The 66571-nt window shown below is 48.3% G+C and overlaps 10 protein-coding genes across 15 annotated transcripts in view; 2 read left to right on the forward strand and 8 right to left on the reverse strand.

Annotated features, from left to right (window-relative positions):
• ark2ca (arkadia (RNF111) C-terminal like ring finger ubiquitin ligase 2Ca) overlaps nucleotides 1-1265 on the reverse strand; it is an 11519-nt gene extending 10254 nt beyond the window's left edge. For both annotated transcript variants that reach the window (XM_067250929.1, XM_067250928.1), the window contains exon 1: nucleotides 1105-1265. In XM_067250929.1, the coding sequence (XP_067107030.1) occupies nucleotides 1105-1240 (136 nt within the window). In that variant the 5' untranslated portion in view covers nucleotides 1241-1265. The remainder of the gene's footprint in view (nucleotides 1-1104) is intronic.
• Nucleotides 1266-2818: 1553 nt separating this feature from the next.
• On the reverse strand, nucleotides 2819-14956 carry ark2n (arkadia (rnf111) N-terminal like PKA signaling regulator 2n). 3 transcript variants are annotated; one of them, XM_067250645.1, is made up of 4 exons: nucleotides 14824-14956; nucleotides 12972-13890; nucleotides 6199-6310; nucleotides 2819-6045 (listed from the first exon to the last, which is right to left on the reverse strand). In XM_067250645.1, exons 2-4 carry the CDS (start codon nucleotides 13816-13818, stop codon nucleotides 5856-5858), a joined length of 1149 nt encoding a protein of 382 aa, XP_067106746.1. In that variant the 5' UTR covers nucleotides 13819-13890; nucleotides 14824-14956; the 3' UTR covers nucleotides 2819-5855. The 3 variants fall into 3 exon arrangements, with proteins under 3 accessions (XP_067106746.1, XP_067106747.1, XP_067106745.1); XM_067250646.1 differs by lacking the exon at nucleotides 14824-14956 and adding an exon at nucleotides 6700-6876 and having other exon boundaries at nucleotides 12972-13831; XM_067250644.1 differs by lacking the exons at nucleotides 2819-6045; nucleotides 6199-6310 and adding an exon at nucleotides 9374-10925.
• Nucleotides 14957-15790: 834 nt separating this feature from the next.
• Nucleotides 15791-18125, reverse strand: haus1 (HAUS augmin-like complex, subunit 1). Its single transcript, XM_067250862.1, has 9 exons — nucleotides 17996-18125; nucleotides 17666-17840; nucleotides 17336-17471; nucleotides 17054-17188; nucleotides 16774-16897; nucleotides 16460-16525; nucleotides 16293-16364; nucleotides 16150-16197; nucleotides 15791-15998 (listed from the first exon to the last, which is right to left on the reverse strand). The coding sequence occupies exons 1-9, from the start codon at nucleotides 18014-18016 to the stop codon at nucleotides 15924-15926; spliced, it is 852 nt and encodes a 283-aa protein (XP_067106963.1). The 5' UTR covers nucleotides 18017-18125; the 3' UTR covers nucleotides 15791-15923.
• A 530-nt stretch (nucleotides 18126-18655) lies between these two features.
• On the forward strand, nucleotides 18656-23124 carry atp5fa1 (ATP synthase F1 subunit alpha). Its single transcript, XM_067250435.1, has 11 exons — nucleotides 18656-18795; nucleotides 19491-19566; nucleotides 19746-19915; nucleotides 20379-20552; nucleotides 20768-20934; nucleotides 21109-21409; nucleotides 21539-21763; nucleotides 21917-22024; nucleotides 22197-22341; nucleotides 22559-22709; nucleotides 22887-23124. The coding sequence occupies exons 1-11, from the start codon at nucleotides 18736-18738 to the stop codon at nucleotides 22963-22965; spliced, it is 1656 nt and encodes a 551-aa protein (XP_067106536.1). The 5' UTR covers nucleotides 18656-18735; the 3' UTR covers nucleotides 22966-23124.
• A 626-nt stretch (nucleotides 23125-23750) lies between these two features.
• Nucleotides 23751-30680, forward strand: LOC136956530 (transitional endoplasmic reticulum ATPase-like). The gene is made up of 17 exons (XM_067250442.1): nucleotides 23751-23888; nucleotides 24646-24757; nucleotides 24906-25078; nucleotides 25436-25578; nucleotides 25685-25815; nucleotides 25999-26130; nucleotides 26312-26414; nucleotides 26556-26689; nucleotides 26937-27072; nucleotides 27158-27270; nucleotides 27386-27550; nucleotides 27664-27786; nucleotides 28005-28217; nucleotides 28433-28741; nucleotides 29221-29376; nucleotides 29702-29856; nucleotides 30019-30680. Exons 1-17 carry the CDS (start codon nucleotides 23872-23874, stop codon nucleotides 30122-30124), a joined length of 2421 nt encoding a protein of 806 aa, XP_067106543.1. The 5' UTR covers nucleotides 23751-23871; the 3' UTR covers nucleotides 30125-30680.
• Nucleotides 30681-31059: 379 nt separating this feature from the next.
• hwa (huluwa) lies at nucleotides 31060-32312 on the reverse strand. The gene is made up of 3 exons (XM_067251089.1): nucleotides 31719-32312; nucleotides 31402-31600; nucleotides 31060-31234 (listed from the first exon to the last, which is right to left on the reverse strand). Exons 1-3 carry the CDS (start codon nucleotides 32310-32312, stop codon nucleotides 31062-31064), a joined length of 966 nt encoding a protein of 321 aa, XP_067107190.1. The 3' UTR covers nucleotides 31060-31061.
• A 997-nt stretch (nucleotides 32313-33309) lies between these two features.
• On the reverse strand, nucleotides 33310-37625 carry zgc:122979 (uncharacterized protein LOC641576 homolog). Of its 2 annotated transcripts, none has more exons than XM_067250521.1 (4): nucleotides 37518-37625; nucleotides 36075-36330; nucleotides 34982-35532; nucleotides 33310-34064 (listed from the first exon to the last, which is right to left on the reverse strand). In XM_067250521.1, exons 1-4 carry the CDS (start codon nucleotides 37623-37625, stop codon nucleotides 33831-33833), a joined length of 1149 nt encoding a protein of 382 aa, XP_067106622.1. In that variant the 3' UTR covers nucleotides 33310-33830. The 2 variants fall into 2 exon arrangements, with proteins under 2 accessions (XP_067106622.1, XP_067106621.1); XM_067250520.1 differs by having other exon boundaries at nucleotides 34982-35547.
• A 3181-nt stretch (nucleotides 37626-40806) lies between these two features.
• On the reverse strand, nucleotides 40807-44831 carry LOC136955952 (urea transporter 1-like). Of its 2 annotated transcripts, XM_067249727.1 has the most exons (10): nucleotides 44746-44831; nucleotides 44162-44329; nucleotides 43879-44068; nucleotides 43634-43762; nucleotides 43326-43455; nucleotides 43178-43243; nucleotides 42726-42873; nucleotides 41706-41840; nucleotides 41563-41612; nucleotides 40807-41429 (listed from the first exon to the last, which is right to left on the reverse strand). In XM_067249727.1, exons 1-10 carry the CDS (start codon nucleotides 44765-44767, stop codon nucleotides 41160-41162), a joined length of 1308 nt encoding a protein of 435 aa, XP_067105828.1. In that variant the 5' UTR covers nucleotides 44768-44831; the 3' UTR covers nucleotides 40807-41159. The 2 variants fall into 2 exon arrangements, with proteins under 2 accessions (XP_067105828.1, XP_067105829.1); XM_067249728.1 differs by lacking the exon at nucleotides 41563-41612 and having other exon boundaries at nucleotides 41168-41429.
• Nucleotides 44832-45316: 485 nt separating this feature from the next.
• On the reverse strand, nucleotides 45317-57880 carry thbs4b (thrombospondin 4b). The gene is given in 23 exon segments (XM_067249726.1): nucleotides 45317-46154; nucleotides 46260-46399; nucleotides 46485-46657; nucleotides 47017-47213; nucleotides 47359-47407; nucleotides 47688-47866; nucleotides 48017-48210; nucleotides 48474-48526; nucleotides 49065-49183; nucleotides 49943-50102; nucleotides 50475-50582; nucleotides 50778-50882; nucleotides 50968-51120; nucleotides 51618-51695; nucleotides 51936-52073; nucleotides 52299-52450; nucleotides 52601-52652; nucleotides 52781-52863; nucleotides 53085-53184; nucleotides 53315-53353; nucleotides 53355-53566; nucleotides 54140-54337; nucleotides 57542-57880. Coding segments are annotated over 23 exon segments (2820 nt in total). The 5' UTR covers nucleotides 57621-57880; the 3' UTR covers nucleotides 45317-46095.
• Nucleotides 57881-65277: 7397 nt separating this feature from the next.
• zgc:73226 (uncharacterized protein LOC402792 homolog) overlaps nucleotides 65278-66571 on the reverse strand; it is a 6915-nt gene continuing 5621 nt past the window's right edge. The window contains 2 exon segments of the mRNA XM_067250733.1: nucleotides 65278-66254; nucleotides 66457-66571. The exon segment at nucleotides 66457-66571 is cut by the window's right edge and continues 22 nt beyond it. Coding sequence (XP_067106834.1) covers nucleotides 66206-66254; nucleotides 66457-66571 — 164 coding nt within the window. The 3' untranslated portion in view covers nucleotides 65278-66205.

The following is a 66571-nucleotide window of genomic DNA, read 5'->3' on the forward strand; positions in this document are numbered from 1 at the left end:
GCATGGAGAATGTTTGGTCTATTTGGGATACTTATGTGATTGTGATTCCGATCCAGCAAAATGTCAGTAAATGTTCTATTTCCAAGTAGAATTATTGAAAACATCGTATGTTTGTCTTATGGTGGAGAGGCCTTTCAGCACGTTTAGGGTGGGTTTAACCATTAGGCTAAATTGCGATGCTTTACGCCGATCGTAAGCCATTCATCTCACATGACAATATTCCGACTCCCACATTGCTTAAGTGCCCATGTGTACCAATCACTTGTGGACTCAACACTGGCGTTCATAAATTGCCTGATTTCATAATTAATAGCAGTACTTCGTCTATAAGCAAACTACATTTAGTGTCGGGTAATTGTTTCAACAAAGGCTCGTTGATGATAGCATCCCTGCCATACAAAGCGGGTAAACAATCATTGCATCATGTTGGTGTTCGCTCACCAGCTGCTTGGGCAGAAATACACAATAGCACAGCCAGATCAGAGATAAATTCCCCGTAACACTAGTGAGCTACATCACGTAGCTAGACCGTAGCTAGCTATCTACAGTAGCGTAACATAAATGAAATCTATCGTTCATAATTTTGAAGAGCTTGCACTGAAGGCTGGTTGTTGCGACCGTTTGTACTGTAGCCAAACATCGGCCACTGACTGGCTATAGATAGTACAAGCTACCGCTAACTATTTAGCTAGTATAGGCAGTGGCTAACAGCTTATTGCCAGCTAGCCAGCTTGAGTGACAGGATGGCTGGTCAATATGACTGACAACGCAAGGAATTTGAGTACCTCAATAATAAATACTCATTAGCTAGCGACGTGTGTCTACATGATGAGAACAATAACTAGCTAGCTAACAATCTTTACTGAAACCCCGATTGTAACATGGCAATATTCTCCAACTAACAGGATCGTTTGTTTGCTGCCGTCTAACGTTAGCGTAGCAAGCTTGTCTGGCTAGTTAGCTAGCTAAACGGAAACGCACAGCCTCAAATGACAGCTGCTTGGCACAGCCAACGTTAGCTACTGTAGCAAGCAATATTTACGTAACCGTCCGGAGACTCGGACAAGAACATGAAAATGTGTTAGAATAAAAAGATAACCATACCTCTATTTCTAACAGAGCCAAAGACGGGAAGAACCAAATATCCGACATGTACCAACACCATCCTGGGTCCTTTGTTGTAGCAGTAGCCTGCGAGACAGATGGTCCATGGAAATGGTCCCTTCCAATCCTTGCACATTCAACTGCACACGCAGTGCACTCAGCTGCCTCGCAGACAAAGACAGAATGAACCAATCAATGAACACCTCGGCCAAAGACCTTCTTCCTGTGGCACCCAGTAAAGCCAATCAGATCTGGGTATAGGGCTACGAGTCTTTTCTGAATTACAAAGAGGTAGTGGAGATGTCAGTAAAAATGGTCAAATGGTCATCATATTTTCGTTTGGGGTTTGTACTTTTACAAATATGCAGCTTGTTATTGTGTCAACACGTGACATTTGACCTATGTGAATGATGATAATAATAATAGGTAAAATATCCATAATATATCGGTTGTAGACTTGTAGTCTATATACAAGCAGCTTTGTAGAGCTTTCACTACCATTATTAAAGAGTCGGGTCTGGCATTGGAACAGATGGGTAGGGGAGGTGGACGGGGGAGGGGAGGTGGTCACGAAAATCCAACCCCATATGCCACTCTTCTCACCACAACGCAAAGGATTGCACCAGCCTCAAACCCACCAGCATGAGTTTCTGGTCTCTCACACAAAGACCCCCATAGCTCTTCTTCTCCAGCAGCGCTGGTCTATTGTCTACGGAGACAAGGAACACGCTGCTGCATCTGGTATAACCTCACCTCAACCTTACACTGTCAATTCAACTTTATACTCTCTCAATTCATGTTACTGCCTATAGTCCTATTCCCACTATCAAACTGACCCTGCCGTTAAAGTACGAGTACATTAACCCCCGTCATCACAAGACAACTGAGTCGATGGGTTTTAAAATTGGATTAGAAACTGAAGAAAAAAACCACAGGGCACATGCAGACAGAAATGTATAGATTATTGTACAGAAATGAGGAATACCGTGACATGTACGGAATATCTATCAAAACATGGCCCTCTGGTGGTGGAGTCAGCACTTGGTAGTCATGTGTAGTAGGCTGCCGTGTGTATTAGTGCTTTGGTCGCGCGTTACAAAATCAACAGAATCTCAACACTATTCTCCAAAAATCACAACATATAATTTTGTTTAACCATTTCTTTTCATGAATAATGAAAAATGTATAGACGTTCAAGTAGACTGGAACCAGTGGTGCCCATGGGAATTAGCATACAGCTGAAGACCTATGCAGGGGAAAAGAGAAAGACTCCGGGGTTGGGGTTAGAGCAGGCAGATTGTCATGGCCTCAGGGATCTCATTGTGCTCTCAATTGGAGCCAACACATCACCCTAGTGGCAGGTGCCTCACCCACAACCTCTGACCTTTTCTCTTTGTGGTTGAGGGGGTCATATTGTTTATGGGTAGGAGAGTTGTCTAGACTAGCTGGCCACAGGGCAGAGCGAGACAATGAGAGATCTAACCCCCCCAACCCCCCTCAGCAGCGCACAGGCACATACTTATACACCGTCTTGCTCACACACACACACACGATTATGCACTTTTATAATACCAACACCACCTGCGAAGTTAGGGGTCACTATGTGCTAATCTCACTGATCTCATAGCAAACGATAACACTAGTAGTCATATGGCACTTGAGTGAAGTAGATGAAATAAAACACAACACACTCATACTTTAAATAATACTTTATTTCCTTTTTTAAAATAGTTTCCTTTTGTTCTACATACATATATTTTCAAGAAGTCAGGGTCTTGCAGAAGCAACAAAAAATATCAACACATCTTTTTGTTAATTTAAAATACTGACAGTAAATGAAAATAACGGAACAAAAAAAGATTACATTAATGTGGGAGAATATTGATATTTGACTTGTAATGTAACAAATGGTATGTGCAACCATATTCAGGCATTTCTGCCATTATTTCTCACAGAAAGCAAACCACTGAACCCAAGGCATGAGCGAATGTTTCTCCTAACAGACATATAATAATAATCATGATGAGAAGCTACAAAACATGAATGGTTTTAGCAGGTTTGCATGCAAGGAGGTCTGAAATCCTAACCTACATTTCAGTGCTAGCTGAAAACAGCAGAAAGGAACTGGCCAGTGAGGAACCAAAAACAGTGATGGTGATGAAGTTCAAAGTAACTATGATGTCATGGTAACGCACCCCTATGTATACTCAGACAGGGAGCAATGACGTTAAAACATCAAATTTGAAATGAAATTCATACACCCATCACAAAAGAATTCGGTTTAAAAAACATACAAGAGCTGAAAATATATTTTGTACGTGAAAAGGAAAAGATAAATGGTTAGTTGACCAAAGGTTTAATTAAATATCACGTCTCTATGTTGTTCTGGTCTTTCATCGACTAAGTTCCACGAGGCTTTGGTGGAGATCCTGGAGGAAGGGGCTTTTCTCTTCCCATGACAAGCAGGACCTAGATGACACGCTTCATCAAGCCAGCCAACGACAGATGAAGTTTTATGCAGTTAAACAGGACTGATGTGTAAATTCAGATCATGGATAAAACTAGACAGGCTTGTCTCCAGTCTCATTAGGCATGAGAACATGGGTGAGACCACATAGAGGGAGGACAAGAAAGAGAAGATGAGAAATACGGAGGGGCGGAGGGCGTGGGGGGAAAAAGCCCTGAGGTTCAGGGGGAAAACAGCTCATACATTAAAATATATTTTCTTTCTACACAATAAAAGGCCCCCAAACGGCCACAACTCTCATCAGTACTTTCCTTTTTGCCTATTTACTAAATTCACATCTAATATTAAAATATCTCTTGAAGGGACGACCCAAAAATCAGCCGTCTTGAAGTTCTTTTTTTTTTTTTTTTTAAAGATAAAAGAATATACATAATTCTGAAAGAAAATAGTGCACATTCCAAGGTTATTCAGGCCATCTTGCTTTGCAATGTTCAATGGAAGATGAATTTCATCGGTTGTCATCAAGGGGTCCCAAGAGGTTTGGAAGGGGGGTGTTGGGGGTGGTCGTCAACAAAGACACATGACAGACACACGCATACACTAACCAGGAGAGTGCCTGTCTGCACCACAGGGGTCTGACAGTACATTCACTGACCGCCAACACCCGGGACACTCCCAGTCTCTCCATGGTCGCCCTGGACCTGTTCACAATGCCACAATGATCCCTATTCCCTAGACGCTTGTTTGGATTGTGAAAGATTTGAATGTGTAAACATAAGCGAGATTACATACTCCCCTCAGATGGACAGAAATCCTCAAGTAGCCAAGAGAACAGGGAGTAAACACTAGGGAATGGGTGGTTTAGTGTCTAGGGAACAAAAATGTGATTGTTGTGTTTTGAAGACGTCCACAGATGGCTCTGTGAACAGCAACCATGTATTTGAGTGATGGGACATTATCTTAACAGGGCTGGAGAATCTTCCCTCTAACCACTCAGACAGGTTCACTGGACAACAGCTCCTCTCACTGCATTTTGCGTCAGAAGAAGACAAATGCTAATCCAGCTCGACACTGTGAGGAACGCCAAACAATAACAATGATTAAAGCAGTACACACAGTTTGAGTCTGGGTTGTGGAGACTTTAAAATTTACCATCATTTTTTCTCTTTTCTCTCCAAAAGCCAACGTTTCCCTTCAGAAGGTGGATCAGGTCAGGTCAGCTGTCATACCTTTCTTAAGTGCTGAGGGGGTACATTAGTGCTGAGCGTATCCCGTTCGGTCTTGACAGTAGGCGAGTGGTGCACTCGGGGAGGAGGAAGTCAGGCAAGAGGAGCCTTCTGGGTCGGGGGGAAGGCCGCCAGGCTGAGATGAGGCTGCCACGAGGTCTGTAGTGTAGCATGCTGTTAGCAGCAGCACTGACGGGCGACAGGAGTCACTGGTCCTGCCCCACACACGCACAGCAGCGCCTAGCCTGGTATGTCACACAGCAGCCTGGCCAATCACACAGGCAGCCTGGCTAATCACAGAGGCAGCCTGGCCAATCACACAGCAGCCTTGCCTATCACACTGACCGGGGGATCGCATGGCTCTCGTTTGGTTTCAAAAGACTGTAAGCCACTGGCGAGATCAGGTTAGTTCTACCAGGCTAACTGCCATACTGTATAGTACACACAGCTGTCAATAGTCCTCAAGGGTGTGGATGAGGTACTCAAAAGGGGTGGTGTGTGTGTGTGTGGGGGGGGGGGGGTAGTATTGCTATGGTTTTTGTAAAACACCCTTTGTATCTATCCGTTTTCCACTTGTCCTGCTCTAGTTCATTTTCATATAGACGTCCCCCCCCTTTCGCTTAAAGACCCCAACCAGGGAATTGTCGTAATCACATTAGTAAAAATGGCTTTGATACACCAAGATTGTAAATTAGGTTAAAAACAAATAGCACTCAGAAGCAGAGAGTCCACGTTTCACAGGGTTATGGGTGTGGCCAACAACACCTGGAGGGAGGAGGAGGGGAGGAGGGGTTGATACGCAGGCCACATTCTACATCAACTACTTAGCCCTACACCCTTCTGGAGAGCAGGGGGATTAGACAGGTGTAAGTAACCCAATAGGCAGAACCCTCGACCCGGCCCCTTACTGGCCATGTCTTTCTGCCACCATATATCTTTTCCCTGTCTGATAAATATCTCTCCGACCACAGGAGTGTGGGCCTGAGAGGGGTGGTGGTGGGGGAGTGCAGAGGAGGAGGAAGGGGAGCAGAGCGGAGGGTCTTCAGTGTACAAGTTGTTCAGAGTAGGTATTTGTGTCGGGTGTCCTCGTCCAGGGTGAGGTCCACGACCTCCGGGGGGGACACCCAGTTGGGCTGTGGGGACATGGTAGTCCAGAGCTGGCCCTGCCGGCCACTGCTGTAGGGCTCCACGGAGTTTGGTGTCCAGGAGGACAGGCTCTGGATCACCCCTCCTCTGGGATGGGCGCATCTGGGAAAACATCATGAATACCATCCACCGTTAATAACATCTCACTCGGTATTACAAAAACCCAGTAATCAAATCTTACTGGGTGATTACACCCAGCTGTTGAAGATCAACAGTCCAGCTCCGTAGGCCTTTTAGACGGGCGTGCACACCGACCTTGAGTTCTCTTGCACCCCGACTATCTCCACCTCACTGTCGGAAGAGGCCAACTCCATCTGGCCCTTGTGCTGGGCGGGCTCCCTGTGGGCCAGCTCTGCCTCCATGTGGCCTGGAACACACACAGCATGGCCAAACACACACACACACACATCACCCATGAAAGAGAGCATGGACACAGAGAGCTGTATACCCCCAGTGGAACACACAGAAACAGCAGTGGAACGAGGGATGGGGAAACGAGGAGCATCAAACAATGGAGACGTCTGACAGTGAACGACTGTCTGGACGGGATATCTGGGGGCCGGATCCTAGGCGAGGTTATTATACGAGGAGCGACACACAACAACAGAGGACACAGTGTTTCAGATGGATTCAGTGCCGACAAGCTCCCGAGGCCTCTCCAGGCTCGCTCAGCTGCAGTAGCACAGCAAAACACCCGGCGGCTTTCCTGCCAGGCGGAGGACACGATTGGTTCACCGTGGGGTTGGAGGGGATTACCTGGGAGAGAGTGGAGCGCTCTTATACACCCCATAGGGCGCCTGGCTGCCATCTCCTGGTCCCTGAGGGGGTTTACATCCTGCCTTATCACCGTGGTCCGGACAGTCCCCACATTCACACTCTCCAGGTTAGAATCAGTGTCTGAAATATCATAGTGGCCCTCTACTGGAGGCCCGTCTGCAGAGGACACACACACACACACACACACAAACAACTGCATTATTCAAATGAGGTCGCACAGATGGCCTTGACTGGGGCTCAGTGTCCTCTCTGTATTGGACGATGTTTCACTGGAGCTGCCTCTTCTGTGCAGTGTCATTGGGGCTAGTCTCCCCTATTGAAATGAATGCTCTTGCAAATGAGTAGAAACACGCTGCTCTTGGTAGTTTAATGAGGTCTGTGTGTTTATAATGTACTAGTCGCCCATGTCGTTAGGGGCTGAACTTTGCTTTGGCGGCGCCGCCACCACCACCGCCACCACAAACCAACCAGCAAGAACTTACCTAGGGGGTCAAAAATTAAACACTTCATTCTGGCCAGTAAAAAAAAAAAAAGTGGTACCTTTCGCCCTATTCAACTTCGTTCCCATGATTTCAGTTTTATTTGACATGTTTACAAAGTTGGCCTGTGCAGTGTTTAGGATAAGGTACACGCATGGGGGACACCATTGAAGTCTCCTGAGAATTATTTTCCGTGCACACAAATTGCACCACAAGACAGTTATTTAGGTCTCCGTTTTAATGCTTTTCAAATAACAGCCATTCTCAAACAAATCAACTCCCACTGGATGCAATCGTTACAAAAATAGTCAACAGAAGGTCATCTTCTACTGCGAATACAATAAGGCAAGTCAATGCAGATGCAGCAGTAGTTGGACGACCAGGAAATCAAAAATACATGTCAAAATGCAGAACTAGACTTGACCTTGGCCTGTATTTAGCCTGTAAGAGTCCTAGCTGACTGTCATGTCAACTCCCTGGTAGAAGGGGGAGGGGGGGTGTGCTTTGAGTGTGTGGTTCGGTTCCAAACAAACCCCTAAGCCCTAGAAATGTTTCCTCTCTGCACAGGAGTGTAGGGTGTCGACTGAATGGGCCTGGGGGTGTATTGGGAATGAGGCCCCTGTCTGTAGTACCCTACAGGGTAATCTCTAGGGAGGGTGACACACACACACACACACACACTCCAGCCCAAAGACTGAGCACATGTCTGAGGTAACCTGGACAGCGTGTGAAAGAAAAGGGGAGGGGGAGCAGTGCATTGTGGGAAGGAGTCAAGGCAGAGTCAACAGGGTGGATGGCACTGACCCGCGGTCACCTATGTTATCGCAGACGCCAACTACTTCCCAGAGTGAAACCTGGGGAGCTGGTGAAGATACAAAAGACCACGTGTGAACCAAGAGTATCTCTTTGGTAAACATCAAGCCTGTCCTCTATGGGAAATTCGAATGATTCAAAAGGAGAAACATAACTCGACTGTCATACAGCATTCTCTTTTGTGAGCAGCGGGCAGAAAGATGAAGCATTACTACAGTTATGAGAGGGACATGATCATCTCAATCAAACAAAAATGGAAGACCGCTATATCTAGGATACTGTAATGCAACACTTGAAAACAGGCAGAGATCTTTTTTTTACATTTTTAAATAAAAATAAATCAGAGCTATGCTCCACTGAGCTAAACATGGAAGCAGTTTTCATACATTGTTGAAATTCGACAGAAAGGGAACGAGAGACGCAGAAGACCGAGAAGATCCTGAAGGCATCAAACGAACAGAAGAAATGTGATGCAGCTGACCCGCTGGGCCAGGAACACCAGCACAGATAGAACCGCCTGCCTTGCACGCGTGCTCATGGAAAATGTCTCTCAGTTTGCTATTAGGCTATACCAATATTTACACAACTATCAGGTAGACCACATGCAGAGAAGATAACTTGATGTCGTGACGTAGTAGTACAGAATTGAAATCAAAAAAAAAAAAAAAAGAGACAAGAGGAAAAAAAACTTCCAGGACTTCCAGGTCTGCGGGTCTGGTCTGTATACGGAGCAGTACATTTTCATCCAACGTATAGAACTTTCTGGACATTCCACCGCTGGTCTATCCTGCACCTTGTTCCCCCCCTGTTGGCCAGGTCCTGGGTTTATAACCTAGGTAGTATGGTGAAGGTCAGATTCTGCAGCACCCCATGCCTCCTACCTATCTAAAGCTAGCTGGAGGGAGGGGTGGGCTCTCGACCCCTCGTGAACAGAACCAAAGAAAGGACACTTTTTCCACCCGCTTGGTTTCAGTGAACTGGTAAACATTAGCTAGACAACATGCGCTGTATAGGCCAGTCTGTTCTATTGGCGCACCAACTCAGTCATATTGGTGTAAGACCTGGTTTCAGTTCAATAGGGAAGGTACTAAACAATTCAAATAGGCAGCATTTGCTTCAAGCACTGATGAGGCCACGGATACAGACTGTCGACCACGGCCCGTGAACTTGACCTTGAAGGTATTGAAGGACATTTGAGGCTCTTTATATTGCAGCTAATAGCCAGTACCAGTACAGCATGACAAGGCGGAAGCCATCTTGAGCCACACATGAACAACCAGGTTTCCTTGATGATTTGTGCATCTCAGAACTGCATTAATACACACATGAAAAATCTAAACTGCCAATCATGGAAATAAAAAAAGGCAAGAAAAAGAATCACATTCTAAACATAGGCTAAAAGATGTTTTAAATTTGACATCCAATCTGATTAAAGAAATTGTGTGGGTTAGGAATAGGAATATTGCATTCAGAATACAATTAGCTATTTTCTATTAGTAGGCTACATGTTTGGTGTTAGTAAAGCTATGCCACCAAAATAAAGGTTATGAAAGATTTAACCAGTCTTTGATTCAGATTCAGATCCACTGGTTCCATCTGGTTTCTCAGGAGACACACAGCGGGTCAATGGCACAATGATTCCCCACCTACACAAGGCACATGCTATGAAGCAGCAGTCCCCTGCCTAGTGGCTGACTGGGTGCTGTAATGCACATCTCTGGAACATGAGCTGTGTGTGCGTGTGTGTGTGTGTGTGTGTGTGCGCGCGCGCGTGTGTGGGGGGGGTGGAGGCTGGTAAACATGTAAACTTTTGGAATCGGTCATACTGCAAGCAATACATTAAGAGCCCTGACTTAGAGAGGAAGTGTCAATGTACCGTGTCATCTAGCCTGATGCTTATTGTCAGATTGGAGGAATTAGCTTCATAGGTTGCCATAGAAACAAGTCTTTTGGCCTTGTTGACTGAATCAGTGAACTGTTTTCCCCAAAAAATCAACACAAAAATCCCAACATATTTGTATCTCACAGTGATTCACAGTGCCAGCAGATGTCCTGCACAGACCGGAGAGGAGTTCCATTTAACCAACTCCACCTCAATGAAGTTGACTGATTGTATGTCGGTTTGGCATCAAATACTATGTCTTTAAATAAACTCATACAAAATAAAAATCCTCATTAAAGCCGGGAACACCACGCCGTCGAGAACAGAGCCACCACAAAAGGCGGGCTGAGGACAGTGTAACCATGGTGAGAGATCTGCCCCCCCCCCCCCCCCTGGTAGAGTGGGAGGTCAGAACAGATCCACCACTGGGTGTTATGGTCGTGTAGGCAACGCTGTTCGAAAACCGGGATCCATTCGGAAAAACAGGAACACCCTACTAGAAGTCGTCCCTGTGAGACACCAACATCAAAAGACGACGTCAACAACAACAATAACGACGGCGACTGAGGAGACCTAAACGTTCAGCAGGGCGGGGTCGGACACGTCCAGGTTGCCGTTCGGAGTGGCCACTTCCGGCAAGAGGTTGTTGTTGTTGTTGAGGGGCACGGGCGTCAGGCTGGCGTTCTCCCGCGCCAACAGGTACGCCGTCATGGTCTCCTGCGACTCCGAGGACGGCAGGAAGGAGCTGGGCGGGGACGGGCGCGGCGCCCGGTGGCGGTGGTGGCGGCGGCGGCCGCCCTCCCGGGGGTCGCTCGAGTGCTTGGACGAGTCGTCGTCGTCCTCCGAGTCGAGGCGCGTGAGCTTCTCCATCCACACGCGGAAGCGCTCCTCGGTCTGCCGCTGCATCACGGCGAAGCGCGTCATGGCCTCCTCCAGGACGCCGCCAATGCTGTTCCTGTCCCACGGGCCGCCGTCCAGCAGGCCGTGGACCTGAGCGCCCACTCCGGATCCCTCCGCACGGCTGAAGCCAGCTTTAAAGACATTGAGGCCAAGCCGTGAGAATAACACACAGAGGTAGCAGCAGGAGAAGAAACTTCATACTTGCATTGCTTGGAGGTGGACTTTTATTTTGTTTTGTGTTGTTTTGTTTTTTTTTGGGGGGGGGGGGGGGGGGGGGGGGGGGGGGGGGAGAGTAAAGAAAGAAATGACTTTTTTGGGGGGAGGGGGGGGGGGTTACGTGCGTGCAGATCGATTCTTGACATGCGGATGGACTAGGTCATGCAGTTGTAGCGGTCTGGTCTGTGTGCGGAGAATGCGGTAATGGTTGATATGGAGGTCTAGAGATCCAGTATGAAGGAGAACACTCTGCTGCAGGAGAGGCACACGCGGCTGGGACTCGCACGGCGCCTCTACTCAGTCTTAAGGCTTAAGAATGCACAGACTGATATTGCTTCATAAAACAGAGGAAGCTAATTAACTACAGCGCACACACGTCCACAACGTGAAACACACACTCCCCAAACGTACTTCCACAGGTTCCACTTGTTTAACAAATGAATGAACTACATTAGGCAAGTTTATCAAACTATTCATAGATCCGTACATAGGCTATAAGCGGCAGCTTCTCAAACAGATGTTGCTCTAACCAACCCATAGAGTTCCTACACCAGAACCTTCACATGACATCACAGCTGTGTCCACGAGACCCAGAATGAGAGCTGTGCCAACAACCAGAGAACCCAAGTAAGAGAAGAATCTAGAATGCCATCTTAAACTGTGAACAAATAGCCTAGGCTTCTGGGGCTATTTCAAAATGACAGTCCAGGGCTGATTCTGTTTGCCTTTCTATGCTGAGGTTAATTGGCCAAAAAAAAACACACACACACAGTCCCCACCCCTGTAAATGAAGAGCTCACACCTGAGACCAGGCCCGCATTACTAGGAAAGACCAGTCACCCGGGAGACTGTTCGGAACAAAGCTTTAAGGCTGAGGTGCAACAACAACAGCACGGCGCACAGGGACTCGAGTGACAATTACAGGCCGCAGAGACAAGATCAAAAGGATTTCCAGCCAATCTGGAAGGCAGGTGAAGGCAGGTGACATCCGCCCGGTCTGGGGACTGACTTTTAGCGAACAACTGGAAACCCCTGACAAACACAGAACTCGACGCGAGTCGGCGTCTAATTGGTACAAAGTAGAGATTAGCCTCTAGGGGTTGATCTCCATCCTGATCCCTGCGACCTTCCAGTACATGCCACATATCTTATAGAGGTTATATCACCCTGTGACGGCTATACCATCGAGCAACTCCACACGAGTGAGCCCTGAGGCTGCGGCCGCCCTCAATGTTAACACAACATTGGGAGCTCGCACAGCCTGAGCAGATCATATAACATGGACCCATTGTCTATTTACAGTTAATGCTGGAGGTGAAGAATGGCTGCACAGACCCGAACAACAAGACAGGTGGAGAGCAGCCCATTGACGACGTTCACGACATGGTGTCTAGATACCCCACACATGCAAACGATGATTAAAAACACATTTACTCACATACAGAACACTCAGTACAGGTGATTCAGGTGACCATGTGGTTATGATACACAATGGGTGTAACCTGCAGAGTCATGGTGAATGGAGACAAATGCGGTGTGACAGAAAATGATGGGACATTCAGTGTTTCAGCTATTAGGCTATCCATGTGAGGGGATGAACAAACATAAACCCAGAAGCACCTCTGTGTTGGTCTGGCATGTCAGCAGATTGACAACTGGTTATAACTCATGAAGTGTTCTTAATTAGTTCATCTCGAACCTTGTTGAGAGATGTCGGAAAGGTTCATAGTGACATGTGGGATGTGATTACAGGTACCAGTCAGTCAGAGTCCAGTGTGTGTATTTTGGATTTACTTGGCTACACGTAGCCAAGCATGATTGTCTGTTATAGTGGCTATAGTGGTGTTAGCTCAGTGCGTGTTCAATCATAGACTGCTAGTGTTTGTGTGTGTGTGTGTGTGTGCATGGGCGTATGTGTTTGCATGGGTGTGTGTGTGTGTGTGTGTGTTTCAGGCTATTACCTGGGATGTCTGTGTTGATTGTCTTGCCAGCGGCAGCCTCGTCGTCCTCGTCGTCAGAGGTGCTGGTGCTGGAGTCACAGGTGAGGTCACTGTCGCTCGTACTGCTGTCCTGCAGCAGGTTGTACTTCTTCCTCGCCGCAGCCTCCCTCTTCTGCCTCAGCAGACGCATGCGCTCCTTGTGCTTCTGGCTCCGGTGACCTTTGACCTTTGCCAGACGCCCGTTGGTCTGCTTCTCCGGCCCGGCACCGGGGGCCACTGCCGCAGACGGATGACAGCGGTTCTTCTTTGCGGCCATTGTGTTGGGGGTGGACATCTCGCTTTCGGAGCGCGAGCGCCGAGACTTGCGCCCCCCCGACACGGCCACTGCCGTCTGGCCGCCTATTGCCATCCCCGGGTCGGCCCCACCGTCCCTAGTTCCCCCCTCCCTTCCTCCGTGCCCGGTGTCCGCTGCGTCCTCCCCCGAGGACAGCGTGTCTGAGTCGGCCAGGTGGCCGCTGGAGGAGGGGGACAGCATGCAGGGGTTGGAGGAGTCGCTCTCGTAGACCCGTCCAGTGGCAGGCTTTGTATCGCTGCCTGTGGACGCGTGCTGGGACTCTGGGGAGTCTCTGCGGAGCTCCTTCATCAGGCAGGGCATGGAGAGCAGGCCCGGCTCTCCCTCCGTCTGCAGGGGGCTGTCCACCTCCTTCTCCCCAGGCGGAGAGCTAGTGGTGGTCGTCGTCTCTGTTTTCAGTGTCTCGTCCTGCTCCCCTCTGACTGCGGCACCTGTGGACCCCTCTTCCGAAGGACACTCGGGGAGGATCTCAGAATCCAAATACTCCTCTGACTTCTCTGAGTCGGCCATCTTCATGCTAGTTGAGTGCAGAGCCCCACAGTCAGACTCTCATAGACGACTGTGCATGGACAGGAACTCAACTACAGCCTTAAAATAAAGAAAAAGTACCACTCAACCTTATTGTTATCTGGTAAACTGATCAAGAACTTAAATTAAATAATGTTTTCAATTGAGGCCATATGCAACCAGCCATATGCTTCATGTGAAACCTAGCTCTCTATTGCCACACTGCTATAGCTACTGTATACTGATAGCTTAGCTGGCTATTATAGTGTCACGTTTAACTCCTAGACCATATGTTGGCCATTCCAAAATTCAATATGGGACGCTTTTCGTAACATCTCGATACCACAGACGGGGCCTCATCTATCATGTATGAACAACACGGGGGTGACCAAGGCCATCAACGTTCAGTCTCACCTCTACGGTCTACCATTGCATTACACTATGGGATTTGCGTTAGCTGGCTGCATTGCGAGCCTAGTAGTAGCTCATAGGTTCGTTACATCAAAAACGGTGGTTATTACGCGCAGCAACCCGATGATCATTAGACGAAAAGTGGATCATGTAATTTCTACTGTATTGTAATTTACTTGCAGTAACCTTATTTTACACAACCTACACGCCACTCTTAGTCACTCAATGGTATAGCACGGTACACCCCGGGCCGCCCAATAATACCTTAACGAATGCCCCTACTAGCCTTTCGGGCTAAAGTCGACCTACTACATTTCAGTTTAAGTGCGGTTGGTTTCCCTGCATACTAAATTTGAATATGTTTGCACATATAATATGCTGCTTCTGATACTTTAACTTGTCAGTCGATGGAACGGTAGAGCACCTGCGCCACTCGACACGAAGCGCTACCCACACAGCCTACTTGCCAGCTAATATTCCAGCTAGCGTTAACTACAGTACCTAGCTAGCTGCCAGACTGCTATCTAACCTAGTATTTAGCTATACACTTTGGTGTTAGCTGTGTACTGTCTGTAGCGTAAGCTACGCTCAGCAACAACTTACCGGGAATGTTATACTCTTGTTGTTCCAGTGTCCGACTTTTTTGACATCGTCATAAATTGTAACCCTAATTTAACATGCATAGGTAATACACACGTAATAAAGAACGTATAACTTGTGAAGTGGACCTTAGTCCACTTAAACCGTAGGATACGTTATTCTAGCTAGCTAGCTATTTCGCTAGCTATTTCAAAATGTCCCCATCAGCCGTTGTTCACATTAAAGTCTATGCGCCATATCCGTAGTGTGTGGGCGGCTGACTTTGAAGCTAGCGCCGCCGGTCGCAGTGGAGGAGTATGCAGGCTACGTGCTGAAGCAGTTGCCAGACTTCTACTGTGACTGTGTACTGCCATATATTCTCAATCGCATCAGTTAACTCAAACTCACATGCCTTACATAAAATCACATTAGGTTTCATACAAATCCTACGATTAGAGCTACACAAGTCTGCACAAGTAATCCACCAGAGACGTTTTCCTCCAACATCGTGGGTTTATTGTAAATAGGAAGGTGGAAAAAATAAAAATGTACGACAATGTAACAAACACAGAAGCACGTTGCATTGTACAGTTCGATACAATGTCTCTAGTCCAGTTTTATTGGCTAAATATTATTCCTAAGTAGCCTACACATTTATGTTATTTATAACATTTGAAATGTATTCTTTGGTATGTATTGTCTAAACCTACTGCACCAAAGAATCCATGGTGAAGTGAGGGCCTGGATTGTACAGAAAAGGTAATCACTGAACCTACTTGTCCCATACAACCCATATTGCTGCAAGATTGTCACACATTTCGGCCCTGCCTTGTTTCCTCTGTCATCAAAGTGTTTGACAAAACATGTGAAGAAGAATACCAACAATCACAATAGGTTTCCTTCTGACGGATGAATCTTGATAATGTTAACTATGTCACTTGTAAACAGGGACCATTGATACATTCAAGAAGGTCAATAACGAAATTATGGGAAACATAAAATAAGAATACTTTATTAGTCATGGGAAACATACATGGGGACATCAACATACACAAGCTCGAGTGTCCATTAGGTTTAATTTGCTTCAATAAGCATTTCAAAATTTAAAATCAACAGGCTTGTCATTACAAGGGTCTTCCTTTAGGTATGGACGCATTCATGAAGTCCACCTTCGCCTCGAGTTCAGCATCAATGGCAGCCTTGGATAAAAGGAAAAATAACTGTTAAAATGAGAACGTGAAGCACAAATCTAAAAGGGTGCCAGTCCCATAAAAATAAAAACACTTTAGAACACCTGGGGAAAAGTCATGAGAGCAGGAAAAAACAACTATACTTGTGGCAAAAACTCACCAATTCCCTCTTTGCCTCTTCAATCTTCACTTGTGCAAGAGAAAGGTTCTGCAGACAGAAACATGGCACAATTGATCTGAGTACACACTATATAAAATGTGTGTTTTGAATGTTCAAACATTCAAAGTTAAAAAACAACATACAGGGCTCAAGTCTCTATAAGGTTCCAGCTTCTTTGTCAAAGGCACAATTTCCTGTTTCAACGTGGCAACCTCCTGTAGGTAGGAAAGAGAGAATCATTACTTTTTGTAATAACAGTTTTACTTCAAGTGTTGTTTAGTATCTGCTATGTGTGAATACTGAGGCTTACCTCCGAAAGCTCCATCAGTGACTGGTGGGAGAGACGATTCTCCATGTGCCTCTTTGCAAGCTGATCCTGCAAGTGAAGATTCAAGAACATGGCAACATAATTGTAATGTAGCAACATTGCCATTTGTGTCATACTATGGCAATGACAGTTTTATAACATCAAAACAATGTGCTTAATACTACCTATGATATTGTATATTACTCCAATGTGAAATGCAGTTTGGGATTTTTAGGCTAAATGTGATACGGTATGTTGGGCTATTCACTGCACCAGTCCTAGGTGACCAAGGTATATTCATTCTTTAATTAACTAACCGCGGACATATTGTTCCGGAATGACAGATCTTTGGATTTTGCTTTCACAAAATCCATGTTCAGCAGCCTCTCCTCTGCCTTGGCGGACTCTATCGCCTGAGCATCCTTTGTTTTGTCAAGGTCCCTGGAGTTAGATAGAAATAGAATTGAACAACAGCGCTGACAATGTACCTTCTACAACTTGCTGATTAAGCGACGGTGACTATGAACCTTCAAAACAATGTTATTTTTCAAACAAGCACGTAAATGACAATATGAATCCTAACAGAAGTGAACTTACTCCTGTAAAGTCTTCCGTAGAACCAAAGTGTCTGCTAGTTTTTTCCTGACTGTTTTGAGCTCTCGGTCAAGTCTCCTGTCGTATTTCTCAGCTTCCAGGAGCTCGTTGGTCAAATTATTCATTGCAGGAATAAAGCTTCAGAGACAATTTTTTATGAGACAATGCCATGTTTTTACAGACACTGCAAAAACGAACCAAGTAAACTCTCTATGAAAAAAAGTTAGTTGTGTATGTTGACTTGCAGACAGGCAGCACTGCAGAAATATTTTAACATCTGTTTACCTTCCGAGGGAAGTGTCTTTGATTCCAAGCACCATGGCACTGGACACCAAGACAGACAGGTAGTCAGATGAAGGTTTTGACAAACTTCCCGCAGACAGGCCTACTCCTTGTAAAACAACATCCTGGAGATGGGTGGCTGTATAAAGATAAACACGTAGAACAAAATATTAAGGCAACATTTGAATGACGTGCTTGATGAGAATATTTACCTTACTACTTGGTACCAAGTACCAACTACCAAAACAATACTTCTAGTCCTAATCTCACTTTGAATAAAATAACTCCTTGAAGTAGCCTTATTATGAGTAGGCTACATGTACCTCCACCTACCATCAGCCTGATATTCAGAGGCTTTCTGTTTGTGGTCCTCAATGAGCAAAACTGTCTCGTTGCATCTTTTCTCACTTGCTACAGCGAGCTCGTATAGTATGTCCACAGTTCGTGTGTTGACCTCATATTGTGGAACCGGCTGATCTCCAAAGACTGAGCTGAGCCACTGGCTAACCTGAAAGGAGAAAGCAGAATTTACGCAACTAGATTGCTTACTGTAGACTGTTCAAGACACCACAAACACTGCATCGTCTTTAGAGTGATTCAGGAGACGTTGAGTAACTGATAAATTAGTCTGTAATAAACGATAAAGCATATAAAAAATCAAACCTTTTTGCTTTTTTCACACATTTCAACAAACTAACGAAGCAAAGAGTTTCAGGAGAACAAATGAGGTTTCAGGGTGTAATTTGAGTTCTGCGGATCAGATTGTTATGGTTTCGCGCCCTGTTCAATCTAGTTCTTCCATACACTTCCGGCTGGAGAGACATTGTGATTGGATGTTTGAAATACAGTCGTTTAGGTAGTACGGTTTTATGCAAAAGATTTCTTTCAAAAGCAATAAACGCATTTTCAGACATATTCACAAGCTATCCAGAGCATTGCGGTGCCGAGATAGCCTATGCTGAGAGAGTAAATTTTTTGGATAAAGCAACATTTTCTTGGCTATTTTGAATTTGACTTAAAATGTATTACGAAAGATCCAGAGGGGGGCAGTTGTTATTGTTAGGATTCCAGTAAATTGACATGAAAGTAGCTTTCATTATGGATCATTAAACATTCGTTATTTCTCATAATAGCAAAATTGGTGCTTTCAATTTGTGCATTTAACCATACCGGGAGAAAACTTTCAAAACATGACTCGGTGAGACATTATTGCACCATTATGGTATGAAAAACATTCTTAAACGTACATAAACATAAAACAAAAACTATTGGTAAATTGGATATAGTGTTTCCGGGGCACTGTGACCTTTCTATAATCATTGCTGTGTCCTCCATCTTCTTCACTCCGCTCTACGCAATTCAGCCGGTTCTGGAGTAGGGCAGATCCGCGTAGAAACATCAAGATGCTGTCAGTTCGTGTCGCTGCGGCCCTTGCCCGCACTCTGCCAAGACGGGCCGGATTTGTAAGCATTTGAATTGCATTATTTTATTAAAGGAATGTGTTTTACCATGTATGTTTGCAGTCAGTTGTTCAATGTTGGCAAATGGCGAGGCCGTGCATGCACACCGCCATCTTGCACTTGAGGTCTTGTTTCATAGAAGTGCGTACCATTGACATTTGATGTTGGTCATGCCTGCCCTAGATTGAGACAAAAGTACATCATGTTTCTTAACAGTTTCATGACAAACTGTAGACTTGTCCTTATGTTCATTGACAGTGCAGTTCCGCATGAAAGCAACGTCAATGAATGTCATTAGCTAGTTATTGAAGGTCAGATTTTGTACTAATCCACATTGCTACAAGTTTTCAAACGCGCTGTCCTGAGCGTGAACGACTGTTGGGCACACAATGTGACACCGAGTGTATGCATTAGTGCTATAATGACTACAACTAGTGTTTATTAATTCAGGTGACGTCTCAGGACACGCATGTCTAGGAGGAAGTTAACTTGATGGTTTACGAACCAGCGATATGTTACATGACGAATTGTAGCGTTAATTATTTGCAATTTAATTTGTGACATTACTCTGCAAGGTCATGCAGTACCTAGACACTTGCCAGAGTGCTTACTAGTATGCCTGTTACTCAGAGCAGACTGAGGATCACTTATGTTCATTCTTGACATTCAAATTTGTCTTTCTGAACCTATCCTTGCAGGTTTCCAAAAGTCTCCCCGTTGCATGTGTAGGAGTCAAGCACCTCCACACCAGCAGACCATGGCTGGTGAAGACAGGTCAGTGCTGGAATCATGCAGACTGTATTGAATGGGTTAATCCCAGTAGTATTCAGGTTTCGGGCAGCCTCCCTCTATGTTGGATAGGGAGTAGTGACAATATTCTTTGTTGCTACACTTTGCTAAAATATGAAATAAGTTTGACAAATGTAGTCACATGGTTATTTTGTGCTCTGCAGGCACTGCGGAGGTGTCATCAATCCTGGAGGAGAAGATAATGGGGGCTGAAACCAGCAGCGACCTGGAGGAGACTGGCCGCGTGCTGTCCATTGGTGACGGTATTGCCAGGGTGTACGGTCTGAGGAACGTCCAGGCTGAGGAGATGGTGGAGTTCTCCTCTGGACTCAAAGTGAGACGATGTGGGGTTTCATAAGGCCTTTGCAGACCGAGGGAGATATTCAGGCATAAGATTAATTAATGCATTCCAAGATTGATATCTGTGGTGCGCAAACAATATATGAATAAAAGAAATCCGAGCCGTGATTGTAAAAAAAAAAAAAAAAACCTGATACAATGCCTACAGTACAGTAGGCTTCAGTATGGAAATGTAGCTTCCCAAATATTTCACTTCACAATTTGTGTGAAGGTCTGCAAAGGTCTTTGTGTACGTTATGCCGGAGAAGCACTGTAGTGCACTGTAGTGCACTGCCTTACAGGAAGTGGGGGGAGGTGCATGCTTGTCTTTGTTCATACAGAACGATTTTGGTCAAATAGAAAGATCTGGTAAAGAAGTTGTCCGATCAAAATACTTGGCTGATTTTAGCACTCCTGAAACACCTGCTTGTCAACCACGTATCCTCTCACCTCCCCAGGGCATGTCTCTGAACTTGGAGCCCGACAACGTTGGTGTGGTGGTGTTTGGTAACGACAAGCTGATCAAGGAGGGGGACATCGTGAAGAGGACAGGCGCCATCGTGGACGTGCCCGTGGGGGAGGAGCTGCTGGGCCGCGTGGTGGATGCTCTGGGAAACGCCATCGATGGCAAGGTCAGCAAAATAAGTTGATCTGCTGTGAGATGCATCTTGATGATGAGGAAGCAAAGGTTGCGAAACATGTTAAACATCTTTTGGATTGTAATTATTTTGACTGAGGGAAAAAAACAACAACAATCTAAAGTCAAGGTTAAGTGAACATTTAGGAAGTCTGGTTGTCCATATTGCTATGTCCTGGTCAAATGGAATGGTTGTGTTCTGTTCACCAGGGTCCCCTGGGCTCCAGTATCCGCAGGCGTGTGGGCCTGAAGGCCCCTGGCATCATCCCTCGTATCTCTGTGAGGGAGCCCATGCAGACTGGCATCAAGGCCGTCGACAGCTTGGTGCCCATTGGCCGTGGCCAGCGTGAGCTTATCATTGGTGACAGGCAGACTGGGTAAGGAGAAGTGAGCTAAATTGTGTGAAGAAGTCTTTGATTATGTATGTTGAGAGGGACCTGGGCTACAGTTGTAAGGTGTATCGTTATTCCCTCAAACCACTGATTCATTTGACCCATTTGTTTCGAGCTGTCAAATGTCAATTCTCCAAATGTATCATCATCCTTCCACAGCAAAACCGCCATTGCCATCGACACCATCATCAACCAGAAGCGCTTCAACGAGGGCACGGAGGAGAAGAAGAAGCTGTACTGCATCTACGTGGCCATCGGCCAGAAGAGGTCCACCGTGGCCCAGCTGGTCAAGAGGCTGACTGACGCCGACGCCATGAAGTACACCATTGTGGTGTCGGCCACAGCCTCCGACGCCGCCCCCCTGCAGTACCTGGCCCCCTACTCCGGCTGCTCCATGGGCGAGTTCTTCAGGGACAACGGCAAGCACGCCCTCATCATCTACGACGATCTGTCCAAGCAGGTTAGTCGGGACGTATTTCAGTGTGCTTGTAGGAATACTTTTGTTTTTGGTATGTTGTGATCGCTTTTGTGGTCCTGTTTTGTTCCATTTATGAGACCCGTCACTCTCCCCACCCCCCTCTCTCCCCAGGCTGTGGCCTACCGCCAGATGTCCCTGCTGCTGCGTCGCCCCCCCGGCCGCGAGGCCTACCCCGGAGACGTCTTCTACCTGCACTCCCGTCTGCTGGAGAGAGCGGCCAAGATGAACGACAACTTTGGAGGCGGATCCCTGACTGCTCTGCCCGTCATCGAGACCCAGGCTGGTGATGTGTCGGCCTACATTCCAACCAACGTCATCTCCATCACAGACGGACAGGTGTGTGTGTGTGTGTGTGTGTGTGTGTGTGTGTGTGTGTGTGTGTGTGTGTGTGGGCAGCTGTGGCTGTACCAGTGGGTTCATGATTTATTTATTTTTTTATTTTATTTTTTTTACGTTCTGCAACCTGATCACCGCTCTTCTCCCTCTCAGATCTTCCTGGAGACTGAGCTGTTCTACAAGGGTATCCGTCCCGCCATCAATGTGGGTCTGTCTGTATCCCGTGTCGGCTCCGCTGCCCAGACCAAAGCTATGAAGCAGGTAAGCTCTCAGACCTCACATGTAAACGTGGTGTCAGCAGTGCCTCTGTGCTTAACTGTGACACGGTGTAAAATGCCACAGTTCAATTGCTTAAGTGGAATTGTAGAACAAAATTGTTCATGATCAATCCAACACATGTTTTATCTCAGCGTTGACCCTCCTTGTCTGCTAGGTGGCTGGTACCATGAAGCTGGAGTTGGCCCAGTACCGTGAGGTGGCTGCCTTCGCCCAGTTCGGCTCTGACCTTGACGCCGCCACCCAGCAGCTGCTGAACCGTGGAGTCCGTCTGACGGAGCTCCTGAAGCAGGGACAGTACTGTGAGTACCTGCCTACCATGGAGCTAGACTGAATGATTGTTTTGTGGTCATGGAACTAACTGCAAGTCACCCTTTTTTGATTTCTGGAATTTAAAAAGGTGCTTAGAGACACTTGTAATTTTGTCAAAGACCTCAGCTTTTGCCATGTATTTTCTGTTTTCTTACTCTTGAGTAAGAAAACATGTAATTTAAATATGCCCTCATTTGAACTGTGCAGGCCCCATGGCCATTGAGGAGCAGGTGACAGTCATCTACGCCGGTGTGAGGGGACACTTGGACAAAATGGAGCCCAGCAAGATCACAAAGTTCGAGAAGGCTTTCCTGCAGCATGTTCTTAGCCAACACCAGGACCTCCTGGCAACAATTAGGTCAGTAAAGATCATCTACTGCACATTCTGCCTGTTGCCTAGACACTCAATATGCATGTTCAAGGGACTTAAATACAGATTTTGAGTAAATCTAGGAATACGCTTGGTCTGTGCCATGGATGGATTATAAACCCAATGAGTTCTCATAATTGTCAATGTTATCCAATCTCCTTACAGGGCCGATGGCTCAATCTCACCGGACTCAGATACCAAGCTGAAGCAGATCGTCTTGACCTTCCTTTCAAGCTTCGAGTAATTTGTCCCCAAAAATGTTTTGTCAATGTTGCATAGTGCGCCTCGGTTAAACTTTCTATGAACTTCGGAAATTCACGTGGCACTTGATCTTTAATGTACAGATATCTCCTAACAGAAAATAAAGTATTCCTATGCCAGGAGCCCTGGACTTGTGTTTCAATGACCTTCTTTGTCCTTTCTTTTAAATACTTAGTAGTGATCTTCAATGGAACATTTTATGATGAATGATGTGAATAAATGGGAGGGTTTAGCTCAGTATTTAAAGCCCCTAAAGTGGTTGCAGCTTGAAATCCCACTATTTTAGGTCACTTTGGATGACTGTCTGCTTAATGAATAGATAATCATACTGGAATGAACTTTTTGCTTACATTTAGTACTTTAGATATTCATATAATAAGTTGTGCCATTCCGTGTTTTTAATATTTAGGAAGCATTGCAATCCCATATTTTACACTAGATACCTAGGATCTTGTATACAATTTAGTTCGTATATTTTTATTAACCTGTGAATAAACAACTGACCTATATTGTCAACAATGAATCCAGGCAATGCAGTTTGTCAAATTGAACGTTGATGCAAGAACAAGTCATTATAAATGTAGAGATTAAAAATTTATGGATTAACATACTCCGTGTCATGTGATCGACCATTTTGAACCAATAAAAAAAAGTAAACTTAACAACCAATAAGAAATGGTTGCTTGGAGAAGAAAGCAAGGAGGACTTCCTTCTGATTGGCCCTTTGGTGTTCACGTTCTGATTTCTCTTTCCACTGCAGCACCGATCAAGAACAAGCTGCCGGTGTAGCACTGAAGCGTTCATAGTTGGTGAATTTGCATTTGAGAGGAGGTCAATTAACTGACAAATAAGCCATACTTTTTTCATCGTTTCTACGAGGCCTAGCACCATGGCTTCAGGAGGAGAGTAAGTTATTGTCGCTTGCTAAAGCTACTTTTTGGGTCCGTTTGCTGCCCATTAAACTACTGTGTGACAGATGGTTCGCTTTGTGTCAAAGTTAGCAACCAGCTACCTTGCTAGCAAGCTAACGGTCGCTAACTAGCTAGCTAGCAAACGTTCTCTTCGCTGATCAGCAAAAAGAAAGTGCTAACTGTATACCGTTAGCTTTGAGATGCAGACTTTACCTAACAACACATATCAGACCTATTTACTAAATCTATGCCATCTTTTCTATTGCAAACCGAACTTTCCCCAGTTGTTGCCTATCCACCAAGAAGATGCTACAGTTTAAAAAGCTAATGCTAGCCCCTGTCTGATCCACGGCTTTCTTGCTGTGTCATGTGGGCCTTCACAGCACCAGCAGAGCAGCTAGCTAACTTGGCAGGCTAGCAAGCTAATCTAAAGCTACCGTGAGCTAACTAGCTGCTGTGTGTTTCTTTGAAGCTGAAACTCGGAGTCAGCTATAATCTATTGTTTGTTTTGTACAAGTTTTGAGACCAGATATGCCGTATTTGGCAAGCAATCGAATGACAACACCGTGCTTCGTTGTTTATAGTTTAATCAATCATTCATGCTGTAAGAGTTTAAATCCCTAAACACTGAGCTTCTGTGCCCCACTCCTTCAAAGCATGTGGTCCATTTAAGTGTGATCCACCGTTAAATGAGTTACTCTACCCAACTTGCTCACTAATTAGGCTATGTTTTTTTCTGTCATCTCCTCCAGATCGAAGAGTGATGACCTTTCCACTGCAATTTTAAAGCAGAAAACCAGGCCCAACCGCTTGATAGTGGATGAATCAATCAATGAGGACAATAGTGTGGTCTCTCTGTCCCAGGTGAGAACATGTCGTGTATTAAATTGGTCCTCTATATGTTCAAAATCATGTCCTGTATATTGCATCCATGGACACACCATTGATGGCCTTCGCACTAATATCTGTGTTTTAATACTGGTGTGTGGCTGGTTCGTTTGTCTTGCCTTAGGCCAAGATGGATGAGCTGCAGCTTTTCAGGGGGGACACGGTTCTGATGAAGGGCAAGAAGCGGCGGGAGAGCGTCTGCATCGTGCTCTCCGACGACACCTGCTCCGACGAGAAGGTCCGCATGAACCGCGTTGTCCGTAACAACCTGAGAGTCCGGCTGGGAGACGTCATCAGGTGAGAGGATGAAAGGAAGGAAGGGAGAGGATGGAGAGAATGTTGACATAAGTGCTGATGGATGGGAAACGGATGAGAGGAGACTGCTGGGTGCTCCTTGGTGAATCTGCTGTACACCCATAGCGTTATGTATTTAAGTGCTCCTAGGCCGTTTTAAGGTTGTGGCAGGTGTGTGTCTTCTTAAGATGGTTATGCTCCAGTGCTGCTAATGCAACTAACTTGACCTGTAAAAAGAAACGGGTACCAGTTACATGATGTCACCCTTTCTAAAGTAGGCCTCTGCGGAGTTGACTCATTAGAGCTCTGAGAACCCTTTCAGTCCTGTGACCCAGTTTCCTCTCCTGTTTGCTCTGCCAGTATCCAGCCCTGCCCAGACGTGAAGTACGGGAAACGAATCCACGTCTTGCCCATTGATGACACAGTGGAGGGCATCACAGGGAACCTGTTTGAGGTCTACCTCAAGCCCTACTTCCTGGAGGCCTACAGGCCCATTAGAAGAGGTAATGCTTATGCTGCGTGTGTGTGTGTGCGTGTGAGTACACAACTCTTTGAATACCTTTTTTGAGGATGAGTGTTTTGTAGTTAAATTTCTACCTTGTGTTGTAGGGGACATCTTCCTGGTAAGGGGGGGCATGCGTGCCGTGGAGTTCAAGGTGGTGGAGACAGACCCCAACCCCTACTGCATTGTTGCCCCTGACACAGTCATCCACTGTGAGGGCGAGCCAATCAAGAGAGAGGTATGTCCCTAAGAATCAACACCACAGTTCTAGAACCACTCAGGTCTGTCGATGGATCGGTCCTGTGAGATGATGAAATGGTCAGATATTGTTGTGGCTTTGATGGCAAATGGCATTGTAACAGTAACCTCCGTTTTGTATAGAGGTGTGGCATTGTATGAATGTTGTTTTGTTTGTGCCTAGGACGAGGAGGAGTCTCTGAATGAAGTGGGTTATGATGACATCGGGGGCGTGAGGAAGCAGCTGGCTCAGATCAAGGAGATGGTGGAGCTGCCCCTCAGACACCCTGCTCTGTTCAAGGCCATCGGAGTCAAGGTCAGAGAGGGAGCCTATCCTCTCCGCCCGCTAGCTCCTTTGCTCGCTCTCTCCCTCTCCATCCCTCTTTCGCATTCCGTTCCTCCCTCGTTCTTTGTCATCTCCCTGCTGCATATGTAAATATGTTTTGTGTTTGGTTCGCATGATACTGTGAGATCTCATCGTTTGATGTTCCCTCCAGCCTCCAAGGGGAATCCTGCTGTACGGGCCCCCTGGAACAGGAAAGACTCTGATTGCTCGAGCCGTAGCCAATGAGACTGGAGCCTTCTTCTTCCTCATCAATGGTGAGAGACACAGGAACAAACACAGAGAGCCTGTCCACGGGTGTTGATGTAGAGGGTGAACGGGACTCCGGGAGTGTCTTCGCTGGGTGGAAAAAGTGACGTCACTCCAGGCTGCTAACGGCAGGTTTAATGTTTCATCAGGCCCTGAGATCATGAGCAAGCTGGCCGGGGAGTCGGAGAGTAACCTGAGGAAGGCATTCGAGGAGGCGGAGAAGAACGCTCCCGCCATCATCTTCATCGACGAGCTGGACGCCATCGCACCCAAGAGAGAGAAGGTTAGCAGTTATTGCAGTTAGAAAAAAAAAGCCTGTCTGTAAAATAACCCCACACTGAAGCATGCCGGAACGTCTAAGAAATGCTTAGTTCAGAACTGTGCTGGACTGGCCATAATCCTATGTAATGATAAACAACATGCTCCACTAACTGGTACACGGCGCACTACACCAGGTGAGCTCAGCCTAGCTTAGCTAGGCCGTGATGACCAGGCTGCTCCTGGTTGCTCACTGTCGTGCCCTCCCCCAGACACACGGAGAGGTGGAGAGGCGCATTGTGTCCCAGCTCCTCACACTCATGGACGGTCTCAAGCAGAGGGCTCACGTCATCGTCATGGCAGCCACCAACAGACCAAACAGCATTGACCCGGCCCTCAGGCGATTTGGTACGGCCCCCTGTAACGAATCAGCATCATGTTATTTTACTTGCGTGTAAGAGATTGGCTCAACTGGGACTCTTTTTCTACCCAGGGCGTTTTGACCGAGAGGTGGACATTGGGATCCCTGACGCGACAGGCAGACTAGAGATCCTCCAGATCCACACCAAGAACATGAAGCTGGCTGATGACGTGGACCTTGAGCAGGTGTTTATCAAACTCACCGTTGGTGATGGGCGAGGGATATCTCTCTGTGTGTGTGTGTCGTGAAAGTGTGTGGGCTGTGCTAACTCGCTGCGATCTCGCCCCGCTCCCCCCCGAGGTGGCCAACGAGACCCACGGCCACGTGGGCGCCGACCTGGCGGCGCTGTGCTCCGAGGCCGCCCTGCAGGCCATCAGGAAGAAGATGGACCTGATCGACCTGGAGGACGACACCATCGACGCCGAGGTCATGAGCTCCCTGTGCGTCACCATGGACGACTTCAGGGTGAGTGCCATCGCCTCCTCCCCGTGGGACTGGGGGAACCCGTACGCGTCGCGTCGGTCCACGTTGCGTTCGCTGGCCTGGCGTAACTACCGTGCGTGTCTGTCGCTCCCCAGTGGGCGCTGAGCCAGAGCAACCCCTCTGCCCTGAGGGAGACGGTGGTGGAGGTGCCCAACATCTCCTGGGAGGACATCGGAGGCCTGGAGGACGTCAAGAGGGAGCTGCAGGAGCTTGTACAGGTAGGATCCACCCCTGCCCAAAAACACATGGGTCTGAGGCTTCTGCTTTCTCCCTACTGGAGATGTGCTGTGCCTCGATACTTCAGCCCTCGGCGATCCTAAACGGTTATCACCGTTCTTGGGGATAAAATGATTTGGGTATATTAATGGATAGGTTGAGTGATTATAGATGCACTCGCATCCTGCTTGACTGCTTTCCTGCCCCCCCCCCACCCCAGTACCCAGTGGAGCATCCCGACAAGTTCCTGAAGTTCGGCATGACCCCGTCCAAGGGCGTGCTGTTCTACGGCCCCCCCGGCTGCGGCAAGACCCTGCTGGCCAAGGCCATCGCCAACGAGTGCCAGGCCAACTTCATCTCCATCAAGGGGCCCGAGCTGCTCACCATGTGGTTCGGGGAGTCCGAGGCCAACGTCAGGGAGATCTTTGACAAGGTAACCTAACCTTAGGCCTTAGCAGAACCTGGTCGTCGGTTCACACATTGTAACCTCTACCTGTATTGCAGTCGTTTTAGTTCATTCCAGATACAGTTTTCTTTACTGTTTCTATGTCAGTTGGAAGGATATGTGATCCACACATGTCTGTGCTACACACATGACGAGCCGGCCTGTCCTAGCTGTGACCCTCTGGGTGTGTGTGTGTGTTCTAGGCCCGCCAGGCTGCGCCCTGCGTCCTCTTCTTCGACGAGCTCGACTCCATCGCCAAGGCCCGCGGCGGCAACGTGGGCGACGGCGGCGGCGCGGCCGACCGCGTCATCAACCAGATCCTGACGGAGATGGACGGCATGTCCAGCAAGAAGAACGTGTTCATCATCGGCGCCACCAACAGGCCCGACATCATCGACCCGGCCATCCTGCGTCCCGGCCGCCTGGACCAGCTCATCTACATCCCCCTGCCCGACGAGAAGAGCCGGATCAACATCCTCCAGGCCAACCTCCGCAAGTCTCCCATCGCCAAGGCAAGCTGCATCTCGCCGAGTCCTCAACGTGAAGGCTTTCTCTGCGGTTAGACAGGCCCACGCAGCCATAGCCATGGTTACCAACACCCCGTGACTGTCGCTCAGTCGACCGTTATTGCACTGCATCAATCAGCCGGCCAGTAAATGCTAAATCGAAGTCATGTTGCCACGTTCAGATTTATCCTCTTGGCTGTAGCATCAGGACTGTTCTAATTTAGGCCTTGTCCTGAATCACCCTCTCGTATCCCCTGACCAGCTACCAATCGAGGCCTGAGGAGGAGGTGCACTCTGCAGAATCCCTAGGCTAGGCATTGTGTTGTCAAAGGAGGTCATGATTTGATGCGTGTTATCCCTGTGTAAATGTCACCCTATTTCATACATATATTGGTCATATTGCTTTAGGATTTATATAGTTATAGTATAGAGTGCCTGGAGCATTATTAACCTGGTGCGGTGAAACCTTTTTGTCTTGTGTCCAGGAAGTGGACCTGGACTTCCTGGCCAAGATGACCAATGGCTTCTCAGGCGCTGACCTGACTGAGATCTGCCAGAGAGCCTGCAAGCTGGCCATCAGAGAGAGCATCGAGAACGAGATCAGGAGGGAGAGGGAGAGACAGACCAACCCCTCCGCCATGGTGAGTCCACTCTCTGTCAACCACGAGCAGGTCACGCACTCTTCACAGGCTGAAGTGAGGATAGGAAGTCAGGCTATATTGAAGTGACTCCGTGGCATGAAGCAAGTCTACTCTTGACCCATTTCAGAGTACAAAATCTCCGTTTTATAGTTTGATTTTAACAAATGCGTTTTTGTATAGTGACATTCCGATTTGTGAATATCCATTCGATGTACTCGGCTGGGTCTATGAGCAGACGTTGGGAGAGGGCTCGGACGATCGGCCTCGCTGTAAACAGGAAGTCTCTAACGTGGCGTTTTCCTGTTTGTGTCTGCTGAACCCACAGGAGGTGGAGGAGGACGACCCAGTGCCAGAGATCCGTAAGGACCACTTCGAGGAGGCCATGCGCTTCGCCCGCCGCTCCGTCAGCGACAACGACATCCGCAAGTACGAGATGTTCGCCCAGACGCTGCAGCAGAGCAGGGGCTTCGGCAGCTTCAGGTGAGCGGAAACTTCCGGCACACACCCACACACACACACGGCAGTAAACGACTATGATCTGCATGCTACCTCACACCTTTCTGGTGATGCAGCCCAATGGGTTCCGAGGATTATGATTGATTTCCTTCTGCTTCCTGTGTTGTCCTCCTCTCTCCTCCACAGGTTCCCCACCAGCACCCAGCCTGGAACAGGGCCCAGCCAGGGCACGGCTGGCGGCAGCGGAGGCACCGTCTTCAACGAGGACAACGACGACGACCTCTACGGCTAAGCCCCTGACCCAAGGGGACCAACACCCTGCCACACGGTGGACCAAAGCTCCTTAAACATCCTGGCGAAGCTGTACAATAACACACACACACACACACACACACGTACACACACATTCCACATGTAAGACAACAAAAAAAGAAAAAAAAAATCCTATTAATATTCTTTAGAGAGCCGTGAAACCTGTCCTCATCTTCTGTGTTAGAGGCAGCATGTTCCAGCTTGTCTGGACCCTGTTTGGGGAGGACTATATCCCACTTTGGAAGGATTTGGGGCGGGGGAGGGCTCGGGTCTGAGTGTTTGGATCCGTATGGGTCACCCCCCCCCCACCCCAGTGGAAAGAACAGCGCTGGCCACTTAGAAAGGGGAGGGGTTATTGCTTTGACTTGTCATTTTTTATGAATATAGCGTATAATGTAATGGGGATTGGGGGGGAAACGTTGGAAAATTGAGTTGTATGAAAGGAAAAAAACAATAAATTAACTGGAGAAAAAATGTGTGAAATTTTTGCCATATAGTGTCTCTAATTGTCATTATTCTGAAGCTGAACTGAAATAATAAACTATGTAAGATTGGGTGTGTATTATATACATTCTTTATTTGATATCAGTGAAGTTTAGAAAACATTTGAGGCAACAACAGTGGATATTAAAAGTATATGTGACAAAGTGCTTCATTAAGAAAACATGGGACAATCTTAACCTGATGTGAAAAGTACCGTAATGTGAATATAAGTGATTGAGTGTCAAGTGTCAAAAACAACTGTAAAAACAACATTCAAAGAAAGTGAGTGCTTTTCAAAGATGACAAACTAAAGGTAGTGCTAAAATGATTGTGGTTCATGTCTTAACATGTGGTGTTCTTTTAGAAAATAAATAAGTACATTGAGACAAAATAAATAGTTAATACAATAAAACATTACTTAAAAAGCCACGTTCTTACACCCAGTACTGCCTGCTATGCATTGCAGGTCGGTGGTGTTTGTGCTTGGGTATGTTGTTCTGTCTGACGTAGCAAGGGTCGTAGTAGTAGTAATCCCACTCCAAGGCCGAGGCAGAGGCCCCGTTACAAAGACCGTCGCTGTCAGCGGACAAGATCCGGAGAGAGACACCTGAGGACATGGGAGAAAACCGAGTTCATTAAGATGGTATAAATGAGTCAGACATTATATGCCATAAGTTTCGAGCATGATGTAATAGCTGTATACAGCCTCGTATAGAAGAACTGCTGATTGATTTGCTTTTAGAGACCCATACCTAAATGACTAAATGTAAATACCTGCACTTGCACCAAAGTCGCTGTCAAGTCCCGGCCCCACGGTGGAGCAGTTGACAGATGCGGCAATACAGGAAGCCTCGGGGGGAATGCTAGCGTACTCGCACTCAAACATGACCTTGTCAAAAAAGTGCTCAGGAGAGTCGATCGCTACATTCTGCAGCTCCATTGTACTGCTGCGGCGCATATGGCCCAATTCAACCTGCCGATGGCAAACATGTTTCCAAGGAGACAATATCAGGGATCACTTAAGGTCCAGCATCTCAATAACACATAGCTAGGCTACTTACACCAGAAAGAGCGTCGTTTAATTCTGTGACACATGGTGTATTGGGGGGCGCACGGTGTGTCCGTTCCGTCTCAGAGTCACTGGAAAGGGGTAAGACTGGGGCGCTCCAGCACCATTTACTTTTGCTGTACATGCAGGACTTGCGGTGCAAGTCGGGCCTCGAGTTGGGCGTTGTTGACGAGGTCGCTAGGATTGTGCTGGGGGACCTCAGAGACCCCGATCCTCCTCCTGTCGTTCCATTTGGCCGCAACAAGTGAATCCCTCTCGGATCCAAAGCAACCTTTCCCCGTGAAGATGTTCTTGAAGATGTCACGGGTGGTACCAACATTGGTTCCGACATGGACAAATATGTTCTTTTCCCATCCTGATTGGGTAACAAGGGTTTTTCAGATATTCTGGTGATTCTCTGGTGGGTCGAGTGAGTCGACTGTAGAAGTGTGCTGTCAGAATCCTCTCGTTTTCTTTTTCTCCTGGATAATATTAGGAATTTGTAACCGAGAAACAGGCAGTTCAACAGTAGCAAAAGAACTACGCACGGTATAAGAAGGAGAACAAGTAGGGTCAAACTTGTGATTGGTAAACCTTCAGCGAGATTTGAGTTTGGTGATGGGTTTATTTGAGACATCTCATCAGAAATAGTAGGCCTATCTATAAATCAAGATCACATTCGATTTTTCGATTGTAACCATTTGCAATCAATCTAAATTTGGGTTCCTTGTCCCAGTGAACGCAGGTGTAGCCTAATGATCCGCCAATCAACATCGGTCTAGGCAAGTCTGCTCTGCGATTTACGGTTGCTTGGATTTTGAACCTCGAAGTAAAAGTAACCTCGAATGTCATGTTATAGTTTGGTCCCATGTGTAGTCTACGTCTATCTGCAACGTTTGAAATGACCATGTCCATATAAATGCACATGGCCTAGACTACAATGTTGGTAAGGGCAAATCCCTGTTATAAGAAACTTGTTTTGCTTTGCAGACGAATGCCTGGTCCTACCAATGTCGGAGAGCTAACCAGGTGTAACCTGTTAATTTATTCTGATTAATTGAGCTCTGTTCCTGTCTGAGATGCAGAGTCCAGTTGGTGAGAATGCAGAAACATTCTGGCATACAAGAGAATATACTTCTCTCTATATATAAACCACACTAGATGGAAGCAGAGAGCTGTGGTAGTCTTGTCTCCTTCCAGATTAAGCCCTCTGTAGCATTCCAGGCTGTCATTTTATGTAGCCCAGTCGTAAGGGATTCTATCTTGTATCCTATATTTTCTCTATCTCCTGTTGTTATTTTCTGTTATACTCATTTGTATTTTGCTGTTCTATTCATTCCATCCATTCTAACCTATTCTCTCATGTTATATTTAATTAATTTCAGATGATTGTTCTGTACCGTCATCTGTGGTTTACAGTAACTTGCAGTGAACTGTCCATATGACCAGATCATGACCAGTGCAAAGAATATTATTCAACAAGTTTTTATTGATACACCATGCATCTCATGTCAATTTAATTAACATTAGCCTATACATAAACATCTGAGTCTAATAGATATATACAAACTTTTCAAATAATTCAATTGAACATTTGACAAAGGAATCTCTCTTAGAGACAAAGTTTACTGTTTTTGTACACAAGTACATTTTTGATATTGTAATAAATCAATGTAAAACTGCAGTCATATGAACGACATACAACTTAATTCACGTGATTCTACTGGTCAGGTTTCAGAAAGTCTACACACATTTGAGTAGCACACTGAGTCCCTGATATAGGCCTGTAGTATACAGTAACAGCTCCTATCCCTTTTCATGTAAGAGACAGATTGGACACTGTGCATGCTTCCAGACAGACACTCAGCAATCCTTTTATCAGAACACACAGCTCCTTTACACGGAGCTGTAAATGTCAAACAATCATGCCGATAGTGTCTGCAGTTTAAAAAAAAGCTAATCATTCCCTAGCTTTCCATTTCACTCTCAAATCTTCAGTCCATTTTCACTTGCCAATAGCCCAAGTACTATACGAGGTTGTGATTGGTTGCAATAGCACCAATAGCAAAGGCTCAGACTGGATGTCAGTGTTGCACCAGTTGAAACTGTGGCCTTGATGGCAGGCAGGCAAACAGGCAGGTATGTAAAAGGCAGGCTAACACTTGGCCAGGCTGTGCTTGATGATCTCGCGGGACTGGGGAGGTATTCTGTCAGGGAAGAGCACCTGGAACTCCACCACCAGGTCCCCACGCTGGGCGGGCATCTTGGGGTGGGGCAGCCCCTCGCCTCTCAACCTGCGGATGGCGCCCGGTTTGATGACGTCGCTGCACGGCAACGGCATCATCCGGTTGTCGAGGGTGGGGACATTCACCGTGCATCCGCACAGAGCCTGGAGATAGGACAGAAGGAAAGAACAAGGAAGATTAGGCAACTTTCCAGACATGTTATGTACTGGACCTGTTATGTATCTGAGAACACCTGGTTTCATAACCCATCCATTGGCAGACCCCATACTTATCATAAATGGCCCTGCACCTTGAAAAGGTCTTATCTAACAGGCCCATTATATCTGAAGAGCTTTTCTTGTTACATCACCGAGAGAATATATGGAGCAGCCAACCCCATAAGAGTCTGTTTTCCTCTGTTATGCAAGGAACCTATGGTGTTACAAATGCCCTAATCTCGGCTCCACATCCTGGTGTTGTGTGGGAGCGTGAGTGCCTCATAGAAAGAGACGGGGGCGAGATGACTGCAATAACGGAGGTGGAGGGGTCTCTCTGAGAGGACAGTGTCTATGACTACCAGCCTTCCAAACTCATCTGAGTGTGGGCTGGATGAGAGAGAGCAAGCGCCAGAGAGCGAGAGAAAGAGAGAGAGAGATAGAGGGTGCCAAAAGCACAGAGGAGTCTGTAGGAGAGTGTAAGAGAGAGAGAGAGAGAGAGAGAGAGAGAGAGAGAGAGAGAGAGAGAGAGAGAGAGAGCACTGTGAGGGGGCGTTCGACACAGAGGCTATATTTAGCCACTTGCTCTCTCACTCTGCAGGGGCTGATGAGGTAAGGGAGGCGCTGGTGGACGCTGTGGAAGTGAGGATCCGCCAGTGTGGGGGAGGACAGGAAGGCAGACTGACTGAGAGACGAGGGAACACACTGTTCTCTCTGCTGTGGTGTTCTGGCTCTGTCCAGACAGTGAACTGCACTTCCGCCGAAGCATTACATCCTGCATAATCGGCCTTTTGTGAGACATCGGAAGCCGATAGATAAGACATAATCCACTGGATGGTGATACGCACACAAGCACACATTCTCACCTCTTTGAGGGTGATCTTGGCGGTGTAGACGATGTTGGAGCCGTCTCTTTTGTACTGGGAGTGTTTCTTGTCCTTGAGGACGAAGGTGATGTCGGCTGGGGTGTTGTTCGGGGTCTCGTCCCCCTCCCTGGGGAAGGTGATCTTGGTGCCGGCCTTCCAACCCTTCTTCACCACCACGTCCAGCACCTTGTCCTCCATTCTCAGGCTGCGTCCGTCGGGGTTGAGTCGCCGCCTGGTGATCTTCATCCTCTTGGTGCAGCCGTGGAACACCTCCTCCAGGGTGACCAGGAGCTCCTGGATCACGGCCAAGCCCTGGAGACGCCGGCGGCCGCGCCGCAGGCCGTCGTTGCCGTGCGGTCCGCCGCCGCCGCCCACGTGGCTGAAGGTGAAGCGGCTGAAGGGGTTGAAGAGGTCGTCCTCGCCGTCGGCGTCCGTCCCGAAGAAGATGTCAAAGTGGTCGGAGCCGCGGAAGAAGGAGGAGAAGGTGGCGTGGGCATCGCCGTGGTAACTGTAGTGAGGGGAGTTGGTCTGACCCGACATGGACATTCCACCTCCGTTCTTAAGACCTGGCGCAGAGGAGGAGAGGAGAGACAAAGACATTTCAGTTCAGAGCTCCCCGAGTTTGGGTTTTCTGCCATGGCAGCACTTCTCTCGAAACTCCCCTCATTAAAGTTGACTTTAATCTTGCCACTCTCAACCCGGTCCTCACTCATTCATATTAACACCCTGCTTCTGGGGTGCTTACTAAATTTAAATCGGGCACTTTGAAGTTTTGAGCTGAATCCTTTTATTTATTTATTTTAGTGGCTGAATAATTGATCTGTTGGTGGTGTGTCTACAGCGCATGTGTACACGCATCCCAGGAGCCCATGCACAGTTTATAGCGGAGACACCACATCATCTATATTTACCCATGTATGACTGCTATCACTTACTACTTCCTCACACACATCATTCAACAGATACATGGTCCGAGGAGTCACGGGTTGGAATCTTTGCAAGGTTACTACACCGATCCCTTTGACACGACAGCTGGGCAACCTCTAGAGGTCAAGTCTTTAGACGACAGAAGACCTGCGGAAGCACCTCTCACCTTCTTCTCCGAACTGGTCGTAGATGCTCCTCTTCTTGGGGTCGGTGAGGATCTCGTAGGCTTCAGCGATCTCCTTGAACTTGTCCTCGGCGTCGGCCTCGCTGTTCTTGTCGGGGTGGAACTTCAGGGCCATCTTCCTGTACGCCCGCTTGATCTCGTCCTCGTTGGAGTCGGACGAGACGCCGAGGACCTTGTAGAAATCCTTCCCCATGGGCTTGATGGACAGGCAGGGCACCTCCTGGTCGGACTTGCTCTCCTGCAGGAACAGAGGAGGGGGGTGATGCGTTAGAACAGCACAGCTCACAGGAGAACGGCTATCAGACATAAGGGAATATCAACCATCCACACCGTTCAACAGGAAACACCTGAACCATATCACCACGACACCCACCAATGGATCCTTTTTCTATAAGTCCTGGAGATGACCACTTCAATACACTGGCTAGAGGCTGGAGCTGAATGAAAGGATTCTGAATGTGACTGAGACCAGAGCAGAACCCTCTGGGTGCTAGGCGTCTTAACCACTCCTTAAGTCTTACATTAATGGTTCGATGGTAGAGTGCATGACAAGCATCCTGCAGAGGCATGCTAACCACCAGCGCTTTGTGACATTCAACACCTCTCTGATAATGGCCTGGGTACAGCTATAGCTGAGTCACTATTTGCAGGAATTTGACCCAGTAGGTACATTCCATTTGAAACTTCATTTCATTTAGCTTTCATCCAATGCTGCATTGGAGATCAAATTGGCTGTCAATCAGATCTGATCACAGAGAGCTTTGAACGTGAATTAGTTCACCACAATGCACCCAATCCCAGTCCTTGTCATCTAATCAGGGGCACTGCATTGGAGGCTGCTTATCTCACGTGAAAATCCAGCCAATAGCTGAGGCTCTTTATTTCAGCTTAATGCTCCATATCTCCGGGGGTCTTTCCCCCTAATGCAGATGTCTGTACTGTGCATATACAATGCTCAAAACGTGAGGAGGGGGGCACTCATGTGCTTGCAAGCATCGTGATGCTGACGGGACCTCCTATCAGAAACGCTCAGTGCCCCCATTGGCTAGAACGGCTCAGAAACACCGACTGTTTTTTAAACGATGAAGCTAAGCTATGAATAATACACAAGTCCCGATGTACATTGTCGAATATACCGCTCACTTTACATCTAGTTACATTATCGCTCTGTTGTGTTTATCAAATGCATCTTATCTACAGCATATAAGATTAATCGCAGATTGTCAATTAATATTCAACATTTTCTGATAATTACAGTCCAATATTCAACTTTCTGTTATCATTGACATCCAGGCAACATACGTATCAGAAAACACAACTTTCAGAGTGTATTGTTTCAGTTAACTTAAAATAAGATCAGATATGCTACAATCATATACAAATTAAATAAGTATAAAACGTTATTAAAAAAATCATGTAACTCACCCCAGAAGATGTGGAATTCGAGCTGTCATCCCTGTGCATAGGGCGGACCTTGCACTTGACGTTAACATTCTTGTTTTTGACACCGAACTGAGTCCAGATCAGAACCATAATGTCGGCTTGTTATGCGGTCGCTGTCCAATTGCTGTGGTGCTGAAATGCTCTGACTGTAGCTAGCTTTGCTCTTGCCTCAGTGCTGGTCTGCAGACTGTTAAATACCTCCTCGCCAACTTGCCTTTACTACAAACTCACCGCCCACGCAGCGTGACAGAGCCTTCCCCAAGCCCGCCCATTTCCTACGCACTGGAGGGAATACCGTGCCTACAGTTTTTCCGGCAAAACCATTGGTCTTCTTTGTGAGCACGCGGATGTAACGGCCCCCATCTCCTTCTTGAGACTTGTTTCCGGAATTCTAATGGCAGGGCTGAGGAAATGTCACGACTAGGAGAATCCTCGAGATGTCTGGGGCTGATTTAAAAAATAGCCAGACAACATTTTCCAGAATACTAAAAAGACCCTGGGGTGGCAAATGTCGGTAAACTTATCCTTACTAAGTGCTTTGGTTAAAAATCCACCAGAACTGATCGATTTTATTTTGATCTGTGAATAAGAATGACTTATTAATTAATTATTGGGAGTCAGGTGGCTGAGCGGTTAGGGAGTCGGGCTAGTAATCTGAAGGTTACCGGTTTGATTCCCCACTGTGCAAAATGACGTTGTGTCCTTGGGTAAGGCACTTCACCCTACTTGCCTCGGGGGGAATGTCCCTGTACTTGCTATAAGAGCGTCTGATAAATGACTAAATGACTAAATGTAAATGTAAATTACATTATAGATCTGATAACACACACCTGACAGAACATTCAGATAACTTCCTGCTAAATTGCATTACAAAATATGTGACTGAACTTGTGAGTGGGAATCACTGAATGTAAGGTGATGTTAAGATTGTTCTTTAGACCTGGTGTAGAGATGGCCCCTTAGGATCACGCTTATTGTGTAGCCTGGTTACCAAACAGCACCCCGAGCATAGCCCACTGAACGACTGCGCTATGCTATTATGGAACGTTGGCGTACATAGATGGACTTCATCCTCCTCCATCATTCTCCCATCAACCAATGGGAGGCCGGAGTTACCAGAGGAATCTCCTAGTCATTCCAACAGGAAATGGGAGACAAATTTGGTCTGGATGTGCACAGCCCGGAGCGTCACGCAGACACCCAGCCACAGAGCCAATCTCCGCTGTACAGCGAGCAGACAGACTGTTCCAGAATGTAGTGGCTTGAAATAGAATCTCTTGGAATGTTCTGTCTCAGCCCACGGTGGAGGAGAGTGGGACTGAAGGAACACGCTCGCCTTTCACCAAGAGAGATAATCACACTTATTATCGCGGCATGTCCTGACGGCTACGCGACAGTTAGGGAGGGACAAACATCTCACGTGCCAAACAGAACCGAACAACACACACACACACACACACACACTCCCACACGATAACATTTGGATGCGGTTTCGGATTAGAGATTGGAGTGCGTTGTTAGTTAAAGATGAATTCGGTCTATTGCACATGCGTTGGCACACGCACTTAAACACACACACGCCCCTTTTATGCGGTTTCCGATTCTCGACCCCTCTACTGTGACTAGACAAGTCGTAAGTAACGTCCAACAACACCAATGACTACAGGATCAATCGTCTCATGTCAATCTCTTTCCTCCAATCAAAGGGTATGACCTATGACAGGCTGACAGTTACGTAGGTGCCATCCTTCACAAGTTGAACCCATTGCCACCTTCCCCCTTCCTGCTGTGGGACAACTGTGAAGTTCCGGGCACAGGCTGAATCACCTTGCTTCGAGTTCTGACACACACCCAGAGAGGAATTAAAGGCAGCAAGTCACACCTGCCTTTAACCTCATCCCACTTCCTCCCACTTCAACCAACTCTCCTCTTCTATACAGGTCACACAGTGTGTGTTTGTGGGTGTGTTTGTGGGTGCTGTATGCAGGTGGGCGTGCGCGTGTGTGTCTGTGCGGGCATCCACAGGCGCGCGCGTGTTTTGGCGAGTGCGTGTGTGCTGCCACGCGCGGGTATGCACGTGTGTGTTGGCGTGTATGCGTGAGCGTGGGTTTCCACTTGTGTGTGTTGGCGTGTATGCGTGAGCGTGGGTTTCCACTTGTGTGTGTTGGCGTGTATGTGTGTGTGTGAGTTGATAGAGTGTCCCCAGACAGCCACATCTCTGATTCATCATCGCTCGTGTACTTGTGAAACTGTTGAGAGCAGGAGTCTGGAGGGAGAGGGACCCTGGAAGTATATTCACACCGTCTCAGAGATGGAGACCCGAGGGAGCAGCCGTATTTGAAAGTTCACGGAGAGGGGAGAGGATAAGGAAGAGACTTTGAAGAAACGTCGCCTCAGTATCTTTTTTAAGTAATCCTTTTTTACGCCTTGTCGCACCCGTCTCTTTATCCCTCCCTTCCTCTCTTTCTCTCTCGCTCTCTTTCTCTTTCTCTCTCTCTTTCTCTCTCTCTCTCTCTCTCTCTCTCTCTCTCTCTCTCTCTCTCTCTCTCTCTCTCTCTCTCTCTCTCTCTCTCTCTCTCTCTCTTCCTGTCTCTCACCCCCTCCTCTTGTCTCCCCCGGCGCCCACACATGTCCGGGAGTGTGACTGTGTCCGGGCATGTGTCCCATGGTGTACACGCACGCACACACTAAGACACACACACACACTAAGACACACACATACACACACACACCCACAAACACATACAGTGCACACAAATAGGCCCTGACAGACACTCCTGTATAGTCATTAGACGGAGTCATCAGACATGACTGAGGATGCATCTAGCTCATATACATCCTCTCTATACATCCTCTCTATACATCCTCTCTATACATCCTCTCTATACATCCTCTTTATACATCCTCTCTATACATCCTCTCTATACATCCTCTCTATACATCCTCTCTATACATCCTCTCTATACATCCTCTCCACGTTCCTGTGTGGAACAGTGATGTGAATCTGTGTACATGAGCCAGGTGATGTTGCTGTTGCTGCCTGAGGAGGAAGGGTTTTTTTTCTCTGCAGGATAAATCCCCCCAACCCCCACCCCAACACACACACACACACACACACACACACACACAGCAAACTGCCTGACTTCTATAAGCCACTGCATTATGAAAAGAATCACACCCGCAAAGGCTCTGTGACTTTCTGGAAACAGCTTCCGTGTCTGTTTCCCAACCTTGACAGCCTTGAGAAATAATCCGAAACAATGGTTTCTGCAAAAAGAATTGTACATTTAATTTAACCAGTGCTTATACAGGCATTATGAATGGGAACGGCCATTGTTTTAACTGTCATAGACTCTCAGACCCACACAGCAGCCTTGTGCCTGCCTTAGCAAATGCTGCCCCCTGCTGTATAACACAGGAGTTACAGAAAATATGATAAACAGGAAACACTACCATTCAACTAATAAAAACAGTGTATGGCAAACATTATAAATCCGCAATTAGAGGAAGCGGTATTTTCCAATTACAACCTGAATGTCAAACACGAGTTTCTTGTCTCTGCAATCTACCCCCCAGCACAAACACACAAACACACACATACACACACTTCTCTCTATCCCACATCTATGTGACAATAACATTGGGCCTGCAGTCTCCATCTTCCTCCATCAGTGTGGCCTCGTTACTGACGCTCTGCTGGTTCTGCGGCCGGTCATCTTGACGGTTCTCCACGCACCCCTCCGAGTCTCTCAGGTTCCTGTAGAAGCGGCGGTTCTCCTCAGGATAGGACACGGCAGACAAGGGCAGCCTGAGGAGAGCTCTGATGCCGGAGGAGAGGAGCAGGAAGGTGAGGGTGGACAGGCAGAAGGGCCAGGTGCAGGCTGGTAACCCCCACTGGAGGAAGGGGACATGGTAGAGGAGCAGGAAGCCAAGACACTCATCATTTAGACATTGTATGTGCAGTACTATGTGCAGTACTATGTGCAGTACCAATGATGCAATGAGATTGTAAGTATCAATCTCTTACCACGGATACCACGTTTGCGAAAGCTGAACCCAAGTAGGCACAAAAAAATGCTGAAAAAAAGACAAATGAATTCAAATGACGTCATGATATGTAAGAATGTGACGGGTCAACAGTAGTGGATGTGTGGAGGGGAGGGTGGTTACCACAAGTGATGGCCAATAGATGAGCTTGCCAGGTGAGCGCGTAGAACATTCCTCCAATGGCGATGCAGGACAGGGCACTGTTGTACCCCCATAGGCCAGAGTAGATTTCCTGACGAGGGGCAGCCAGGGCCAGACCTGAGGAGAGGATGATTGGATGGGAGCAACGTGTCAGTGATGATATCAACTGACACAGCGCCCCGCGGTGTCTCTCACTGGAACAACAGCTCTGCTTGTTTCCTTTCAGATCTCAGTCGGAGAACATCCTCAGAGAGTTCTCCCACAGGGGAAACCAAAGAAAGAACCCTTTGTGGTTCTCCTTAGAACATTTCATTTGAGAAGGCTTTCAGGTACATTTAAAAAGATGCGGGGGGTAAGTTATGGCAGCTTGACTGAACAAATTGTTTCAGCTATAAAGAAGCCACAGTACAACCCACAGCTTCCATGCTCCACATCCTACCTAGAGGAGGGGGCGGGGCAGCCAACATCTGGGAACGATAATAACAGGAAATCAAGCAAATAATCCGGGGGCTGAATAAACCTTGGAAGAACAATAAGTGGATTTCCTTCATGTTGTGTAGTGTATCACTTTCCAAAGAGAGTAGCTATTGTGTTGAGTTTGGCATGGGGGGCGTGTCCCAGAGGAAAAGGCTCACTGGGATTGATCATCAGAAATTGGCAAGCGCTGACTGACCTATCAAAACCTCACTTCTCTTCCATAGTCATATAAAAAAATCTTATGACAGGCTGTCACTGTAATTGCAGAAATGTTTATGACATATTTAGCTGTTTCTTTGTGTAAAATCAACCTTTTCTTTAAAGCCATCCACAAATCCTTACGTTATTCTCCTCTCGTCCTCATTCAAACCAAACAGTGTTGGTTCCATCCAGACTGTCTGCTCTCCCTGCTGCAATTTCATTCAGACATGCTTGGACTTACATTCATTCTTATGGTCTGATTTCAATCACTGCAGTCAGACCAGTATGCCCCCCCCCCCCCCACACACACACACACACTCCTACCAGCCAGTGAGCCAGCAGCTGAGCCCAGTATGGCGTGCAGACAGATGGTTGGAGAGGAGACCAGCAGGGCCAGGATGAACAGACCTCCGGTCCAGGGCCCGTCACAGCCGTACACCTGACCCACGCCAACCGGCACAGACAGAACCAGCTGGAACCCGAGGGGAAAGAAATGATCAACGAGGTGACCCTGTCGCCGCTAGCAACCATAATAACAGGATGTGGTCACGGGCCAGGCAGAGCTGTCGCCGCAGGTAACAGTGATAATCCAATATCCGCTGGGATTCTTTGAAGAATGTCATTCATGGGTAAGAACTGGAAATGAGCCTAGCTTTCAGTGGAAGAAAAGCCTCTTTCTGGACTACATCCATAGGGATTATACTGTGTGTATGTGTGTGTGTGTGTGTGTGTGTGTGTGTGTGAATGAAGAGTGTGGTGCCTTCAAGCAAACGTACCTCAGAGATACTTAGCTCTGTTCCAGTGGTGTTATCATGGGAGAGGGACTTTGGCGGAATAACCACCTAGGAAAGCAGGAACATGGTTTGATCCGGAACACGATTTGCATGGATGCATTTGTCGGTGTGTGTGTGTGTTCCACTCCACCTGAGGGAAGAAGGGGTGGTTTGGCCCTGTAGCTGCCATGTGTACATACAGCACCATGTTGAACGGCAGAGTGAAGACGGGCAGGTCCCATTTACTGAAGACTGAGGCCAAGGCACTGGAGACCACTGGGCTACACCGCCAACCAAACCGATTAGAAACAGGAAGTCAATCGCCAGATCAGAGGCAGACGACAGGAAGAAGGATATAAATAAGCCTGATGAGCGTGCCATTGTGTGCGCGGATGTGTACGTGCGTGCACACAACACTCCGAAGTGAATGTCGGTTTGTTGCGTGTACTGTCCACCTACCACATCATGGACATGAAGGTGTTGGGTAAAAGTAGCCACCAGCACCAGTCTCCGCTAGCAGAGAAGACCGCCATCAGCATGCCAACCAGAGTCCCGTTGTAGCCATGCAGCCCTGCAGACACGCCCCCCCTGCAACCACACATATCACTCCAACAGCTTAGGTCAACACTATGGCGAGAAACCTTAAAGCGTGTATTGTGTCGAATGTGAAACACGACCTGCTCACACAGCAGACCAGCCCTCACCGGCTCTGTCCAATCAGGAGGGCAGATGTGGTGGAGAGGAGGGTCCCTAGCAGTCCGTTCAGAGCATGCCAGCGGTTCTGTAGAATCAGGCCCACGGCGATCAGGAGCCCGCTGAGGGGGTTGTTGACAAACATGACCTGGGCAATGCCCCGGAACACCCAGTCCACCATCTGGACCCCCAGAACCTGCTCTGAGCCGGGCAGAGAGACACATGCTTCAGAGCTCTTTGGTTTCATGGATGGATGGATGGATGGATGGATGGATGGAAGAGTTGTCTTCTTACTTTTCATCCAGTCCCCACAGACCCTCATGTCCCCGGTGAACAGGCTGAGGAGCCTGGGGAGGGCTCTGGAGTCTGTGGCCGTGTTCTTCCTCCCAGACAGGGCCTTCTCTCCCGGCTCCATCTGGGCCGCTGCTGAGCTCATCCGAGGCTTCAGGTCCTGCAAGGCAGCTGGAGCACCGTGGCCAGGCTTAGCTGGACGTCACCAAGTCGATGTCAAGAAGGGGGTTTCAACATTTGAAAACTTGATTTGGGTTTGATGGAATGTGGGTGGCCCCACTCTCCCAACTCTGCTGGGTTGTTTATGAAAACTTGACACATGGATTATGGAGGCCCTTCATCACATAAGCTTGACTGATCCGTTTAAAACTTTAAGTACAGTAAAACAGTAGAGTAAAGTGCTGTGAAATATAGATTATATTTTTGAGCTGCATACACACCATTTTCTACACTTGCTCCCAAAGAGATCCCAAGGACAAAGAACAAACACAACCACATTGAAACTAAACTGCAACATTGTTATCAACTCTTAAACAATGGATCTTTTCTCTGAAGTCTAGTATTTTCTACAGTAGAGTGCCCCTTACCTGTGATACAAGAGCCTGGCATAGATATTTCCAGATGTCCACAAACGATCCAAACATAACAGTCTTATTATAGATCTTCTCTTCACAATCCCTCCTCTCAAATGTCTCCCCTCCCCTTCTCTGCACACTTTGGTTCCAAATAGCCAATGGCCCCTCGGTCCTCCTGCCCTCCTCCTGCACCCCCCCCTCCTCTCCTCCCCCCCTGTCCTCCTGCCCTCCTCCTGCACCCCCCCTCCTCTCCTCCCCCCCCCCCTCCTGCCCTCCTCCTGCACCCCCCCCCCCCCTCCTCTCCCCCTGTCCACCCTGCTGTTTGGTCAGGAGACTTCCTCACAGGCAGCTAATCAGGGATCAGAATATGGAATTGTTCTAAATCACTTCTGGTTCCTGCCTATAACTAGGGTGGAGTTGGGGAATGAAATCCACCTCCCGGTCCTATTTTCCACTGAATGCTTGCTTGTGATCTACCCACAGAGAATGAGAAGGGATTGAAATACAATGCTGACAGTTGAAGTCTTTGAGAGAGTTGTGAACCTTGCTTTGACTGACGACTAAGTAAAAAAAAAATCACACGCATCTTTGAAAACGTTTAATTTCTCTCTTTGATGACATCACACGCACAAAAAGAGAATCGACGTGACAGCAATTCTTAACGTGTGAGAACACTCATGTCTACACTGACACCAGGCACTGGGATGTTGTTCTGGAATCTTTTTTTTTTGTTGCACTCCATTGTTTCTTTCCTCCAAGATTTCCCTATATGGGGGAAGTTTCAAAGAGTGTACAACTATAGTACAGTAGCTGGTGGTAGAGAGGGGCTGATTAGGTTGAAACAAAACTAGTCATGGATAGAACTACGCCCAGAGTCATCTGTCTCCACACCTCCCACCCTGTTAGGCTGGAGACTGTGACCTGTCCCTAGAGAGCTAACTTTCTGAGTACAAAAGCTTTTGAAAGGGAAAGGAAGCGTAAAAAATGGCTGACACTGTATGTAGTAGGTGGCGACTATGGTATTGCAGAAATATAGTAACATGAAATGGAAAATGTATGAAATGCGGAAAGACATGGAAGGTAATGAGTGAAAATGAGCTTCCAACCAGTTGTTGTGTCATTGTATGATACACTAAATCAGCTTGAGACATTTTATAAAAGGGGTTCAGAGTGGGGTGGGAGGGGGGTACAGGCGAGGGTGAAACGTACCAAACAAAGTACAAAAGCTGTGCACACACATCTACACACACGCACAAATGACCACACGCAACCACACGCCATATACACTACGTACAGACGTAGAGAGACTGTCTCTCTCAGTCTAGTCTCTCTCGGGGTCTCCCTCTCTCTTCTTTCAGCGGGTTAGAGTCCGTCGACGCCGTGCTGGGTGCTGAACTCCTGAAAGTCCTCAGGAATGGTGTCTGCAGGAGACAAAGGTGAAAGGTCAGGAGTTAGGCGTGCTGGAGCAAAAAGGGATGCACTCGTAGATTCTCCCGGGGACGAACGGATGGTGAGTCAGAACTGACCGTTGCAGCGGTACTTGAGGTTAGACCAGATGATGTTCTCCTGGGAGAAGCAGAACACTCCTAGGCGTCCTCCTCTCATGGTGGTGTCAATCGTCACCCCAGAGTCAGCCACCAGCTCTGTGCCCTCATAGAACCGAGCCCTGGGAGGGTGTTGACACACAGATTACACACACACACGCTCACACCGTGCACATACTCAGGCGCACACACATCTAGCGGCCTTACCGGATGTATCCGACCTGCGGGCGGTGCTGGAGGTACCAGCGGTAGGACACTTTGTCCTTCCAGCCCACGTTTCTGGGGTCCTTCCACAGAAGACGCACCTGGTCGTTGGTGTCACCTGTGTGCCACAGGGAGTTCCTCAGGTGCTCACCTGGACCTGACTTAGACTTCACTGCCTGGGAGAGGGAGGGGGGAGAGGGAGGGGGGAGGGCAGGTGAGGGGAGGGGGGAGAGGGAGGGGGAGAGGGACGGGGGAGAGGGAGGGGGGAGGGCAGGTGAGGGGAGGGGGGGAGAGGGAGGGGGAGGGGGGGAGAGGGAGGGGGTAGGGGAGGGGGATTAAACAAGGCCCATGGAACATTTTATCTAGAGTCGTGAGATAAAGAAACTAAAACAGTTTGCCAGCCTAGAACAGGCCAGTCACTGAGGACCAGCCTCCTGGTTAGGGTTAGGACCTAACCTGCAATGAGGCTAGGTTCTCAGGACTTTTCTTATGTTAGGATTGAGGACTGACCCTTGGGTTAGGGTTGGAATCTAACCTTGAGCTGGATCCCGGGCTCTGCCACGGCCCTGAAGGGCGTGGCCTGCCAATAGGTCTGCTCTGTCTGCTTCCACATGACCACGTAGAAGGAGGACGAGTCCTGGTAGCCGAAGATGAAGCCGGCGTAGTCATCATCCGTCACCGTGTTCACGTGGAATGTCCCCTCAAAGTCCACACCGCTGAACGCTGTGTAGCCTAGGCAACAGAAGATACAATACTGCTTACTGATTGCCATTTCCCTGTCACCATGGCAGTCTTTTTTGATGCAAGCTGCACAGATGCATTAGTGGAAAAGGTCAGTTTGGGGGATTCAGGATTTCATTTGGGATATTTTTCTTACCAACAGCAAGTCCTGGATCACTGTTCATAGTTTGCACAATCTCCATTCCCTTTGGGAGAAATGAAGGCAGTCATAAAACTAATGTGGAGTACATAGTGTTATTGTGAAAACTGTAAATCTGTCCCTTCAGAAAATGTTATCTAACAGCCAAATATTCAGTAAAAGAAAAGCTATTCCACCCAAATTTGAAAAACAAACTTATGACCCTGTTGTGTTTGTTATGGTTTGGAGAAAAGTGTCCGCTAAATGAATAAAATGTCAAATGTATATTGTAAGGAATACTTTAATCATTATCAATGTCTGGTAGACTCAGCCAGAGAATGTCTGACCTGGTTGAGGACCACCCAATTGGGGTCGATCTGGGCGTCACCCTCCGGGTCCAGCACCACCGTCTGATAGGCTCTGAAGTCTGTCAGCGTGACCTCGGCGTTCTCCGGGCAGTTGTCGATTCTGTCAATCACCTTGTCCTGGTCGAAGTCTGACTCACAAATGTCTCCGACACCATCGTCTGAGTCACAAGGAAGAAATGACTCAGTCAAAGAAACAAATTGCAAACTGTCAAAATAGTGATCGTTTGATGTTTTCTTTTCAATACTACGTCTTCTGCATGTCACATTTGTATTGTAATGATCATCATCGTCATTGAATGGTGACTAACTGTTGTCATCCTGCTGGTCAGGATTGGGGACAAGACGACAGTTGTCTGGGCCAGGCGGCAAGGTGTCAGGGACTCCATCATTGTCGTCATCGTCGTCACACTCATCCCCCAGGCCATCCTTGTCCGTGTCCAGCTGGGAGCTGTTGATCACCTGGGGACAGTTGTCCTTGGTATCCTGGTGGCCGTCACCATCACTACGCAGGATATAGCACGCAGGAAGTGACGACAAAGTATCGGAATTGACATCAATAAAATGGCAAGGCATCTGTTCCATGCACTATGGCTTGACCCAGAAAAACAGGCCTGGGAAATCATTCCGTTTCAATGACTCAAGCATAAGTATGTTCATAAAAAAAGAACCTGGAGCAATTCCATCAGGACAACGCATCATGTTTCTGAGAACTAAATATGTTCCTCATCTCAGCTCGACTGAGCTGTGGGCTTTCGAGTCCCTCACCTGTCTTGGTTGGTGTCACAGGAATCCCCAACCAGGTCGTTATCGATGTCCGACTGGATACAGAGAAGAGAGTCATGCTTCTTAATAAGATCAACACCCATCATCTCTCCCTCACAACCCAGCCTGGGCACCAGTCTCCTCAAGGCCCTGCCCTGAACACACTCTCTAACAGGTCACTCCAGGCTTTGCAACAAGCGGGTAGCTGTCAGTGTCTGCCCAAAGTCCCAGCCTGGCCTATCTTAGGTCTATCTATATCCCTGTAATGAGTGGAACAGGGTCTGGTCCAAGGGCCAAGGGGGTTGGCTCTGCAGACTGGGCTGGACGTCTGGTTCTGACGTGACCTAACCTCTTTAGGCTGACCTTATTAGGTTTAGAAAATCAGGAAAGTCCATATACAGTAGTTGAACGGCAAACAATAAGTTCAAATGGATTAAAGGGATTCTAAAGCAGTTAAATGTTTACGAAAATATGGACTTGATTCATTTGAGATGTATGTAACTGGGCAGGTTGTGACCTGGTTCAAATGTGAGACATCTTACCAGGTTAGAGTTAGGGGATTTGTAACCTGGTGTGATTTGGGATGAGTCTGACCTGGTTAGGATTGGGGATATCAGGACAGCTGTCGCAGGCATCTCCCACTCCATCTCCATCTCTGTCCAACTGGTCCCTGTTCTGGACCCGCTGGCAGTTATCCAGGAAGTTCTTTAGACCTGGTGTCCAATCACAGGACAGTGCATTGCAAGGTCAGTTCCTTGCACTCTTTTTTTAACCAATAGTATTTAAAGATGAGTGTCCACAGCGTAGATATACTACTTTTAATAGGCTTGTGCTTTGAAATGGACAAATTCAGTTTATCGATGTTTGAACGGCAGGGGAAGCTGTTCAATCTATTACACTCGTGTGCGTCTTCAACATGTAAACCTTCTTTAACACCACTATGAAGCCTAATGTGGTAAATATCTACACAAGATGCCTAAATATGTGACTCAAATTATTATTGAAACTTCCCAGCCACTTCCCATATGTGGCAATTCTACCATTTAGATTCTTTATATTCATTCATAGTTTGGTCACTGGGAGGCACTGTTGCTTCAGCCGTGCAGGTGATGGACCAGGCGGTTGTGTGTGTAAATAAAGCCAGAGATGCCATCCCTCATCTGTCACAGGGAGGGTGGCGTGCTGGTACAGCAGCAAGGTCAAACGGCAGCCTGGGAAAATCCAGTTTGTATTACATTCTAATCAGTGGGATGAAAGAGGAAATCTGGCAGAGAGAGGCCGAGAGGAAGGGAGGCTGGCAGAGAGAGGTCGAGAAGATGCACGTGGTGTTTTTCTTCCTCTGTGGGTATGATGTTCAACTAGATTGTTTCCCAAACACAGAAGAAATGGAGACCTGCTTAGTCCCAGACTGTACGCAATCTGCACCGATACAAGAACCCTGCACCAGTCCTCTAACTTCAGAGTGTGTGTACCGTCTCCATCCATGTCGTCATCGCAAGCGTCTCCCTTCCCGTCGCTGTCGGTGTCCCTCTGGTCTGGGTTCTCTATCGTGCGGCAGTTGTCGCACGCGTCACCGTGGCTGTCCTTGTCACTGTTCCTCTGGTCCACGTTAGGCTTCAGCCAACAGTTGTCCTAGGAAGGGCAGGGAGACAGGTGAGGGGCGGTGTTGGCGTCTGTGCGTGTTTGTCTACGGTGTGTACATTCATTATGAGTGCTGTGTCTGTGTGTAGAAGTGTGGGGCATGTGTGTGTGTGTGTCTGCGATCACGTCTGGGGGTTGTGTGCGGACCCCCAGTTGTGCGTGTTCATCTGGGCTCCTCTGCGTGTGTGTGTGTGTGTGTGTGCGCGTTTCGTCCCTGCGTTGGCGGCACACCTTTTCCACGTGACATGTCACTCGTTCAGCAGGCGCTTCCATCTAAAGCGACACACGAGCGACACGGTCGCGCCGCGCGTCACGTGTGCGTCGCGTGTGCCTCTCTAACCAGGCACCGCGAGCTGTGCCCACCTGCTCGTTGAGGATGCCGTCGCCGTCGGCGTCCTCGTCACACGCGTCTCCCAGGCTGTCCTTATCAGCGTCCTCCTGGCCAGAGTTGGGGACGAACATGCAGTTGTCCTGGAAGAAACCGAAACAGTCTTGTGTCGTTTACCAAAGCACACACTGGACTGATGAAGGGACATTATTGGAACAGCAAGATGAATACACTTCTCGGCATGACTAAAACACATAGTTGTCCGTCTTTGAGATAGCGGTCAGTGTTTTGTATCGTGCATGGAGAACATTCCGCACGGGTTACGTAGCCAAGGTTACCTTTTTGCAGTTTAAGTCTTTGCACTTGAGTTTTTCATCGGGGTATCCATCGATATCCGTGTCCTTCCCACACAGGTAACCATTACCGGCCCAGCCAATCCCACACTGAGAAAACAAAACCGAAGGCCTCACAGACTGTTGTGTGTGTGTCTTGAAGTGTGTGTGTGTGTGACCCAGACCCAACTCTGACCTGACAGGAGATGGACCCGTCTCGCTCTACGTTACAGATGGCATTCGTGTCGCACGGGTTGGTAAGACTGTTTCCACAGCTCCTCTCTGGTTTACATCCTTTCACCTGGTCCCCTGTGAAGCCTGTCTGACACCCCCCGCATTTGTAGGAGCCCTGGGCCGTCACACAGCGGGGAGGGGAGGGGGGGGGAGCACAGGGGGAACAGAGAGCACAGGAGGAACAGAGAGCACAGGAGGAACAGAGAACACAGGAGGAACAGAGAACACAGGAGGAACAGAGAGCACAGGAGGAACAGAGAGCACAGGAGGAACAGAGAACACAGGAGGAACAGAGAGCACAGGAGGAACAGAGAACACAGGAGGAACAGAGAGCACAGGAGGAACAGAGAACACAGGAGGAACAGAGAACACAGGAGGAACAGAGAACACAGGAGGAACAGAGAGCACAGGAGGAACAGAGAACACAGGAGGAACAGAGAACACAGGAGGAACAGAGAGCACAGGAGGAACAGAGAACACAGGAGGAACAGAGAGCACAGGAGGAACAGAGAACACAGGAGGAACAGAGAACACAGGAGGAACAAATGATGAACCGAGAAACATACTGTGAAGGAAACAGTGATAGCTGTATGGTGCTGTGGAAGGTCTTACCACAGAGTTGTGGCACAGAGAGTTGGCCGTGCAGCCCCCATTGTTGGGCCCTCTGCACTCATCGATGTCATCACAAATCTAAGGAAATATGGGATCAAACATCAGCTTTTTTGACACAAAATGTGGCAGGAAACCAAATCTCCATGAGTGGAAGTATATGTAATATTTAATGTATCATATAATATAACTATAATCATATAATCTTTATTTGTATGATATCATATTTCAATATATAAGATATGTTTCCATGTCAAAGAGGATGTGACTGCAAACTGCTAGATCCTCTGTTGGAGACACAGAGGCCTGTGATTGGCCGACCTGCTTGTTTGTCTGAGCGTAGACCACTCCTACTCCCTCCACTGCCGGGCCGCTGTAGCCGTGCGGACATGCGTCACAACGGAACCCTGGCGCCGTGTTCACACACTTCACCCCAGGGAAGCAAGGGTTAAACTGGCACTGTATGTGTGTGTGTGGGGGGGGAGGGGGTGACGAGAGGGAGGGGAAGAAAAGGAGTGGAACCGGAGAGAGGGGGAGAGGGAGAGAAGGTGAGAGAGTGCGAGAGAGGGGAAGAGAGAGAAGGCAAAATATGTTGACCACGCCATAAACCACGAAAACCAAAATGACTCTTTCCTCCTCCACCCACACACACACACACACACACACACATGCCCAGCCACCTACCTCATCGACATCATCGCAGCTGAAGCCGTCTCCTGTGTAACCGTCAGGACAGGGCCCACACTCGATCCCTTCTGCCGTCTCCGAGCACACCGTGTCACGGAAACACACGCCCGGGCCGCAGCGCGCTCTCACCACCTCCGTTCCGCCGAGCCCTTCGAACGCACCGGAGAAAATCTGCTCCTTAATAACAGCCAATCGATTCGCCTCGCTCCATGGTTCAGACACTGGCTGATCACCCGTCCAGTTCCATAACACATTGGGCATGGTACAACATCATGGTGTGGATTTCCTGTGGACCTTACCACAGGCCTGGCACTCTGAGATGGTGTTCCTGAGAAACGACGTCTCTTTGACCTGAGGGAAGTTATAAAAACACAGTTTTAACGCCCGGCCAGGAGTTCACAGGGGTTGTAGGGGGGTCCGGGACCAGGGGTCAGGGGTCAGGGGTTAATGGCCCCCCAGTGAGTCTTTGCTGCGGTTACCTGCTGAATGAGGACGTCTTTCAGCTCGTTTATCACCTTGGTCAGTTCCAACATCTGATTGGACAGCTGCTTTGTGTTGACCCCTGTTGAAGCAACTAAAGTTAGGGGCCAGTCTGAGCTCAGAAAAAAAAGGGTTAAGAACATGCTGGAAAACCTTGTGTACAATTAATTGGTGAAGTGGTTCTAGAACTGGTGTTAAATGGAATAGTTCTTTCTGGGAGGAAAAATGGTTTCTCATAGGGTTCCCCATAGGGTTCTTAACAGGTATTGAAGGAACCTCATAATGGTGGTAGGAAAAACTTACCTAGGGTTTGGACGGAGTCTCTCTGCTGGTGACAGTCTTGAAGAGAGGCAACGTTCTCAAACGTGTCACCGACCACCAGCTTCAGCTCCTCCAGCTCCTCCTGGCAGAAACAGAGAGGCCAGCTTTCATCACCATCAGCGAGGAGACAGAACAGGATTACAACCAACCACATAGCCCAGTCCTAGTGACCAGTCCTAGTCAGGAATCATGCCCCGCCCCCCAGTCATCACCTGCTCCTTCCCCTGCATGGCCTTGAGCTCCACCACCCCCGTACCCCTGAGGCAGGCCCTGGAAGACGGCAGGGAGGTCCCTCACGGTCTCCACCAGCCGGCAGTCCAGGTGGAGCTCCACCCCGCCCGGGCCCTGCTGCTGCATGCCCTTCAGGTGGAACATCAGACGGTGGCGCTGCCCGTCCGCCAGGTCCAGGTTGTTAAAGGTGACAGAGGACATCCTCCTGTCTTTCCTCAGGAAACGCAGTACGGCTGGAGGGGCCATGGGAGGGAGGGGGGGGGGGGGGGGAAGAGCAGGGAGGGAGAACGGAGAGAGAGAGAGAAATAATGAAAAAAGGGGGAAATGCAATGTCAGGAATTAAGAGACTATGTAAATGGGATGATTGATTAAATGAATAATGTAGAAAAAGCAAGGAAGGACATATTGATCAAAACGTACAAAGGGGGCTACAGAGGACACGAAAGGGAATGAGAGAGTCGAAGAGTTTTGGTTGTGCCAAAATGTAATGAGAAAATGTACAGTGTAAGGGAGAGTGAAAGAGGGATGGATGAAAAGAGAGAGAGAAGGAAAAACAGAGCCAAAAACAATACAAAAAGACCATAATAGACTTCTAGGGAAGTCAAAGAGAAGTGAAGTCATTTCAATTCATTGAAACTTTTAAAACGTTTTTATTACACAATAGCCCCTCCTAGACTAGTTTAAGAAGTAGACTCGAAAACTCGAATGCAGTGTCACATTGTGTAATATCTCACAAAGAAATTACAACAAGACACAGTTCCAGTCTATTTCCACAAACACCACAAAACGCACGCCTTGTGACTCACCTCGGTTGAGTTTGCCAAGAATGGTGAACTCAAAGTACTTGCTGTTGTCCCGGGGGTTGTAGAAGCCGAACACAGTGGCTCCCATCTTGGGCTGCAGCTTGAAGGTGGTGAGGATGAAGGCCTCGTTGACCCCCTGCTCAGCCAGCCCACCCTGGAGCAGGTCCGGGAGGCACTCCGGAGACGTCAGGAGATCGTACACTTGGCGGCGGGCGGGGGTAGAAACATACCAGTCAAACAAGGATCTGACAAGGTTCAATCAAGACTACGATTGGTCAGTCTTGAGGCATTCGTTTGATAACGCTTTTTACTGAGAAGTTTCTTTTGATTTAAAAAGTTTTTTTGTTTGTTTTTCTTCCAAAGGGACATCAATCATTCCTTCAAGCATCTCAGAACACCTGGTGTGCTTTGGATCACCTATCCATGAGAAGCCTGGTTGGCTGATATGGAGATGTGCTGTCAGTGCTTTAGGAATAGAATGTACGGAAGAGGAATTGTGGAGTGCTGCTCAAGGTTACAGAGGGACATTCTTTAATAGAGTCCCCGAGGAAGAGAAAGGCGGCAAAGCCCTAGGAAGATGTGCCCTGAATCTCTATCGCCCGGTCTGGACCGGATGCATGCACAAGGGCCTTAACAGACGTCTGCAACGCTCGCTGTCGCGAAGGGGCACCAAATTGCTCCCAAATGCTTCCCGAAAATCGCTCTCATCCTCGGCCAGATTGCACAGAGTGATGTCTAAGACTAGTTGTTTGTTCGTTCTCTTTTTTCTCGCTCTGTCCCCCTTTTGATTTCTCTCGCTCTCCCCCCCCTCTCGGTATGTGCATATTCACATATATATACAGTGTCTCCCTGTTTCCCCTCTTCCCCTCCTTCTCTATCTCTCCCCGTCTCCCTTGCCCTCTCCCGCTCTCCCTCCTCTCTTCTCCCTCCTCTCTTCTCCCCCCCCTCTCTTCTCCCCCCTCTCTTCTCCCCCCTCTTTTCTCCCTCCTCTTTTCTCCCTCCTCTTTTCTCCCTCCTCTCTTCTCCCCCCTCTCTTCTCCCCCCTCTTTTCTCCCTCCTCTTTTCTCCCTCCTCTCTTCTCTCCCTCCTCTCTTCTCCCCCCTATCTTCTCCCCCCTCTCTTCTCCCTCCTCTTTTCTCCCTCCTCTTTCTCCCCCTCTGTTCTCCCCCCTCTCTTCTCCCTCCTCTCTTCTCCCTCCTCTCTTCTCCCCCCCTCTCTTCTCCCTCCTCTCTTCTGCCTCCTCTCTTCTCCCTCCTCTCTTCTCCCTCCTCTCTCCTCCTCCCTCCTCCCCCCTCTCTTCTCTTTTCTGCCTCCTCTTTTCTCCCTCCTCTCTCCTCCTCCCTCCTCCCCCCCTCTCTTCTCTTTTCTGCCTCCTCTCTTCTCCCCCTCTCTTCTCCCTCCTCTCTTCTGCCTCCTCTCTTCTCCCTCCTCTCTCCTCCTCCCTCCTCCCCCCTCTCTTCTCCCTTCTGCCTCCTCTCTTCTCCCTCCTCTCTCACCTTTCTCTCTGTCTCTTCCTCCCCCTGGTGTTCCAGCGCTCCAGGGAGCCACACAGAGCCTTTTTTTTCTCTTCCTTCCAAGAGTGTGCCGCTAAAACGTGACAACTCGAGCCCTGGGAAACAGGCTTTTCTTCATGGTCTCCCTGCGCTCGGTCTCACCTTTACAAACACCCAAATGAGCCGGGCCAGTGAAAGGCCTCAGCATGTTCATTGTGCCTCCTAACTGTTTAGGGAGGTTGTGCCAGACAAATAGATCTCTGTCTGCTTCAACGTGGACTCTGCCCTGAGAAGCAGCACCTCCAGTTGTCTGCAGTATTATCGCTCTTTGAAAGACACTACGCACTTCGGACACACACACACACAGAAGGTTCCCTTCTGTCTTGTCGACTGAGAGCCATGTCTCCTCACAAAGAACCACGACGAAGGGTTCTGATTTCAACATCGGACCCCCTTCCCATCCCGTCGCCCCCTGCATCCTCCAAACCACCTTAATCTCCATCAGGAAAACACACACAAAACACCTCTTATCCCTAAGATCTGTGAGAAGATGACCAAAAGTCCAAACTCTAATACCTACGCTCCCCCATTATGTCGTGTTACGAAGAAGTTTGAACAGTGCACTTGGAAATCGTATTCCTTAATCCCACAAAACTCACTTGTTGCCACGGTGCTCAGCAAATAATAGTGATACGACAGTAGCTTTCCTGTTTCGATAAATCATATCTCCAGAATAATGTTTGAGCAATGTTTGAAGTCTCTAAATCAGAACTTTGCTTGTTTTTTCGATCAGTGCAGTGGATATAGAGTGATGAACAGTGGGAGCCAGATTGATGCCCTCCTTCACCACGGGCAGCTGTGAAAATATTAACACACATCTCTCAGACTTACCGACTTACAGTCCCCAGCCTGGGTCTCAATCCAAAAGTAATGTCTGTGTGTGGTGGGGGGGGGGTGGGGGGGGGGGGGGGGGGGGGGGGGGGTTCTGCACGTGTGGGTTTTTTTTCTCAGACCTCAGTATTGCATGCAGACCAGTAGTGATTATTCCCATGTGTCTCATTATGCTGGGACTGTTCAGAGCCTAAATCAGAGCCAGACCATGCCCGCCGCCCGCCCCCCGCCCCCCCCCCCTCACCCCCTCACCCCACCCCCAAGCTATAGGCATCAGGCAAGTCGGTACTGAGCTCAAGGTGACGTCACACACACGCACTCACACACGAACGCACAAACACACATAGGTAAGCACACGCACGCGCACGTACACAAACACACACAAACAAGCACACGCACACTCAGAGCTCCCGTCCCGTCAACCGCCGGCACTCTCACTCTGACCTCAGCGTACAGCATTCCTCAGCAATATGTCTTTTCAATCTCCCCACCTCTGACTGCACAAAGGCATATTTGTTTTGATCCTTTTATTCTTACCCAACGGAGTATTGAATGCCATGTCTATGTATTTTGGATCAGTCCATGTGAATATGAATATGACCAGCTCAGAGTCTGCTAAAGGCATCAGTGTCTGTGAGAGCTGGGCATCTATCCTGACAAATACACTGAGGTGCAGCCCTGAGTGCTTTATTGACAGATAAAAACATGCCAGATTTACCTCATAGTCTGTCGGCACACACACACACAGAGAAATGCATGCACGCACACACACACACACACACACGCACGCACACACAGTGCAATCTCTTAGTCTCTCAAAATCCAACAGACTTTTAACTTAAATTGTCTCACTTTCCTTGCAGTATTTAGTTTCCCTACAAACTTTTCATATTATTTATGCAATTTTTGTCTTACCTTTATTCTATCTCATCTTAAGTATAGCGACTGCAGCTTCATCTCCACACCATAGAATTACTCAGGTCCATATATAATTTAGTGACAGTTCAGTGTGTGAACTCACCTGAACCCTGAGCTCTGGCAAGAGAGCCCAGACTCAGGATCAGCTGGGTGCTCAGGATCACAGAAGTCCACAGTCCCATTCTGTCCTTCGGCTGGTCCCAGGTCAGATGCTGTTCACAGAGGATCCTTATGTAGCCTGTCACTCACTCCCTTGTGCGCCTCCGTAGTGTGTGTGTGTGTGTGTGTGTGTGTGTGGGCGTGTGTCTGAGAGAGTTTGAGTGTGTGTGAGAGAGTGTGTCACTTCCACTAGAAGCTGAGGTAGGGTTATTCAGTCATAGTGAGCCAGAGACTAACTGCTGCCTGTCTGTCTGAGTCCCCCTGTGCAAGTGAATCTCTCTCCATGTGAATGTGCAGTAGGAGGCTATGTCTTTCTGTCTGTGTGTGTGTGTGTGTCCCAATGTGGACTGGGAGGCTGACAGACTAACCGAGGCGGAGCAACAGGGCCGGAGTTGGTTTAAAGCCGTCCTCAGGGGCCACATACCGAGAAGGAGTGACCAGGCCGTCCTTCCTTCAGACTCCTAGCCTCCTATTGGCTCCCGTTGTCTCCCAGGGAACAATGCGTAAGATCGTGTACAGCAGCTCCTGTCTGGCCCACAGGAAAATCCAACCTCTCAACCTAGCTGGGCTGAAACGTATCGGTGTCTTTTTTTCTTTTCTTGTTTGTTTTCTATCTGGAGGTGGGGACCTCTGAGAGCGTTAACGGGGACCTGTAAAATCCCTTCAAGCTGTGAGGGAGGGGGGGTTAGGTGGGGGGGTCGAGGGGGGTTTATGACCCCACACCTCCTCAGCAACACAGCAAGACGCTTTCACGTTTTCGCAGGGTTCAAATCCAACACCTTTCCCCTTTCCACCCTCTCTCTCACCCCCCCCCTGCCCCCCCCTCCCCCCCCCCCCCCCCCCCCCCCCCGCGCCCCGAGCGCAGACAGGAAAGGAGCGATCTGGTCAGGAACCAAAACCTTTTAACAAGCGCACGTTCTCCGTCACCTGGTGCTGCGTTGGCCAGACACGCCCTGGCTCCGCCTAACTGTCACATTCTGCACAGAGGAACTGAGGAGTGGTTGTTTTTCGTCAAGCAATTTTTTTTTTAAGCAGTAAAGCTTGTTCCGTTTGACATTGGGGAGTATTAGGGCGGACATTTGTGCTGCAGAGACTTCAGGCTCCAGGAGAGAGCTGACAGCCCATGTCTGCTGCTGCCTGGAAGATTCTGACTTCAAATATTTAGGCTACTTACATACTTGGAAAAACCTTTTGGAAAAAAATTGCTTCTGCTTCAATAAGTCCTTCAAGGAAAGATTTCAATTAGAACCATTTCACCAATAGAAGCAGAAACCCCCAAAAGCTTTTTCCAGAAGGTTACAGAACAAACTTAAGTTAACTATTTGAAAATACTGAAACTAGTCAGTGCTACTGCTCCTGTGTCAGATTGTGGCTGGGACTGTTTTCTCCATTGACTATGTCTTCAAGTCACATTCTGTGCCTGTAGGTTAGGACGGCTCCTGGAAAGCCCAAATGCGTGAGTCATTCTTTCTGTAGTCTGAAACCACAGGTGTTCACTGAGGCTGCTTGGATGTCCCTGCCACGGTTGTTTGGTGTTCCCTGGTTTGGCTCCTGTCCAAGATGTTGTGCTAAAGGCTGAGATAGGACGCCGATTGAGTAAACTGTCTTCTGATTGGTCAAGAGATCAGGAAGCCCTTCCAAAGCCACAGTTCGGAAGCCAGCGATTGGTTGTCATCAGTGGGAGCGGGTGTGAACAGACCACGGCCCCTCTGCTGGAGACCCCGGTCTGAGTCACGTCATGCTGTGGTCTCTGAGATCAGACTGAACCCTGTAAACTCCACTCAAACCAGACTTCACACACACTCTCTGCTGTAGACAGACGTGAGGCTCCATAGATCAGGTTACCCTCCGTGAATTCTTAACTTCCGAAATTCTTTTTCTGAATTCTTTTTTTATCATGTTCTCCATTTCCCTCCCGATACAGAAGGGAACTGTCAGTCAAACATTGGGTTCTGTTCTGTTTGCCACTCACATCCCCTCACTCAAGTGCCTACAAATACAATTTACCAACCCGGCAACACACAATACACATCCCCACCAACCTGGCAACACACAGTACACATACTCTACCAACCTGGCAACACACAGTACACATCCTCTACCAACCTGGCAACACACCGTACACATACTCTACCAACCTGGCAACACACAGTACACATCCTTCACCAACCTGGCAAAACAAAGCGAAGGGTGTTTGTACTGCTGGCACTGTTGCTAAGTTACCGTGTGTTATTAAACCGCAGGAATTGTGGACGTCCAGTCCCCCTTAGCTCCTACCTAATGAACTTCTCCAGCAGCAGTTGCTCACCGTCGCAAAGGTCTTCTTCATCCATCGTCTCATCTCCCCTCACCCTCAATTACACAAAGCCCCGTCCAGCTCTGTGGAGGGAAACTGCAAACCCTTAAATTACAGCGTACAGTACAGCTTAGGGCCTTCGTCTTTCATTAGCCAGCTAGCTACAGCCACAGATAGAGAGAGAGAGAGAGAGAGAGAGAGAGAGATAGAGAGAGAGAGAGAGAGAGAGAGAGAGAGCGAGAGAGAGAGAGAGAGAGAGACTTAATAACACAGCCACATCCTGTGGATGTTAGTCGTTAGTCTACAAGCACAAAGCAACCTTGCGGACCTGACAGTTACAGTATGATGGAGTCTGTTTCTAGAAGGTTCTCTCCTTGCTCTGTACAGTAGGTAGAAAGGGCCATGATTAAAACATGGATAAGATTCAAGGTTCTCTATACCACTACTGAACAGTGTGGCTTTATAATACAGCACACGATAATGCATAAATAATTAAATGTTTCTTTTTCAGGGTCTGAATAGGTGCACTCAAAGTACATCATTCCAAATGAGTTCTGAGTTATTAATAAGATATTACAGACCAAATTACGGGCAGTAATGCAGATGTATTCATGTTTGATCTAGAATTCTCTGGTTGGCTGAGATCAGGGGGTCCTGTGGGCTACCATTACTTCTACTCAGGTACATCTGAAGTAACATGTGGAGTGATTTGTTTGTCTGATTAACCGAACCTGCAGCAGAATCCAGGCCAAAACAATACAGTACACAATTACTCGTGCTGTTTTATGTCCACACAGGGCCGCTTGTCATTTGATTAGTTCATAACTGAATGTGGTTATGCTTCCACCATTTCAATTTACCTGGACAAATATCGACCACCGTCAAGTTAGACTGTCTGGGAAATCACTCAAAATGGCTGCCTCTTGTGGATACTGTAATGCAATATAGCCTAACCTGAATGTTTTGTTTTCCTAGGGAAGTGGGAGTTATTACACAAGATTGACGACAGGTGCATGCTGGGTATTCTCCAAACAGTGCTCTTTGCCGGGAAACGTATGGTTCAGAGAACAACCATGTCCTCATCGCTTCTCAGGCATCTAGGACAAGCTGGGTAAGAAGAGACTGGTGATGGATTAACCACATGTTCATTCTCAGTCCTTTCCTCTCAGATAACACACACACACACTCAAGCCACTCCTCTCCCCATTCGTTCTGTCTTTCTTTCTTTTTTTCTGCCTCTGTTCATCCCAGAATCCTTTTTCATCTGTCGCAATGTGTTGACTGAGGCTTCGGGATGTCAGAAACCCTACCCTGAGTGAGTTCCAGGAGGCTCAAACACACCTGGCCTATGGCAGCACTGTTTACCCCCCCCCACCCGTCCCCCAGGTCCACCACTGCCATCAATCCTGGGGGGAGGCCTTGCTCCCCTGGCCCCGCATGCCTGGACCCGCAGGGTTTACAGAGTTTACCATGCTGACGAGAGACTAATGGAAGTCGACCAGAGGCACACTGTTTCAGGTTAGGGCCTTGCCGGATCTCCACTGGGCTCAGGTTGGTGGTCATGAGCCAAGGCGTACAGTACGCTGTGTGGTGAGCTTGTTCAGAGGGTAGGCTGGGTGTGCTGGAGAGAGCAGTGGAGAGGAGGAGGCTCGGCACATGCAAGTGATTACCCCCCCCCCCCCGTACTCTGTAGTTTGGGGTGGACGAGGGTGGGACGGGCACGTGTTTCGGTTCATAGGTGAAAAAAAAAAAAAAAAAAAAAAACATGCATCAAAACATATGGGAACACAAAGCAGCTCCTTTCATCTCCCCTCTGCTGTGGGTGTGTGTGGGTTGGCTTTTAAACGCTGTGCTTTCATTTAACAATGGCTACTGTGATTAAAAGCAGCAAGCATGAGGTGTGAGCATGAGTCCATGTCCAGCCCTGGGAGGTGAACTCGGGACGGTGCTCTGTGCTCTGTGGCTGTGAGCAGCTGGCGGGCAGGACATTCATCACCGCAGAGCCGAGCTTCTTCTCGTCCCGTCTTGGGGGACGTGCTCCGTGGACACCTCTGGTGTCGGGTCGCCGGCTCCAGGATGAGTCAGCCTCTGTGGGAGAGAGCCTGTCTTCATTGTCTTTGTGAGGCAGGGACGTCACCGAGGCAGGGACTTCACTGAGTCAGGGACATCACTGAGGCAGGGACTTCACTGAGGCAGGGACGTCACTGAGGCAGGGACTTCACTGAGGCAGGGACGTCACTGAGGCAGGGACGTCACTGAGGCAGGGACTTCACTGAGGCAGGGACGTCACTGAGGCAGGGACGTCACTGAGGCAGGGACTTCACTGAGTCAGGGACGTCACTGAGGCAGGGACTTCACTGAGGCAGGGACTTCACTGAGTCAGGGACTTCACTGAGTCAGGGACGTCACTGAGGCAGGGACTTCACTGAGGCAGGGACGTCACTGAGGCAGGGACTTCACTGAGGCAGGGACGTCACTGAGGCAGGGACTTCACTGAGGCAGGGACGTCACTGAGGCAGGGACTTCACTGAGGCAGGGACGTCACTGAGGCAGGGACGTCACTGAGGCAGGGACTTCACTGAGCGTTGGATGAAGACTGTGTGAGGGTGGGTATGACCAAGTGTGTGACTGTGTGTGTGTGCGGATGAGTGTCTGTGTGTGACATGATGCCCTTTTTGAAGGGCATCCCCACTATCTTGCCCGTTAGAAGACCCTCATCATGGCGGCTTCGTTGACACTAAACCAAACAAGGACACCCAGTGCTGCCCCTCAGGGGATTCTAGATGGCATGCCAGCGTTCCGGAATCAGAGGCTCCACGTAGGCGTCTAGTGTGTGCAGTCCAGCAGTGCCGGCTCTCCCTTTCACACAGACGTCGATTCCATTTAGTGACGACCTCCGCTGCTCAAAGCCGGCACAATAATGACCCCCCCCTCCCCCCCGTTCTGTCTCCTCTTACACAGAGCCTTGTACAGATCGCGCAAAAAGAGGCTTGTGTGTGTGTGAACATGTGTCTGAGTGTGTCGGCACGTTTGACTGTACGTTAGTCATGGTTTAGTTGACGGATGCTGTGGGGGAGGGGGTGTCAGGGTCAGGTGGTATTGTGGGGGAGGGGGTGTCAGGGTCAGGTGGTATTGTGGGGGAGGGGGTGTCAGGGTCAGGTGGTATTGTGGGGGAGGGGGTGTCAGGGTCAGGTGGTATTGTGCTCTGGCCCCTGGCCTAGGAGTGGGACGGTTCTACAGGGTTCTCTTGTTCCTCATGTTAAACAGTTCTCAGAGAGGAAGGGAGACACATATGGGAAAGTGGACTTCTTTGAAAGAAAAAGAGAAAGGGAGTGATACAAAGAAAGAGAGAGGTGAAGGTATGAGGAGAAGGAGGTGGAGGTCGAAAAGAGAACAAGGAGGATGCGGAGGAGAAGGAGGAGGCACAGGAAGAGGAGACTCGAGTGGCCTGCTTGAATATTAAGTCAGACACAGCCATTCAAACGAATTCCTTTGTTCGGCGCAAACCACTCGAAACTGGAATCTCTATATCCTGCTTGGCGGTACACAGGCAGGAAGATAATGCATTTTACAGAGGCAGCCCCCCTCCTCTCTGAAGCCTCATACAGGAAATGAACTGATTCTTTTCATTGTCTGTCTCCGCGACTTCCTCATCTATTAAACCTCTTCCATCCTCCTCCTCTTCTCTCTCAGGAACATTCTCCCCTCATCTTTCCTCTCTTCTTTGCCGTCTTCTCTTCTCCTCTCTTCTCCTCTCTCCCAGATAAAACTCGCCCAGGGACTGAAATACAATCTCTTTTCTAACATTCACTTCCTTGTTTCTGAGTCCATGTCGACACCTCTCCCAAGGCCTGTCACAGTGGGAATTCAGTCTGCATGTTACAAGTTCTACCTTTGGATAATGCTCCTCTTGTTGTGTACATGGTACACTATATCCGGTGTGTCTAGCAGGGAAGAAAGTGTAAACACAGACATCGGGTTCCCTGCTGGGCAGAAGTCTACAGGCGTTAGCGGAGCGGCCCGTGTTATTGAGGGAGGGGCTGACGGAGGAGGACTGACGACCCCACCTGTGCCTGCCTGCCAGGCTGCCTGCTGGGAGCTCATTTAAAGGGGCGGGGGGAGGGTTGAGGGGGGCGGGGGGGGATAAGGAGTGTCTCACTTGTTGAGAATCTGCTTAGACTTCTTTTTCGAAACCACCATCTCCTTTAAGTCCCATTTAAAACGCTACCTAACCCTATCGGAAGCCAAAGGCAATCAATCACACGGAGGATTATTAAGAGCCAACACAGCCTGCCTCCCTCCTGTTCTACCTCTACAGGGCTTGTTTTCTTTTTAACGCAGGGTTGTGTAAAAGCTGTTCCAGGCAGTGGAAATGTGTGTGTGTGTGCGCACGTGTGTGTGTGTATTTGCGTGTATGCGCACACGTGTGTGTTTGTGAATAGAAACCAGGTGTCAACCCCCCCCCCCCCAAACAGCCTGTGGTTGCGTTCTTAGCTCAGTGTGTTTAGAGCGAGCTACTACTGGGAGCCTGGCAGGAAACACATCAAACAGCCACTAATGGAGGACTCATTGGTGCTCAGCCTGGTCCGCTAACAAATGTTGGGCAATTTAGCCCCGGTAGTAAAGTTTCTAGCACAACCCTACAACAGGACTGCTATATTCATGACATGTTAAACAGGGTGACTGTACGTGCGTGTGTATGTGTGTAGGTGTGTGTGTATGTATGTGTGTTTCTTTAGGGTCCTGTTCGGTTCATGGGAAAGCTACAAATGGCCTGACTGGTTTCATGTCAGAGCACGCTTGTTAAACAAGAACAGACAAAAGAATGAGAGAGAGACAGATGGATGGTGAGAGAGACAGAGATACAGACTAGTGTGATGTCATAATATACCAGAAAGGTCATAAATCTTTGGGGGAGATTTGTCTTGGTGTGTGTCCATGTGTGTGTGCGTGCGTACACGTGTATAAACATAACCTGGTCTGCATCAGATATGAGGAAATAGTAGCTTTCATTTGCCCCTATAAACAGGCTGATATACAATGACTCATCTTAAACGGGAAGGCTATGAAATGGCGGCCAGATGTTTCAATTTTACGATACAGGTTGCTTAATAACCCGACAAGAGATGGTGTTGCCACACAGCACAGCCTACCACTCACCCTGACTCCTGGTCTGGCATGATTAAATAAGAATGCAACTCGAGGACACAATGTCTCCACCAAGAACAACGAGATACAAGAATGAGGATCCAGGAGAACATGACCTCATCGTTCTACTCAACATGTTTTGTGATCAAATGTAAAAAAAACAAAACAAAAACAACTAACTCCTTCAGACAGGGATGGAAACAGCCAGATCGAGAGAAACACGTAGAGCTGAGGGGAGCAGTGAAGAGAGATGTTTAATGGGGTAACTGTTGTGGTAGTTCCACATGACACAGCGAAATGTTTAGGAGATAGACAGACACAGCCAGACATCGTTTTTTAGTCCTAAACCCTTTTGTCTTAGACCCTCCCTCAGTGTTCCACCGGGCCATCAGCGCCCACATCCCTGAGCCAAACGTCAACATGGGTTTAGCCAAACCAGCACCGTAGGTGGTGGAAACAGCATGACCGGAATCGTTTGAATCCACCAACCGGCTTCGACATGGCTGTCTGTCAAATCATCAACACACGTTTATCGCCATGGTGAGGAAGAAAACCTTTTTTCAACGTTGGGCTAAAAATAAAGATGTGTCTCTTTCCAACATCTGGCAACACAGTCTGTCTCCTCTGACATCCTTCGTTTTGCTTTTGATCTTTTCTCTCTCTCCTGTCGCGGTAAGTGACCTGGGTCAAGCTCTGACTTGGACAGGCTGCAGGACTGAATGGCTGACTGACTGTTACACACAGACTGAATGGCTGACTGACTGACTGACTGGTACACACAGACTGAATGGCTGACTGACTGACTGTTACACACAGACTGAATGGCTGACTGACTGACTGTTACACACAGACTGAATGGCTGACTGACTGACTGGTACACACAGACTGAATGGCTGACTGACTGGTACACAGATTGACAGGCTGACTAAGGCTTACTAGTACATGCACACACAACAGACAGACATATAGACATACAGAGAGACATACAAACAGTCATGCTGCTAGGTGGATTGACAGACAGACAGAGACAGTGTGATAAAGAAAGGCTGGGTCCTAAGTTGCCCCATGATGGGGATAGAGGGGGGGCAACAGAAGTGGTCTCGATAGGACTACAACTCCCATTGGCTGTCTGGCAGCCAATCAGGGCGCGGCCCCAAGCACATGTCACAGGGTGCTGGTTGTGGATGCAGCCAATCGCTTTCCAATGTAGATCCTGAGGAAGGACAGACACCGACATGGTTCACAACAACAAAAAAACTGCACTTCCTGATCACACAATCGTATGAATTCCGCCAAGCATGCGTGTGTATGGATATGTGTGTGTACGTGTGTGAGCGTGCATACCTGTGTGTGTGTGTGTGTGTGTGTGGGTGTGTGTGTGTGTGTGTATGTGTGTAGTTGTGTGTACATCTTACCCCACTCCGAGTGTGAGCAGGTGTGAGGCCAGCAGTGAGGGGATGAGGATGAGGAGGACGTCGGAGGAGAAGATCCCTCTCTTCATCACCTCGGTCTTCCTGACACTGAGGGAGC

This window comes from Osmerus mordax, chromosome 14 (assembly GCF_038355195.1).
Source record: "Osmerus mordax isolate fOsmMor3 chromosome 14, fOsmMor3.pri, whole genome shotgun sequence".
In the NCBI taxonomy this organism is placed as follows: domain Eukaryota; kingdom Metazoa; phylum Chordata; class Actinopteri; order Osmeriformes; family Osmeridae; genus Osmerus; species Osmerus mordax.

Excerpts from the sequence above, each read along its gene's own strand:
- hwa (XM_067251089.1), bottom strand. The coding sequence starts at position 32,312 with ATGTCTCAAATAAACCCATCACCAAACTCAAATCTCGCTGAAGGTTTA. Across the intron at positions 31,601-31,718 it reads CGCCCCCCAATACACCATGT|GTTGAATTGGGCCATATGCG; the intron begins GTCACAGAATTA and ends TGCCATCGGCAG. Across the intron at positions 31,235-31,401 it reads CGACTTTGGTGCAAGTGCAG|GTGTCTCTCTCCGGATCTTG; the intron begins GTATTTACATTT and ends CCATGTCCTCAG.
- LOC136956530 (XM_067250442.1), top strand. Across the intron at positions 27,271-27,385 it reads ATGACGTGGACCTTGAGCAG|GTGGCCAACGAGACCCACGG; the intron begins GTGTTTATCAAA and ends CTCCCCCCCGAG. Across the intron at positions 28,742-29,220 it reads GCAAGTCTCCCATCGCCAAG|GAAGTGGACCTGGACTTCCT; the intron begins GCAAGCTGCATC and ends TCTTGTGTCCAG.
- LOC136955952 (XM_067249727.1), bottom strand. The coding sequence starts at position 44,767 with ATGCCAGGCTCTTGTATCACAG. Across the intron at positions 44,330-44,745 it reads GCCAGGCTCTTGTATCACAG|CTGCCTTGCAGGACCTGAAG; the intron begins GTAAGGGGCACT and ends ACGGTGCTCCAG. Across the intron at positions 43,244-43,325 it reads ACCACCCCTTCTTCCCTCAG|GTGGTTATTCCGCCAAAGTC; the intron begins GTGGAGTGGAAC and ends CTGCTTTCCTAG.
- zgc:122979 (XM_067250520.1), bottom strand. The coding sequence starts at position 37,625 with ATGGTTCTGATCTGGACTCAGTTCGGTGTCAAAAACAAGAATGTTAAC. Across the intron at positions 36,331-37,517 it reads CGAATTCCACATCTTCTGGG|GAGAGCAAGTCCGACCAGGA; the intron begins GTGAGTTACATG and ends CTGTTCCTGCAG. Across the intron at positions 34,065-34,981 it reads CCAAGATCACCCTCAAAGAG|GCTCTGTGCGGATGCACGGT; the intron begins GTGAGAATGTGT and ends TCCTATCTCCAG.
- haus1 (XM_067250862.1), bottom strand. The coding sequence starts at position 18,016 with ATGTGTGAAAAAAGCAAAAAG. Across the intron at positions 17,189-17,335 it reads AAAGACACTTCCCTCGGAAG|CTTTATTCCTGCAATGAATA; the intron begins GTAAACAGATGT and ends TTGTCTCTGAAG. Across the intron at positions 16,898-17,053 it reads CTACGGAAGACTTTACAGGA|GGACCTTGACAAAACAAAGG; the intron begins GTAAGTTCACTT and ends ATCTAACTCCAG.
- ark2n (XM_067250646.1), bottom strand. The coding sequence starts at position 13,818 with ATGAAGATGGCCGACTCAGAGAAGTCAGAGGAGTATTTGGATTCTGAG. Across the intron at positions 6,311-6,699 it reads AGCGCTCCACTCTCTCCCAG|GCCACATGGAGGCAGAGCTG; the intron begins GTAATCCCCTCC and ends TGTGTGTTCCAG. Across the intron at positions 6,046-6,198 it reads GGGGTGCAAGAGAACTCAAG|ATGCGCCCATCCCAGAGGAG; the intron begins GTCGGTGTGCAC and ends ATGTTTTCCCAG.
- atp5fa1 (XM_067250435.1), top strand. The coding sequence starts at position 18,736 with ATGCTGTCAGTTCGTGTCGCTGCGGCCCTTGCCCGCACTCTGCCAAGA. Across the intron at positions 19,567-19,745 it reads ACCATGGCTGGTGAAGACAG|GCACTGCGGAGGTGTCATCA; the intron begins GTCAGTGCTGGA and ends TGTGCTCTGCAG. Across the intron at positions 22,342-22,558 it reads CCTGAAGCAGGGACAGTACT|GCCCCATGGCCATTGAGGAG; the intron begins GTGAGTACCTGC and ends TGAACTGTGCAG.